The following is a 72,089-nucleotide window of genomic DNA, read 5'->3' as shown; positions in this document are numbered from 1 at the left end:
AATTTCCCTCTTTCCAAATTCCCATACGCGTATGAGCATCCTCATACGCTCTCATACGCAAAACACCAGTACATGGTGTTTGGGACAGGGCAACTGCGTATCATACGCGTATAGCCCATTGGGAGTGTCCCCCATACGCGTATGACCTCATCCCATACGCGTATGGCACTGTTTCATACGCGAAACACCAGAAAATGCCCAGAACCTGCAGAATTCGTAACAGTCCAAAACCCATTCGTTTTTACTCATACCAGTCCACGATTTTGAGTCCAAAAACCAGAGAAAAGCACATCTAAACAGCATACGAATTCATCCATAACCATAATATATGATTCCCTACCAATTCTATTCATCATACCCTAAATCTATCAGTTATTAGGGATTAACAGTTCAATTTTAATGATGAACACAGATGAATATTCAGAATATAGAATCAATGGATCAAATCATACTCCTAATCCATACTATCACCTATAATACGATAAAAGAAATTAAACGGAGAGTCTCCCCTTACCTCAGATAGAATCTTGGTTCTTGGTCTCTCCCTCTACGGTTCTCCTTCACGTTCCTTGTTCCAACTTCTGTTCTCTCACGTTCTTTCTTTCCCAATTCTCCAATTCTAATTATTTTATGAAAAATAATATTAAATTAGTAAGGGTTTTACTGCACCACACCCCCCTCTTCTTGCTAATCTCACACATGGCCCAAATGCCATTAACCATCATTTTCCTCTTATTTTCATAAAATCCATAATAATAATAATTATTAATCTAATATTCAAATTAAATTAAAAATTAAAATTATACGGGTGTTACACAGGGTAGTGTTCAGTTGATTTGACCGAGTGTTCAGATTTCAAAAAGGATTGTGCATCCAAGGGTCGAATACGTCATATCCACATCAAAGAATGGATCATGGGAAACCACAATGGTTATTCCCCGCGCATCAAAAGGCTGGAAAATGTGAAACCCTAATGGTTATCCTCCATCCGCCAAAGAATGAGGCAGTCACAGCCCTCTCAACAAGTCAAGACAAAGTTAATGTCACACGATTTGTTCAAATCAAAAGAATAAAAAAGAAAGAAAAAAGAAAGAAGAAAAAAGCTCGCTAAGTCAAAAACTTGAAAACAAGTGACTTAGGCAAAAGTTAGAGCATCCCGCTGGACGACCAATTCAAAAGAATCAGTCCAGACAAAAGTTAGAGAAATAAAAAAAAAGAGAAAAGAGTGAAAAGTGAAAAGAAAGGACTACAAAGCAAAAGTCCTCAAAAATGAACAAATCTGTGTGAATACAAAAACGAAGACAAAAAGAGGTGACTGCTACTCCCAAGAAAGTTTCATTGGATCTTTAATGGCACAAAATCCTTTTGAGAGATGAATACTCATGTTGAGTTGACTGAACATAGGACTGGAGAACATCACGAAGATGGGGTGGGCTAAATAAACTTTGAGCCTAAAAACCTTTTTTCTGAAAACCGTGAACCAGGCCACGTTACAACCCTCAAAAGTCCTAACTGAAGCAGGGTTTATTTCGAAAGCATATTTAAACAAGAAAGCGTTCCTAACTCCTATCGGTTATGCAAAAAAATTGTGTTGGTATCATATGCATACAAAAATCAATGTCATCTCTTAACTAGTGATTCATTCACAAGGTTTTGCGACATCTTTAAAAAAAAAAAAAATTTCAAGACTTACATAATTGTTGCATTTTCATTATCATTCTCAGAATAAACATTTTTCTGCTTGTAAACATTTGTTTGACATCCAGGAAGTTTACATCTGATTATCAGTAGAAAACTAAAACATTGCCAGGGGCATGTTGTTTTCCCAGTATAATGCTTTTGCAAGTTTGATTACCATCATGGGGCAAAGCTCGAAGACTTTGTCGAGTAAAAGAATGTGCCAAGTTTAGTCAATCTGGGGCAGTTGCGTCGAGATTTGACAAATCTCTCCAAAAAATCTGTTGATCTGGGGCAGATTATTCCAAGTCTTCATGACGCCAAGGATCTCTATGAACCTTTTTGAGGTAGTTTCCTCTCATAGACCATGTAGTCTGGGGCAAGTAATGAATCAGAAGTTACCTTGATCACCTCATTAGCTTGAAGTACAAAGGTTGTTGCCATGATTAGTCCAGAGTATGTCACTCTCTACCAAGAAGTTTTGAGACAACGGTTGATTGTTGGGTTTTCTTTCTCACCTTGTGTTGAGTTTTGAACTAAAATCCCCCGCATGTTAACTTGTTTGCTTTGATGTTAACTTCCTATTTCCTCTGCAAGTTCGGAATGGTGATTTTCTCCAAAGAAATTTTCTCTGATTTCCCCATAATAGAGCTTGATGTGTTGTCCAATCTTTTTGATAAGAAGAAGATGATCTGTAAATTCCTCGCAGAGATTGATAATTCCCACTGAGTTTGTTCCTCGTGGAAGAATTTTGCTTCGGTGTTCCTCCCCAGCTCATTTGTCAGGATGGAATTAATCCCCAGTTGAGTTTATTCCTCAAGGGGCAAAGCTTTGTCTGACCGTTTCTATCCAGTTTGTTCTTGGAGTTGAACTTTGGTCTCTTGCAATACTATTTTGAACCTCTCTAGGCTGGGAAACCTAGATTGAGGAGGCATTTATTTTGCACCTCATAAGGATTATGCTTTCCTCAACAATGGAAAATTCATTTGTGATTGATGTTCTTATCAGATATTGAAACGCTTATTTCCCGGCAGTGTTGTCATTGCACTCTGTTGGAATTTGTACTTGAAAGCAAGGGGCAGGTTCTGTCCTTAGCATGTTTTGTTGACAACAAATGCAAGCCTCTTTATTTGAGCAAGTTTGTATGTCTCTACATATTAATCTTATCTTCCAATCAAGTGATAATTTCTCATACTTTATGAACTTCTTGAGTCCAAGTGGAAGAAGCTCAGCAAATGGTAAGTCCCTTCATCAGAAGTGACAATTTGCATCCAGTTCCTTTTCTCAAGCCATGTCCTTGATTAAAGAAGAAGTTGATCCCTATTCTTAGCGGCAGCTTATTATTCTCGGTAGCTCATCGTTAACTATTGAGGCGGTAATTCAATTTTCTCCTACTTTCAACTATTGAGTTGGTAGCTCACCTTCAGTGGAACGTTGGTGTATCTTGTTCTCTTTCATCGTCAGTGGTACGTCGATGTATTTTTCTTCAATACCTTCAGTGGAACGTTGGTGTATTTTGTCATCTTCATCGTCAGTGGTACGTCGATGTATTTTTCTTCAATACCTTCAGTGGAACGTTGGTATATGTTATCGTTAGTGGTACGGCGATACATCTCTTTCTACCTCCAGTGGGACGTTGGTAGTTCACCTTCAGTGGAACGTTGGTATATTTTGTTATCTTCATCGTCTGTGGTACGTCGATGTATTTCTCTTCAATACCTTCAGTGGAACGTTGTTATGTGTTATCGTTAGTGGTACGGCGATACATCTCTTTCTACCTCCAGTGGGACGTTGGTAGTTCACCTTCAGTGGAACGTTGGTGTATTTTGTTATCTTCATCGTCAGTGGTGCGTCGATGTATTTCTCTTCAATACCTTCAGTGGAACGTTGGTATGTGTTATCGTTAGTGGTACGACGATACATCTCTTTCTACCTCCAGTGGGACGTTGGTAGTTCACCTTCAGTGGAACGTTGGTGTATTTTGTTATCTTCATCGTCAGTGGTACATCGATGTATTCTTCTTCAATACCTTCAGTGGAACGTTGGTATATGTTATCGTTAGTGGTACGGCGATACATCTCTTTCTACCTCCAGTGGGACGTTGGTAGTTCACCTTCAGTGGAACGTTGGTGTATTTTGTTATCTTCATCGTCATTGGTACGTCGATGTATTTCTCTTCAATACCTTCAGTGGAACGTTGGTATGTGTTATCGTTAGTGGTACGGCGATACATCTCTTTCTACCTCCAGTGGAACGTTGGTAGTTCACCTTCAGTGGAACGTTGGTGTATTTTCAATCTCGTCAAAACGAAGATTTGCAATCATCGTACCTCCGGATCGAAGAAACTTAAATAGGGGCATCTGTCATACCCCAATTTTTGACCCTAAGATCATATATCATTCATATCCCAATCATTAATCAAGAGCTTCACTTGGAAGTTTTGTTTGTGGTGTTGCACTCACCTCATCAATAAGAGGGACCGTCAAGCACCAATGATTGTTTATCTTGTATGCATATTATACTAACCCAAATACCAAAAATATTGCTTTCTTTCTTTGTAGGCTTTTGTTTTGTAGGTACCAAGCCAAGACATGCAATAAACAAGGCATTTTCCACATTTTGGACTGATGAAATCGATTTCCCTCTTGGGTAAATCGATTTCCCTACAACAATTTTCAACAAAATCACATTCTGGACAGCATGAAATCGATTTCCCTCCTGGGCAAATCGATTTCCCTAGTGTATTTTGCGCCAAATTCTCTTCTGGAACAGAGTGAAATCGATTTCACTCCTAGGGGAAATCGATTTCCTTAAGGCGAAATTCAAAAAAATAGAGAGGGAAGCTTGATTTGATTTTGGCACCTATTTTCTTTGACCATTTTTGTCATTTTACCAATTTTCCACCTCACCAAAATAATTCCCTTCATTAATTCCATTTTAACCTCATTTTACCATATTTTACCATTTAAATGCCACTTTAATCACCAATTAAACACAAGTTAATTAACTAAGAGCAAATGACCAAATTGCCACTACTCTTGCTCTCATCCTATAAATAGAGGCCACTACTCTCTCATTTCTCAAGCTTGGAGAGCCAAAAAATTGCTTGCAAATTCATTTCTCACCCTTTCCAAAACCCTCACCCAAAGTTCATTTTCATAAGATTAGTGAGATTCACATTGAATCTTGCTAATTTTGAACTAAACCTCCTACATTTCTCTCTTTTCTTTGGTTGTTCATCTCCAAATTTGAAGGATCTATACACTTTGTGCTTGCTCTTGAAGCTACTCCAAGACTTTTGTTCAAGAAGTGGTAATTTGCTAGATCCATGATGTAGATCTTTATTGCTTGTGTTCAATGCATCTTTGATGCTATATTGATGATATTTGCCGGTTTTGTGATGGAAATTTCGTGCTCAAGTTGATGTGTGATCATAAGGTGTTTGTATATTTGTTCAAATCAAGTTTCATGCCTTTAAATGATGTTTTTGCTGAAATTTACACTGATGAAATCGATTTCCTTAAGGCTGAAATCGATTTCCTGCTGAATGTAACTTGTTTTTTTTGAAAACTGCACTATGGAAATCGATTTCCCCCTGCATGAAATCGATTTCCTGCTGGCAGAATGTGGTTTTTTGCCTTTTTTATGCTTGTTTTGGCTTCCTTCTTCCTCCATTTCATTGATATCATTGGATCTAGGATGTTGATAGGTTTGAAAGGGCCAAATCCATAATATTAGATGAATGATATTAATGATAGTGTGAGTTGATTGTCTTTTGTGAATTTTATTCTTCTTCCTCCATTTCATTAATATCATTGGATCTAGGATGTTGATAGGTTTGAAAGGACTAAATCCATAATATTAGATGAATGATATTAATGATAGTGTGAGTTGACTTTACTTTATGCATTTTATCTTCTTCTTCTTCTCCTTTTTTTCTTTTGATAGATGAAAGTCTTAACACTTTGAGAATTCTTATGGATTCTTAGTAAAGACTAGATCGTTACCTATTTTCTTTTCGTGCGGTATTGCTTTCGGAGAATGATCTACATATCATTTCTCTCGCATGCATTAGCACATAAAGTTTTGACCGGCCTCGTTGTAGGGTGATTTCTACATAAATCACTTGGCGATCTGCTTAACATAGCGCAATATTTCGTGTCCCGAACAAAAAAGATCAAATATGGAAGAGAATTGTATGCGGTTGATTTAAGACTTATGGAAATTTATCGTGTAGTCGCTATGATTTTATCAAGCTTCTGATAAAGTTCCATTGAATTTAAATCCGAGAACATCCTTCACTCACCATCGATCTTTACTACTAACTTTGATAACATACTTGACAAGTTTCAAGATGGTTATCTTTAACATCTAACAACTAACTTTAATTTCCGCAATTTATTATACCGCTCTTTATATTTCTCGCTTTATCGCTTTATTTTATCATTTCATCATATTTACATTCCGCTATTTTTCTCTTTGTCCATTTGGACATATGTTTATGTTTCCGCTATTTTCTCTTTGTCCATTTGGACATATGTTTATGTTTCCGCTATTTTCTCTTTTGTCCACTTGGACCATACTTTACTTTTATGCTAAAACACTAATAATCAACCAAAATCTAAAAAACACCTAAGGCTCTCTTTTGGACTATTGGTTACTATCCCTAGCATTCTGGAGACTCGGACTTATGGACTTAGGACCTCTGGACTCTCATTCTGTTATTACTTTGTGATTGTTCTGTCTGTCTGGCATTGGATTGTTGTCTGTTTATGTGTGCAGGTATTTCCTTGAAAGCCCTTGATGGTTAATTCCAAGGCATTGAGATAAGGATTTTACCCGAAAACAGCCGTTACTCTGCCCAATTTTTGTCAGAATTTTAATGTGCTTAATGCAAAGTGGTGCTAAGATAATAAGTTTCTCTGGATCCCCAAGTGGTAATGTGTTGGTTTGGTATTGATAAATCCAAAGGATGGGAAATCTACCTTGACTCATAATGTCAAGTGTTGGCTTCTTCTTCGGTTAGACCGTTCTTTTCCTTAGCTTTTATTTTACGCAATAGGATAGCCTCTTCATCTCCTCCCACTTCTTAAATTTTCAAAATATTCTCCCTTTTTCAAAATATTCTTATGTTTGCAAATCTTTTCAAAACCTTTTTTCTTAAAATATATCTTTTGCCCTTAGTGGCCTCTTTTCTTCAAAAGTTTAGACACTGTTAATTGTCGGAACGAGTGGTTATACCCCACGATTTTGAAATTGATTGATATAATGAGATCTTTTCCGCGTGAGAGAGCTAGTGGCATACTCGTCGATTTTATCCGAGTTGGAGCCCTTCTTTCATTTGCGAAGCAATGAACTCATTTGTTCTCATGCTCAAGATCAATGGCTGAGTATTTCTCTCCAACAACGATAAAGTGTTTATTCGTTTTAGAAATGTTTTCCCTTTAAGCGGAACTACATTAGCTCTGACTTCTCCATTGCACCGAGGAGGTATGTAGGCACAAAGCTTAACGCTTTGCCGAGCTTATTTTAAAAAATAAAACAAACTCTTTTTTAGCACACACGACACAGATTTTCAAAAAGGTTCCTGTGGAATACCACAGATATGAGGGGTGCTTAAAACCTTCCCCTCATATAATCAACACCCGAACCTGAGTTCTCTTTCTTGTTTTAAAAACAAAACTTTGGGTTTTTCGTTCCTTTCCCTTTTCCTTTGAAAAAGTAAAGCGCGGTGGCGATTTCAAACGAAATATTGATTCGAGTCAATCCCATGGCTTCGATATCAGATTTTCCCCGCTACACAGACGCATGTCCATGCCTTGTCATAATAGGATTGTAAATACAACAAATGTAATCATCGAGCAAGGATTAGTTCAACAAAGAAGTTCCCCATAGATACACTCAAGGTGTATCTAGTCATCAAGGGGTCCATCTTAGAACACATCAATTTTACAAGGACGCTCTACGATAACTTGAGGGTCAAGGGTTTGTCCAACTGGGGCAATATCCTGAACAAAGAGGCATAACTGTGATGGAGAAAAGGCGACGCGTGTTAACTCCCCACCAAGGGGAAAAAGGGGTCATATATTTCCTTTATCAATCTGCAAAATCTGGAGGGTGCAAATGGTGTGATATTATCCTTAGGAAAAGCAAAAGAGGTTCCGTTAAAGGAAACTCATGAAGTTCTGATACGACGAAAACCCAACGCTAACAATTTATTCCCGACAAGTTTGACGTGCCCAAGGAGAATTTGAGATTACCCTTTACTTCCACAAGTCTAGAAACTAAGGAGTAAAACAAGGTCGACGGATTTACAAAGGAGATTGTCCCTAGGATCAATAGGTGTTTATCATGTCAAAACTTCAACCCCTACGATCGCTAAGTGTCACTCAAGATAAAAGTTGTACCTTCGGATTAGCAATTCTAATGGGATGACCATGCAGGTTTTGGAGTCAATTCATTCGCTCACTACTACGACTTTCCAGTCGCACACTTCTATTTTCAAATTCAAATTTAGGGTTATTAACAAACTTGAGGGAGAATGACGAATACAAGTAACTAAGTCCAACTAAACATATGCTTTCAAGGTAAGACTGAGCCGAGGATGTACAAGCATTGTTTCAATTCCCAAACAGTGGAGATATAAGGATGTTAATCCCTCGTTACCCCCTCGAGCCAGGAGTTGGAGTTTGTTTTACTTTTTCAAATAAACCTTGATTTTAACCAGGGGCAGGGTAGATTTCAGTTAATTCAATGGCGTGTTTTGGTTGTCAAGAGAATCAGTCAATCCAAGCAAGGTTAAATCAAAGGTTCAAGCATAAGGACCAAGCAAAGCAAAGGTTCAAGCACATCTTCTTCCTCGTATTCATCCAAGAATGAGGAAGTAATGGAGATAACGTTCACAACGATCTTCTTCCTCGTTACATCATTCAAGATCGAGGAAGTATCAAAGGCGAAACTTACAAATCAAAATCAACATGGTAGTCACAACATTCAATATCCAAGGATCGAATCTCAAAAGGAGCTTTCAAAAGAAAGACGCCCGCTAAGTCAAAATGGAAAATTCCATAAAAGAAAACAAAAATGACTTAGGCAAAAATTAGGGCATCCCGATGGACCAAGTTCAAAGAAATTGGTTCATGCAAAAATAAGGGATAAAAACAAAGGCGAAACACAAAGGATAATCTTGTGACTGCTAAACCATCAAAGCTTCACATCAATTCTTGGATCTTCATAACATTTTTCTTTATCAATGCTTGGATCTCTACTAAGGCTTCTGCTCAACATCAGAACTGAAACGATTCTCTTGCAAACAAAGCACAATCATTGGATTAGGCGAATTCTTAGGATTTGGAGAACATCAAGGAGAAAGGGGTGGGATAAATAAAATTTTGAGCCTTATATCCATTGTTTCTTAAAACATGAACCAGGCCAAGTTACAACATTTAAAAGTCCTAATTGAGGCAAGGTTAACCACGAAAGCATATTAAGCAGAATTTTGTTATACCGACTCCGAGGTTTGTTAAAACTGTTCCTAAGTCACTACGCTTCTTCAAGCGTTCATTTCCAATCATCCAGTCCTAATTCATAACGGACTTCGATTCCAAAACTTGCATACGCATCGCATTGGAGTTACTTCTCAAAAGGTACAACGCCATCTACGAGTATACACTCAGCATCCAGAAGATCTCAAAATTGGTCAAGCGGAGGCGATCATTTCTAATAAAGACTATGGAATGGGGGAACCACATCTAGGGGGTTCTCCTAAACAGGGGGCAAAATTTCAAGGGTTACAGGGGCATACAATCAAAAATCCTATTCACTAGGGGCATTCTCCTAAGGTTCAATCGACTTGGGGCACATCTCGAAGCAATAACAAACAAGGGCATGTCAAACATGGGAAGAATTCAAATTCAAAAGGATAGAACACTATGGATAGTCCTCCACATCCTGGAGACCAAGGGCATACCCTTCAACCTAAACATCGAAGCATATGAAAAGGTTACTCCTCGGGGAACTTCTTTCATGGCTTGAAGATCATAGGCATCCTTTCCACTAAACATTGGGACATGGGATATCTAACCCATAAGGTGTGGAGAATCTCAAAAGGTTAAAGGCGTGGAGAATCTCGAAAAGTGTGGAGAATTCCAAAAAAGGTGAAGGTATGGAGAATTACATAAGGTGAATAATTCAAAGGTTAAAGGTGTGGTGAACCTCAAAAAGGTTAAAGGTGCAAATTGCAAAAGGTGAAAAACATGGAGGACTTCAACACAACTCAAAGGCGCGGAGTAAATTCAAAAGCCAAACTGGGGCAAGGCGCACAGCAAAAGGAAAAGGAGTTCTCATACTTTACAACCTCGAACCAATCTTTCTCATAACTACGATCTTCAAAGTTCAAAAACGGGGATTGGGGAGTCGCGCTAGCATCCAACAACCTTACAACTTTATCAAGCTATATACGCTTTGGTTATCAACAGCTAGCATTGGAGCATCATGCAATTACATGTAAACCATGCATTGCATACATTGGTTGATACATTACACCATACCTTTTTAGGTAGTCTTTTTAAGACATTCTAAGAACCTTTCTAGGTGGTCTTCTTTAAGACAATTTGTCATCCTTTTCAGGAACCTCTTCAGGTAGTCTTATTTAAGACATTCTACGAACCTTTCTAGGCGGTCTTTTCCAAGACATTCATTATCCTTTCCAAAAACCTTTTCAGGTAGTCTTATAGAAGACGTTGCTTCGTTCCACTCATTACATCAACATATGCATGAGCATAAGCATTATCCCGTACATCAAAACATACAATTCAAAACTCTGGTGCTGAGCTACATTGTCCACCTGCTTCCCGGTAACCTTACCGATGACAGTAACCTTATTGTTGGCTTATTTCCAATCACCTGATTGATGCTTCTGTTAACCTTACCGATGACAATAGTCTTACTGTTGGTGTATTTCCAATCGCCTGATTGACGTATCCCGGTAACCTTACCGATGACTACCAAACTTACGGAGATATCCACCCAAATCACCTGATTGATATATTCTGGTAACCTTACCGACGATAGCTATCATACCCCAAAATTTACCTCCCACACTTCATTCACAAGGGTTGCATTAAGGAGTTCTCTTATACAAGGTCCCTCTAAGACTAGGGTTTGGGTACTCTCCTAAGGAAATGGGATAAGTGAAGACCAATGAAGGCTCCCCATGGTTCATCATGCTCTAAAGTACTCACATAACAAAGTTCAAGATTCAACTCCAAAGCCTTGCTCACTCAATGATCCAGATAACCCACAATCAACTGGTTTGACCTAAAAGTCAACCACAGTCAAAGCACAATCTAAAGCTCTCAACTTTGGGTCAACATCAAGTGAATTAAAGTATATCCATCATTTGATCAAAGATTGATCATGATTCCATTAATAGAAACTCAGAAATGAACAAGTGCAAAAAGGTTCAAATTAGGGTTTCTTTAGGAGAAAGTCAACCCAACTTTGACTGGGCATAACTTTCACATGGAACATCAAAAATTCCCCACTCAAAGCCTATTTTGAAGGAAATTGGATTCTCTACAACTTTGTGTCTCACAAGCCAAGGCTAGAAATGCTTCATCTGAGAGGTACAAAGCAAAAGATTACAGGTCATTTTCAGGCATCCTTCAAAAGCAGTTTTTTGTCAAAGAAGATATGATCAAGATAAAAGCTCCAAATGAAAAATATGTTCCAAAGTGGCTTATAGAGGACCTCTTGAGGTTTCCAAAAAGTCTTAGAACTCCCTCATAGCTAAAAAATTGAGTGAGATATGCTTGATCAAAGTGGAGCAATTTTTGGAGGCAAAATGTGAAATAAGAAGGTTCAAACTAGAAATTTTTGCAAATGGGCCTATGGTATTATGATGAAATCTTGATCCACAAGTCACTAGCATGCCCAAAACCATATGCCACGAAATTTAACTTATTATTTGATTTAATATGATTTTTATCTCATTTTTAATGATTTAATTAAATGGAAAATCAAATATTTTGTTAAATAAGGACATATAGATTGATTCCAATCAATATTTATGCCAAATACAAGATAATTTTCGTGCATATTGATTGGAGAAAAGATCAACACAAAGCTTTGGCCAAAATAGAAAGATTATATTCAAAAATAAAAATCAATTTTTTACAAACTTGCAATATTGGATTCAAGGACTTTGGGCTTTATTCTTTTGACCTAATTTGGTTCTCCTATAAGTATACAAGTCAGAGCAATGGATTAGGGGTTGGAAGAATTCGGATCAGAAGCAAGGGTGCAAGAGCAAAAAAAATCTTCAAGAAACTCAAATTCGATTTCAAGGAATTGGAGGCTTTCAAGAAGGTTCAGGCATTGCAAAAGATTCATCAAGGGATTCTGAAGCTATTGGGATCGCTACTCTGCTTCAGCACCCCCAGAATTACCTCATATTTGCCAAGCTAAGTCACTTCAAAAATCTCTTCGATCTGGACAATACAAGCATCTACATTAGAATCTAATTGCATATTATTGTTTGGTTCAATGCACCGATCGTTTTTGGACTTGTTTTGTGGAGTTTGCGTGCTTTAGTTGTGTTTTGCCATTAATGTCCGATGTGAGTTTTCTAGGGTTTAATTAGGGGCTTTGTGTTAGAAGTAAAATTGGGTTAAATTGAGGGCATGGGTGTGTTCGCAAGATTGATACGAGTGGGTCTGGAGGGGTGCGAAATATTTATGTGGGTGGAGGGCCTAATCGCTATTTTACAGGTCCAATAGCTACGAATGGTTGTGTAGCGAAATCGTAGCAAAAATTATAGGGTTTTTGCAGGTATTTTGGGGAAGATGATGCGCTGTCATCATCTGGTTCGCTAATTCAAACTTGGCGCGCGTTTGATCCGGTTGTGGTACTTGTTTTGTTATGTATAGTTTTGAGCGCGTATGTATTTCAAGTAGAGCCATTGGCTCAGTTGGTGAGGAGCGTGTGTGTTGATCCCCGGGGTCCAGGGTTTGATCCTATACACTAACATTCAAGTAGAACACCATGTGTCCTCAGATCTGAGCCCTTAGATCTCCTCCCAGCTTAGATCTAACGCCCTGATCTCATGTCTATATTATGAACCCTAATAACAACCCTACTGAATCATGAACCCTAATAAACTAAAAAAATCTTAATTATTTGTTTATTTTAATTAAAATACTTTTCTAATATAATTAATTATAATAATCATTTTTTTTATATAAATAAAAATAAGTATGTAATATTTATATTAAAAAAATCATAATTTGTTGTTCGTGCCGATTAAATCAATTAATTGCTATGGTCAATAATAAATTTTAATTAAAATGTTTATTTAATTAAAATATAATTAATTATTATTTGGTTAAATGGTTTCAACCATCCTCATTGGTTGCGATGATTAACTTGCTAATTTCCTCACTTCAAATTCCTTATTCTTTTTAATCGAATTAATAGATTGCGAGGGGTAATGATATAAACTAAACTATAAAATTATTAAAAAATACCTTAATTCATTATTAGTGATAATCGAATCAATCGATTAAAGTTGGTAGTGATGCAATTTCAAATCTTTTAACTATGGTGATCAAGTCTATTGATCATTGCGGTTAATAGTACCAAATCAGGGTTGTACGCCCAAACCTTAAAATACTTCTCAAATCCATTCAAAACTACAAATTATCAAACTGCGGTAGGCCATTCAAAAAGCCTCTAAAAACCATCTCAAATCAAAATTCAACTCTAAGGGCGTGCAACCCTCCCCGAACTACGTTGACCCTGATTCTCCCTAAGGAGATACGTAGGCACTTGGCAACAAGGCGAGTCCCCCTCCTCCAAATCTTAATCATGTCAATAATTAAGCCTTTAACCCTATTAACTATCTGTTGCCTTTCTCTATGTTTTTTGCCATAACCTTCATCTTTGCAATGTTAACCTTTAGGAAAGGGTTTTGGGTGCCTAACACCTTCCCTTAGCCCGAATATAGTATCTTACCCTAAATCTCTTAACCATTAAAGGTTTCCTATTCGTCTTGGTAGAATAGGTGGCGACTCTCTAAGTTATAAATTTTTAGGCAGGTTGCTACAATAGCGACCTTGCTGTTCATGTCCCTCATAAACAAGCTATACGCATTAGCATATGCATATCATCTAGTGCATTCGCATACTGAAAAAAAACCTAGTTTCCAACCCTCGTGTTGTGATAAGTGTGTTTTCTGACCCTCGAGTCGCGAGTTTCCAACCCCGTGTGGCGATAGGTGTGTATTCCGACCCTCGAGTCGTGAGTGTCTAAACGTATCGTTTCCTTGCCGACCCTCGAGTCGCGAGCATCATCTTCATACATTTACAGGATACCGTCAAGGATTTTATACGGATAAACTTGCTAGCGCTATAGCAAGTGAATCTCTTTCATGCAGGTAGGCTTGTCCGATCAAGGGCAAGTGACTCCCAATGGTGCAGATGAACTTGTCCGAACCAGGGCAAGTGATCCTAATGGTGCAGGTAAGTTTGTCAAAACTATGACAAATAATCCTAATGGTGCAGGTGAACTCGTCCGAACCAGGACAAGTGATCCAAATGGTGCAGGTGGACTCGTCCGAACCAGGACAAGTGATCCTAATGGTGCAGGTGAGCTTGTTAAAACTATGACAAGTAATCCTAATGGTGCAGGTGAATTTGTCTGAACCAGGGCAAATGATTCTATTGGTGCAGGTGAATTTGTCCGAACCAGGGCAAATGATCCTATTGGTGCGGGTGAGCTTGCTAGAGCTATAGCAAGTGATCCTTTTGGGGTTCACAAACTACGAAATCTTTCTAGCGCTATAGCAAATTAACTATCTTCTACAACAAACTGCGAGTCGTCGCTATTGATAGTTACGTTTGCCTATCACGTTAGTCCCTCGGCAGTGATCTACTTCGAAAAAACAAAGGAGTTCTACAAAGGGGTTTACAAAGGGTTTCTTCAATGGGGTTTATCACGTTAGTCCCTCGGCAGTGATTTACTTCGGAAAAAAACAAAGGGGTTTCACAAAGGGTTTTACAACATGATTTTCAAAGGGTTCCTCAATTGGGTTTATCACGTTAGTCCCTCGGCAGTGATCTTCTCCAAAACATCATCAATAACACACAAAGGTTTTTTTTTCTTTTCCAAAGCTACTAACATACTTCAACAGACAATCATGCATCATTCAACTAACATACCTCATTCATACATAATGCATATACATACATCGCTCTCATTTATTTTGAGAAGCTCACTACATCATACATCGCATGCATCATGACATCGCATAAAATTCAGGTTGCCTTTTTAGGCCGTGCTACAACCAAGACACCTGGTTCTTTCCAAGAAACATCTACTTCACAGTCAAAAAAGGGGTATTTACCCTGGGTGGCATCTCTAAGCCCATCTCCCACGGAATGTCTTCCCAATAGATGCAAACTTCAGGGCATTTTCAGTGTCCAATCATCTTCTACCTTCAGATCACGATAGGCAGACGTGCCTATCTGACTCTTCAGGTTTAAGAAGATTGAACAGGGGCAGCTGTCATACCCCAAAATTTGCCCGTTTTATTTCATCTTCAAGGGTTCAAGGCTCAATGGTTAAACTCAAGTCACTCTCTCCTAATCAAAAGTTCAAATCAGGGTTTTTTTAACTAAAAGTCAACTCAACTTTGACCGGTCATAACTCTCGCATGGTTTGTCAGAAATTCTCCAACCAAAGCCTATTCTCAAGGAAATTTCATCCTCTACAACTTTTATGTTGGCTCGAGATCAAGAAAGGCACCATTTAGGAGATATGGACAAAAACATTACAGGTCCTTTTAAAAAGTCAATAAAAACACCTTTCGGGTCAAAGCTCATAACTTGAGCATGGAAGCTTCAATTGAGATGAAACTAAAGAGGTCATTTAGAGGACTCTTTGAGCTTTCCAGAAAGTCCCAGATCATGTCCATGTGATAAAAATTGAAGGGGTTACAGCTTGCACAAGTTGGGCAAAAATTGGAGATTTGCTTGAAACCCTAAGTGAACAAAATCCAATCTTTTGGTAGTGGGCCTATAATTTTGAATTGTCCGCATAGTAATAAGCCAAAGAGAGGTCCATTGGTCCCATATGATTATTCTTATAATATTATTTTATTTTTATTTGATTTTTATTCATTTAATTTCAAATAAAAATCAAATAAAATCCTAAGAAAATTGTATAATGATCATTCTTTTCTATTATTAATTCAAGACAAATCTAAATATAATCATGGCCAATAACATTTGAAAAAAATGTGCATAAAATAAGAGGTGGATCCAAAAGTAGAAAGAATGGGTGCAAAATGTTCTTCAAAATAAAAACCTATGATCCTTGCCCTTTTTGTTGACCTAAGAGGCCCATATATATATATATATCAAAACACACACATGCTGATGGGGGGACGAAATTATGGCTGAGAAACCCTAACTAAGAAGTTCAAAATTTTCAAGGAAGGGTGTGACATCAAATCCTCGTCTCCAGTCCTTTCCAGCAAGATCTGAGCCTTCCATCATCGTGCTGAGGAGTTCAGGAATCATGCCCAACCAGTCTTGAGGCCTCTCACGTCCCGAGACACCACAGCTCAAGCAATTCCAGTGGTTCAAACTTCTATGCTTTCAAATTTACATGCTATACGTTTTTAACCGTGTTCATGCATTCGTTCGTGTTTACGTTAATGTTCAGATTTGTTTTGACTGTTTAAACGCAAGTTCTAACGCAGGGATAGAGGTTTGCCATATTTAGGGCAAGGAAACTCATCTGCATCGTATTCATAGTTACAGGGGTTTTTAGGGAAAACTAACAGCGCCATCGAACTCGTGCAGGTCGAATTATTGGATCTGGGTAGTTTCCCTTTTGGCTCGAATTGATTCTTGCAGGTGCAGCGTTTTGGCTGATCGGGGAAGAAGGCCGAAACTACTGTTCCGGCGGCTGTAAGGGTGATTGTCCGTTTGAAGTCACGCGTGGCATTCCCAGACGAATCCATTGGCCAGTCAAAGTTTCTTCCTCTCTCTCCTTCCACGCGCGTGAGATCTTATTGGGTGTTCAACATTCCAGGACCCTCTCTCCATATCCTATTGGTCTGAATGTATGACTGTGGGCCCAGGTTTGACATTTATTTGTTTTTTCATCCAAGACACGTTGTTGTATATATCATAAATCATGTGCATTGTATTGATAACAAACAACGAACAGCAGCATTGGTAATTGAAGAGTCCATGTAAAGGGTTAGACCTGGGTTCGAACCCTGGGTTCATGTTATATTTTTGGTTATTATTACTTCATATTCCAGCATGCACAACATATATGAGGGTTACCACGCGCCCTCATATCATGGCCGTTAGATCTCACGAAGATTAAATCCAACGCCCCAGACGCGCCAGTCTATCGTGAACACTCATCAACGCAATGCATAGGAGTAGCGCCCAGGTTCTTTGTTTTTTCTATTTTGCTTTATATTATTTAATTGTCTAATTATCTTAATATGTTTAGTATATATGTTTCATTTTTTTATTTTATTCAATTAGAATTAGGATATAATAAAATAGGATTAGGTTTAGGAGTATAATGTTTTTCCCGATTATGTCGATTATTCGGCTTAATTGATTTAATTAATTTTTAATTAATAATTCGCAACAACCCAAAGTGTACATATATTAGGGTTTGTCCAATCCCATTGCCATTTGGCAAAACATTAACCATTAACTAATTCTCTCCTCGACCCGACTAAATCTATTAGTCGCATTAGACGAGAGATAAAAATTAAAATCTAAAATACATCTAATTTGCTGTCCGCGATGATCAGTCTATCGATCTGAGTAACCAGCAATGCCCCTTAATTCGTTAGCTATACTGACCAAATCTATTGGTCACCGCATCTAACGGTGCCATATCAAATCAGGGTTGTACGCCCAAACACTTAAAACACATCAAACCACAAACTACGGATTTTCATCCCTTCCAATCAGGCAACTCAAAATGCCTTTCAAATTACAAACTCAAAACTACGATAAGCCATTCAAAAAGCTACAAACACCTCCATATCAAATTCAAAGGCGTACAACCCTGTGCCCGAACTACGCTGACTCTGATTCTCCCTAAGGAGATACGTAGGCACTTGGATAACCAAGGCGAGTCCCCCTTCCCTAAAATCTCAATTTTTCCCCTATTCAATTCCTTAGCTATTAACCTTAACTTTTTGCCATAAAACTTGGCCCTTAGATTCAAAGCCAATAGGAAAGGGTTGAGGGTGCCTAACACCTTCCCTCGACCTGATTATAATAACTTACCCCGATCTCTAAACTGCGTAGGGTTTCGTATTCGCCCTTCAGAATAGGTGGCGACTCTAAAACCTTTAATTTTAGGGCAGGTTGCTACATAGTGCATTGAATTTGTTCATACATATTGTGTAGGTTGTAGACAAAGTTCGATCTCTATGCTGGGATTAAATTTATGAAGCATGAACACTTCTACGACTAAGAGAGTCACGGTGTGACTTAACATAATGATTAGAGAAGAAGAAAAAGAAACTCCTCCTTAAAAAATAAAGAAGATACTTCAATGAGATTATACTTATCTTCTTTTGTCACTATCAAAACCGAGAAAAAAAATCAAGTAGGAGAATGTACATAGAACATTTAATAGATGAATTATTTAATTTAATATTTTTAATTATGTTCTTATAAGAAAAAGAACATTTTTTTAAGTAAAGATTTGGTAAAAATATTTGTGAGTTGATTAGATGAATCGGCAAACTCAATCAAACAATATCCTTTATAAACACGATCCTTAATAAAATGGTGTATAATCTCAATATATTTAGTCTAAGAGTGAAGTATTAGATTCTTTGTTAGATTTATGGCACTAGTGTTGTTACACTAAATCAAGACAGTTTCGAAATTGTTATTCTAGTATTGTAAAACATCTCTAACATGATTTTAAGTATCCTAATATGAATATGCATATCTAGACATAGAGAGACAGGTCCAATGTACACAAATAATAAGTGACTTAGTTTTGACATCATTTAAAACATTTCCAAATAAATGATAGTGCACTCACATACCCCCCTTTTTGATGATGGCAAAAATGTAAAACGTATTTTTTGTCTTTGATCATAGCTCCCCCTAAATATGTGCATCTTAGACTTTATTCTTGCATGTACTTCTCCCCATTTTACAACAACAAAAAGAAACAAAGCCACAAAACGTGAGAAGCATCATGTAAAATTCAAAACAACATGTAAATTAGTCAAAGACAATAAATTGATCAACGATAATGTGCACTCACATAAAATTACGTTAAAGTGAAAATTGCATAAATATAAATAAACAACAATACATACAAAATTATAGATAGTTCATTACAAATATACTACAACATTGTCAAAACAAAATTGCAATAAAAACAAACACGAGAACATGAAAAAAAAAATACATGCAAAATATTTCAAATCTTTGGTCCACAAGTAGCTTGACTCATTTTCAATGACCCCTATGTGAATGGTTTCCACCCTTAGGTTGTGGCCTCACATTTTGATACCAACTCTGACCATCATTACCAAATTGGTGAACCAAAAAGTCACAATTTTCCAGTAGAACTGCATATAGTGTTGATAATTTTCATTTTCAAAAGCAATCATGTTATTGATACCAGTGGATGCGGAACCCTGATTAGACGCCATGTACCGGTGAATGCTAGTAAACTGATCGGTGGCATAAGTAACAAAGTTATTGAAGTTTATGTACATTGCAGTCATATGTTCCTGAACAAGTCAGAAGTACTCCTCTTAAGAAGCTTCAAAAGCGTCACGCCTACGAGGTGATAATCGAGGATTCATCACCACCTGAAGCAAGACCTGAGTCATTCCCATAACTTATGCCATGTTCAGTCCAAGAATTCTTTTGCTGTTGACCCCACCCTTGTGGGTCTTCAGATTGTTGATGTGAACCTTGTAGCCAAGCCTCATCGTCCCCATAGTCAGCATCTTTGCATCATTATGATGTTCACGGTCATCTACCGGTTGCTCTTCAACATTAACCAGAATAAATTCAGTTGGATCATCACAGTTGTAGATAACCTTAATGGGCACCTTCATATGGAAGAAGTAGACCTTGTTGGTATCATCCCAATGGTATCCCAAGTTGGTCATGGTGCTTTAATTGAATTCTTGAGTAGACCCTGATGAGATATAATATAAATTGGGCACACCAATATTGAAATGCTTTAGAATTTTGGAAATCATGGAAACATAATGGAAGGAGGTCTCTTTGTTACATTCCTTGATGGCAAACATTCTGGATACAATGTAATGAGCCCAATTGATGTGATTTCATTGAGAAGAAGATATATGAGATAATCTCAGCACTGTCGTTCCTTGAGTGGCCACCTTTATTTGGGTGCAACACATGAGATACAATCCACTGTACAATGAGAGGATTTCTCTTTAAGTGACTCGTTGATAACTTTTCAAAGTTGTCATCCAATCTTTGTGCCTTCAAAATTAAGTTCAGATGAACTTTCCAATCAAAATATTCATGAAACTTATAATCAGTTACTCTTGCTTCACAACTAAGAACAATAATACCAAATACCTCCTTCCACAATTCATGCGTAAAATGGTATTCATTGTCTCCCTCATCTTGAACTTAAAGTTTGGGGTTTTCCTGGATACCAACCCAGAATAGAACACACGCACTAAATCTTCATTGTAGTAATTAGTGAGTTTAAAAAAAGGAGTTAATTCTTTGATGCTCAATAAGACTAACAATTTCTAGAATATGCAACTGAGCAACAGTTTTAGTATCATAGACACGTTGTTTCATGACAAGCCTATGTTTGTGTTTTTCCTCAAATTCTTCAATCCAAAAAGGGTGAACAAGTGAAAGTGCATTTACCAGAGCCCTAGAGGATGCACCACCAACACTTTTACCATTAGTTTCAAAATATATTGAACCCACAAGGACTAACAGTCAAACTAATGTTATCTATTTTTTACTATGTTTAGCTAAGGCGAATATTATTATGGGAAAACGTAATTAAAACTTGAAGAAGAATAACTTAGAAAATGTAAGATTGAGAAGAGACCGGAATGTGTATTTCGCGTGTCTTAGGAACTTCGTAACTCGTTGACTCGCCTAAACTTAGAGGATGTTTCGTAGGAAATAACAATTTAAAGACTAAACCTCACACTCTCATGGTATTGAATTAAGTCACGTTTCCTAACCATGAGATTTTTCTCTCGCTCGTCCATTCTAATTGAACGCGTTTTGACAACTAATTAAGTCCTAATCGACACCTAAAGCACTCTCGCCCTCTTTAGGATCGATGCCTAGCTTTTACTATCCGGTTCGATCCCCACGCTCTCGTAGTGCCGGTTCGAACCTTAATTGACTTCTCACTCTCGTGAAGAAATCGTGTTAAGCAACCTCTCATTCTCGTGACAAGGTTACTTAAATTAAAACTAAAAACATAGACCAAAACAGAATTTACTAATAATAATTAAGCCAACACAATTACCGAGTCCCGTATAAATGACGGTTCTCACATACCGGACTCTAGCCTATTTAGTCGGATATATTTTTAAATGAAGATATACCCAACATGCATACTACGAAAGAAATCAACATGGAGATAAAGATGAAAATCATACAATTATAAATAAAAAACATATATAAACCGAACATGAAAACTGAATTTAAAGGAAGGGAAAACTTGATTAGAATAATAACAAAATTGATCCAAGAGTACAAATTTGCGTCTACGTTTCGGTAGAGCTTCGCTATATATTCTCAGATATTCTAAAAATAATAATCCAAGATCTATATATAGTATTACAGGTAGAGAAGTGGTACAAATTCGTGTAGAAAAAGAAGCATAAAATATAGGGAAGTTGGTAAAAGACTTGGAAAGTTTGTTTTTCCACTTTCTACATAAGTGAGCAAACCGCGACCGCCATGACAGCATGATGTGCATTTTTCTCCATTTTCTTCTGCTTGCTCCTTGCTCTTCCCGCTTCCAACTCTTAGCATGCCTCTGACAGCTAATACCTGAAACCAATATATAAAGCATCAATAAAACATGATAAATGTGAGAAATGAAACTAAATAGCATGTAAATCGAGCCGGAAAATACGATACGTTTTTAAGTTATCAAACTACCCCATACTTATACCATTGTTTGTCCTTAAGAAATCAACCAACTCAATATCAATTAAAACTCAGGTTTGAAACATACACACAACAAAGACTCTAATTATACGTGGCTGCTTGGTTTTTGTTTAGTCGATTGGTACTAAAAGACGATACCAAGGATATTGTAATGACACAACTTTGCTACTTTGCAGTTGAAAACTCCCTTCCTATGGAAACCAATCTGAATCATGCTATTATGGCTTAACCTATTTCTTTTGCCTCGTTTTACCCTCTTTCATTCAAGCGCAATCACATTAAGCCCATTATCCTTGCACACTCATGGTAAAAAGGCCGGTTAGCGACTATGACTCTCTTTTGCTTTGGGGCTCTGGTACTAAGCGGTGATACCCCATTTTTTCCTAACTGTAGAAGCGGGAGATTGGACTGTGATCCTCCCTACCAAGTCCAGAACTAGTGACCTCTGGACCAACTAACAACAGGTAATTAAACTCTTTATTTGTAGGTGCAGCAGCTGTTAGGCTAAATGACTGGGTGAGGGTCACCTAACTTTGAAGGCGCATTCCCAATTTTTTAATTAAATTATATAATCATTAAAAACATGAATCATCCACTTATATTCATCGATCTTCCTACATACTGCGCACACAGGACAGTGCTGACTCCTAGTATAAACTACTCAAGGTTACTTTGAAACTTAAACTTAAGGTATTGGTATGCTAGGTGTAACACCCCATTTTACCCGACGATTATATTTAAAATCAGAGTTACAAAAATTCCAACATATAAATAGGATGTCACATTTACTACGTAAATCAACGATATTTAATCGCATGTAAAACAGATACATAACACTTAAAAGTTGGATGAACCGATAACAACAATTCATGATCTTTGAAAACAAACCAACTTTCATTAAATAAGCAGCAGAATCACAATATCAACTTAAATGACATATTATCTTGTCCAACTGAAAACAACTTCAAAAACAAAAAAATAGTTATTAACATATTCAGCTTAAAATTCAGCAACTAAATATATATTAACAACGATAAAACACAAGCGTTCACCCCCTCGAGTGTTACGTATCAGAGCGACCAACACCTGACTCGAACTACTGAAGGTAAACAACCTTCCCTCTTGATTACCAGCATGTTACTAATATAGGAGTAACATTCAAACAGAAGAGGTGAGATATCAAACAATATAATCGACTGTATGATAAATACTATATTAGAATTAGTTCATGTAATTCACCGCTTCAAATCTTTTAAACAACATTTATCATCACAGAATTATAAAAAAGCATATCAACTATTTCATCTTCACAATGATATCATAAACACAGTATAACAACTATTTCATCATCACAACAACTTATAAATGCAACTTAAAATGCGACTCATTACGATACACATGCATGTGGTACCAACGGAGCAAAACTCCCAACTTAAAATCTGCCAATTAATATAGGCATCAACAAGGCATAAGCCTTCAACTTTAAAACTTTTGCCAATCCAGACCAACTTATAGAGCATAAGCTCCCAACTTTTATGCTATGAATGCGACAGCAGATGAATGCAACAACAACCGCACAACAACGATTTAACTTTGGCATAAGCCTACAACTTGATTTCTTTGCCAATTAATAGAGGAAAAACAACAACAACAATTATCAACAACCACAACATAACAACGATAGCAACAATTATCAACAATTTTAACATAACAACGATAGCAATAATTTTCAACAACAGCATAACAACAACAGCAACGCAGCAACAATAACAACGACACTTCAACGTCAACTCAACAACAATTCGACGACATCGATATAACCTGCGAATTCACAACTTTAATACATTTATTATAGAAACTTATATAACTCACCGTCTCGATCGAAATATTCGCAAACTGCTCGGTATAATTATTTGGATAGTTCGACTATATTCTGCTAATTAATTTCCTGCTAAATTACTATTACTTTCAGCTCTGTTAATGTTCAAATATTTTCACTGTTAGCTATTGTATATAATTCTTCTACTAATCTATTTTCTAACCATTCCGCACCACCAAATGTGGTGTCGTTTTTTTTACCTCCCCGTTTCACTTGGGAGGACGGCATGCTAGACCCTTCACGCGAAATTTGGAAGGAGGAAGCACCCGTGGCGGGATGAATTTTGTTTCAGTTCTTCCTACGATATCACACGAACTTTTTAATTATCCTAACGAGTAGGAGAGGGGAAAAAGGTCTCAAATTAACCCTAGGAGTTTGCTAAGTGTGGGGCTTCACCTAGACTAGAAATTCTAGAGTCCGGGGGGTCGGTTATACATAGGGAAGAGTTTAAGCACCCTACATATCCGTAGTACTCTACGGGAACCTTCTCTGTGTCATTGTGATTGTGTTTACTGCTAATGATTGGGAAAATTTCTCCTTTGTATTAGGAGAAGGAATTAAATTGATTAAGAAAGACAGACAGACTGACTATTTTTGGTATTTTATTAGCTCGCTGAGATTCCTTGTGAACCTCATGCCTACATATCCCTAATGGAAGTCAGAGCTTAATGTAGTTCGGGGAACTAATTAGGGAAATTAAAGATTTTTTTGGTGCCTTGCTTGAAGCTCAAGGTTGAAGCTTTGAATTAAATCTCTGTTTACAGTAAAGAGACATGAAATCATCTTTATAGAGAGGTATTTCTACTATTCCACCACAAACATTTTAAAGTGACAGAAAAGCTGAATTCATTTCATTAAGATAGGGACCTTACTTGTATGTTTGCAAGTATGTCAGTCGCGTTCTCTTAAATGAAAGAAGGATTCTCATCCAAATTAGGGAAAATGTACAAGTCTGGGTTTGTTTGCCTCAGAGCATGCCTTTCAGAGTCCTAAATAGGAGAATGTTTGAAATTGAAATTTTGAAATGTTTGTTTGAATGTGGTGAGATAGGAGAAAGATCTCTTTATATAGATAAGTTATGTCTATCTATTGTTTGAAAGATTTGATTTTTAGCTGGCTTGTATGAGGCCCAAGCTTGAGGCTTTTGATTGATTTATTTTATTGACTCTGGGAGATAACTCCACTGGGGATTAATTACAGGGAATTTGTGTTCTGTACAAAGCCTAGAATTGAGGCTGACTCTAGTTGGAGAGTATTTATTTGATGGATTTTATTTGGTGTTCTGTACAAAGCCCAGAATTGTGGCTGACTCTACTTAGGGAGACTCTATTTTGTGCCTTGTATGAAGACCAAGGTTGTGGCTACTCTGGCTAGGGAAAACATTATTTTCTGCCTTGTACAAAGCCCAAGGTTGTGGCGGACTCTTAAAGAAACTGAGTATGGATGACTCTATGGGGAAAATATCCTAGAGGTTAGAAATCTTTGACACAGGAAATATGGTTTATCTGCCTTGTACAAAGCCCAAGGTTGTGGCTACTTGATGGTGAAGGACTCACTGGGGAGACTCTATTATCTGCCTTGTACAAAGCCCAGGGTTGTGGCTGACTCTTAACTGGGGAAGTTATTGTTTTATGCCTTGTATGAGGCCCAAGGTTGAGGCTGACTTTTTGGGGAGTTTTACTCTGCTGGAAGATTTATTTATTAAAAGATTGTTTTTTTTGGATTTTTGGAGGCTAACCCTTTCCAGGGGTTTTGACTCAACTGGTGAAATTATCTATTAAAATTGATCTTTGGAAGCTAACCCTTTCCAGGGATTTTGGTTTTAAAGGAGTGATTTTGGAGGCTAACCCTTTCCAGGGGTTTTTGTTAAAATGAAGGAATGTGTGGAGGCTAACCCTTTCCAGGGAATTTGGATGATAGCAGAAAGATTATCTAATTGAGACTTCTTGTTTAAAGCCCAAGATTAAGGCTGACACTGACTGAGGATAGATAACTATGGATCCTAGACTCTGCTAAGGAAATTAATGAAGATAAGGGTGACAGAGACTGTCCATGTCTCTCATTCCAAAAGGTGTACTCAATATGAGATTGAGACAATCTTAGTTTGTTTAAAGTCTGGTTTAAAGTGGAAGGAGCTCACCAGGATAGGCTAAAAGGTGACTAAAGACCTGTTCCTATGTTTATAAGAAACCTGATGGGTCCATGTATACAAACTCAAGAGGAAGCTGGAAATGCTTTTAAGAAGCCTGTGGGTCCTTGTACAAAGCCCAAGAGGAGGCTAATCGAGGGTCATCGAGGGTCCTTGTTATAGCACAAGAGAAAGCTATGTGGTTTTGAACTTATTTTGGCTTTAAGCAAAAGGGTAAGAGGTTTCACCGGGAATAATTCCTCTTTGGGTGGATGTGTCCTATTTTGGGTTCTAAGGCTTTTTTCAAGATGTTTTACCGGGAATAATTCATCTTGAGGTTTTGAACTAAAGATCTCTAATTAGGAAAGAGCCTTCACCGGGAAGACATTCTCAATCCTAGGCCATATTCCTATAATATATATATATATAGTTTAACTGTCCTAAGGTTTACACTCAGACGTAGTTCTAAACAATATATAAACAGTTCTATATTTGACAGTAATTTAAATAAGGACTGTAAATTGAAAGTTTGTAAAGCCTAACCTGGATGGAGTGGAGGCCTTTGAAGAAGTATGTACAAAACCTTACCAGCAATTTTATTGATAACAGTTGAATATTTATAATAAACAGTTAAAGGTTTTTGAAAACAGAAGAAGTGAAGATGGACATAGGTCACATAAGTATCTGAAGAGTTTCACCGGGAATAATGCCCTTCAAATACCAGAAGAATGTTTTTGAAAACATAAAGAAGATTTTGTAAATACAATTTTTGAAAATTGACAAAAGTCAACTTAACTATGATAAAGGCAAAGCCTTCACCTAATTAAGACCTAAATGTTTAGGGTTTTATCACAAAAATAGGTGCAAGAGGTTAAGTTTTAAAAATCAAATAAAACTATATTTTTTAAAGTATTGAAACACACTTAAAACATATGATTTTAAACCTAATTAAAATATATTGAAATAATATATTTTTGTGATTTTTTTTGGATATCCTTAAAATAGATATATTAAATAAGAAATGTTTGAAAAATCAAGTGAAAATGAGTTAATTTGATAGGTGAATTAAATAGTTGAAGTTGTGAAGAAATTGAATGAGAAAAGAGCTAAAAAAAATAGGTTTTGTCTCCTAAAGGGCTTGAACCCACGCCCTCTAGGTTGCCAGCTAAAACACTTACCATATGGACCAGGCGCGCAGCTTGTTATGTGAATACCTCCAAGTCATTATATTTCAAAACAAGTTCATAAATGAGTGAAAAAATAAAATGAAACAAAAGGTCTGAGGGGGGGATCGAACCCCAGACCTAAGGCATGGCAAGAGTTTGGACGCGCGCTGTAACCATTGGGACACTACGATGAATTCGTAAGTGACACACCTATCATTCAAAATAAAATAAACTCGTTTCTGGGAAATTCAAAAAATGGCGCCACTGTCGCACGCTCGCGAAATGATGAACAGAGTCGCTCGTACTCGATGGTATCCACCTATGTTTGTTGCTATCTAAAGGGTGTATAAATCTAAAGCTTAATTACTAAGGGAATGCATGCAAATGAAAGAAAAGAAACACGGGGAAAATAAGGGTTATAAATAGTTGTGCTCGCTTAGGCCCCGCGACCTAATGCCTACGTATCCTTTTCAGGAATCAGAGCGCCGTAGTTCGGCTCAATAGTTTTTGTTTGTTTTTGTGTTTTTTAGTGGACGAAGTTACATTCGCACTCCGCTGCTCGACCTCTGGAGTCTTAAGCTGGGAATGGAGCGGAAATAACATGTCCGATTAAAGAATGCCTCGGAGGCGAGATAGAGAAGAGAGTTTGAGCGTTTCGAGGAAATCCCTTAAGCAAGGGAAACTCGAGTTACTCTTTGGTTTGTGTTTTTTAGAGGTTGGGAACTTACGCCTGAATGGAACCCTTAAGCAAGGGAGCTCCAAGCACTCGAACATCCCTTAAGCAAGAGAAGTTACAAGCTTCCATTCCCTTTTTATTAGTCAAAGTATTTATTAGTCATTTTTTATGAGTTTTCTTGGTATTTTTTATGGGAAATTTATTTGGATATTGTTAGGTGTTTTAAAGTTGAAAAGGAAAAGAAACTAACCTAAGTATGAAGGGAATTTCTACCTAATGTTATCATGGTTTCTACCTAAGGTTAGGAATAAAAGAAACATGAAAATTAAAGTCACATCATGAGCAAAATTGAGTAAGGATACAATGGTACAAAATTATACACAAGTATGAAGTAGCAATTCAAAAACATAGTACAAAATGAATTAAAAATACTACTATTTTTTATATTGATTTTTATGAAGGAAATTGAATTATAAATCAAGTAAGAAGACTAAAAAACAAATAGCCTAAAAACTAATATTTTTTGTGATTATTTATATGCCAAAAGTTGGAATAAAGGTCTAGAACAATAAGAAAAGTCAGCATTTTTATTACTAAAAGAAGTGACAAAAAAATCTAATTAAAATCTAAATTGTTTAATTAATTTAAAAAAGGAAACTGGGGGTGCAATCCTGAATTATTGGTGCAGTGAGCAACTGGGCGCAGGGCCCAAAGGATGGCCCAAGGTGATGTTTTTTGTTCTATTCAGCACACCAAAAAAGGTGGTGAACGGGCCACTATGGGGGTGTGAGTTGAAACTCGATGAAGGCCCAAAACATTTTGTGTGATTTTGTTGTTAACAGATTATCATTTTTGATCCATTTTATTATTATCATATAAAAAATAAAAATAAAACACATAATTAAAACGCAATTGAAAGAGGGGCTAGGGTTACCTCAATGCGCCGTTTCAAGCTCTAAAGTCTCTTCTCCTTTCTCACGAACGGGGCGAAACGACGGCGATGGCGACGGCGGCGGCTTCAACCTTCGCCGGTCGAAAACAAACTCAAACGCGATTGAACTCTCTCTCTTCTCGTTTCATCTGCTTCAGACTCTCTTATCTCGCTGATTCAATTGAATTGCGTTCCAATTTTGACACAAGCGTCTTCTCACGAAATCAAACACGTAGAAAGAACCAATGTAGACGGAGTTCAAAGCTTTTTTCTTTTTTGATCGAAACGCTCCAACAGCCATTCAAAGATGCCGGTACCGAGAAGTTAAGGTAAGCATACGCATTAATCTTTTGCTTCCTTCGATCGATTCGTACTTCTTCTTCTTTTTGATTCCTGAATGACTTGTTATTGTTGTTGTTTCGGTTGTGTTGAATTGGTGAGGATGAGAGCGAAGATGCGATGAAGATTGAAGTGTTGATGGTGAAGATGATGATGATTGAAGAGAGGACCCCAGTCTGATGAAGATGATTCCAAGATGATGATGAACGATGCAGGATTGATGCAGGTGCGAGGTTGATGATGAAGTGAGTTTGTTGAGGATGAATCGAATGAGGGATTGAAGATTCTATTATTGTGACTTGAAGGTGATGTGGTGAAGTTTGAGAAGTGAAGAATGGTGGAGAAAGGTGAAGAAACTGTTGGAGGTGGAGAATCCTTTGTTGCAGAGAGGTGAAGAAAGTTGAGGTAGTGATGAAGATGGTGAGAGAATGGAGAATGGGAAGAGTGAAGAGATTGAAGAAAATGGTGGAGGATCGTGAAATGGTGAGGCTGATTCTGTTATATAGGTTGAAGAGGGAGAGAGTTCAGTTAGAGCTTGAATGATTGGAGCCCTTGGATTGAGAGAGTTTGTTATGTGATGAATGGAGGAGATTGAGTCTGATTAAGAGGTTAGTTACAATCTGTTACAAACTGCTTTTTTTTTTGTTATGTAGTTATGAATAACTGAATTGGTTAGGGGTTGTTACAATTCTGTTTGATGTTAGTTAGGGGTAGTTAGAGGTTAGAGTTCTGTTATGAACTGAATGAGAGTTGGTTGTGATTCTGTTAGTAGTTTAGGAATTCTGTTATAGGGAAAATTCTGTTTGGAGGTTATGCAATTGAATTTTTGGAAGTTTTGAATGGATATGCAGGGTGCTGTTTGTGGTTGTATTGAAGTGTATTGGTTTTCATGTGTGCAGGGCATATGGTATGGTGGATACTGTTAGTTGCTTGTTGAATGCTGCAGGGCCATGAGTTATTCTCTCTTTTTTCTCGAAGTGCAGCCAAAAGGAACACTCACGTATGGGGCTGTTTTGATGAAGGCCAAAGATATATGGAGAGCATTTGAAGCAAGGACAATTGGGATGGGGTTTGGGAAGAATAATAGGCTTGTCACATATTTTCTCTTGTAATTTAATGAGCATGAATTAAATATGAACTTTAGCAATTGCAATGGATTCTTTGTAATATAATGGACTCGTGGATTTGAGATTGTAAATAAAGTGTATTTTTTGCAATAATAATTTTTTGGTGCTGTACTTGTAATGAGTGAGACTTGTAGTGATCTTGTAATGAAATTCTTGAATGAATTATCAACTTAAGCTTCCTGATAACACAAAGAATGAGTTATGATCTTAAGTTCTCTTTTTGAACGATGGCCGCCTGTTGAATTGGAATTTAAATGAAGCCTTTTGGTCTTGTAGGATTATTCCATTGGGTGAGCACGAGCCATTTTGGATTTTGGAGGACTCTTGTACTGTAATCAATAAGTAGTTGAGAAAGTGACTGTATTCTTGATCCCATGTCCCTGTTATTAATTAAATAATGTATGATATGTTAATGATTTTTTTAATGGGGGTATGCGAATGAATTGAAAAGCAAAAGCCAGATAGATGTAAAATAGGGTGGGCAAATTTTGGGGTGCAACAGCTGCCCCTATTTAATCGTCTTAAACCTGAAAGTAAGATTGGCGTTAGCCTTTCGAGCATTCGAGGTAGAAGAAGATTAAATACCAAGTGAAACCTGAAAATTTGCCTTGTGAGAGATGTGATCCACTGGGGAAAAGATGGTGTCAAATCCACTGAGGAAGAATGTTATCAATTCTGGATTGAATAAGGTAACTCTGGGTTTTAAAAATGAAATATAACTCATCTCTGAGTTGAAGAAGAAAAGTGGGTCAACTCTGGGTCGAAGAATAAAGGGAAGTCAACTCTGGGTTGGACAAGATGTAAACATCAATTCTAGATTGAGAAATGAAACAAGAACATCAACTCTGGGTTGAAGATAAGATAAGGGTATCAACTCTGGGTTGAGAAAAGGAAAGAAGAACAATTAGGAATGATCGTCAACTCAATAAAGAAAGAAAACCGTCAACTCTGGGTTGAGTAGGAAAGATTGAAGATAACTATCAACTCTGGGTTGAATGAGGAAAGAAACAAGACAACCATCAACTCTGGGTTGAGTGGGAAAAAGATAAGCATCAACTTTGGGTTGAATAAAAGACAAACATCAACTCTGGGTTGAATAAAAGGTGATCGTCAACTCTGGGTGAGTGGGTAAAGATAAAAGACAACCATCAACTCTGGGTTGAGTGGAAAAAAGGTAAGGACCAACTCTGGGTTGAATAGAAGATAACCGTCAACTCTGGGTGAGTGGGAAAACGATAAGAAGACAACCATCAACTCTGGGTTGAGTGGGAAAAGGATAAGGGTCAACTCTGGGTTGAATAAAAGATAACCGTCAACTCTGGGTGAGGTAAAAAGTGAAGGAGTCAACTCTGGGCTGAATAAAAGGTGACCGTCAACTCTGGGTGAGTGGGGAAAGATAAGGATCAACTCTGGGTTGAATAAAAGGTGACCGTCAACTCTGGGTGAGTGGGAAAAAGATACGCATCAACTCTGGGTTGAATAAAAGACAAACATCAACTCTGGGTTGAATAAAAGGTGACCGTCAACTCTGGGTGGGTGGGGAGATCAAAAGGTAACCGTCAACTCTGGGTTGAGTGGGAAAAAGATAAGCATCAACTCTGGGTTGAATAAAAGACAAATATCAACTCTGGGTTGAATAAAAGGTGACCGTCAACTCTGGGTGAGTGGGGAAAGGAAAGAATCAACTCTGGGTTGAAATAAGGAAGACCGTCAACTCTGGGTGAGTGGGAAAAGATAATTAACTCGGGGTTAAAAGATGAAAGGAAGGTCAACTCTAGGTTGAACACAAAGACACCAACTCTGGGTTGAAGCAAGATGAACATGATTGACTTGAGGAGATGACACCACAATGGTAACTCTGAGTGCCCCAGTGGAATATCAATTGATTGCTTGTAGAGAACCCATCTGATGAGTAACTTGGCTTATGCTTCACATGCAAATGTTTGATTTATTTGTGCACTTCTGGAAATGCAATGCAAGGGATTCTATATGCAGTGTACTGATGCACTGTTCAGGGTTTCTGCTTTGATGTGGAATAGATTAGGTGGAGTTTTGAAACTTTGCTTGATTCAAGATGGGGTGGATGGCCCTGCTTTGTTGATGATCGGATCATGCGGGTGAAATGATAATGAAAATGCAATGATATGCATGATGATTGTATGATTATGAGTGCAATGATTGTCTCCAAGATACCAGGAGTGGATGGAGTATGCCCTTGTGGAAGGTTGTTGCTTGAAGGACAACACTTGTGAAGGTGAGGTGTTTAGTTTGACTCCTCGACACTTGTCTTGATATCTGACACTTGCTTGGGGATGGAAGAAAGAATTGTCACTAGCTTGCCCCAGCTTGTATGACCTTTTGAGATAGAATTTTGACAGTGCTTGAATGATGGAGATTGCAATGGTCTGCCCCAGTGTTGATCATGGAGTGAGTGCCCCAGATTGAAAGGAACTATTCCACCAATTGGATGCTTCAGATATTTGCTTTGCAGATGACCAACCTTTGCCTTTGTAAGATTACTCGATGGAGTTTCAATGTTGAACTTTCCTTGGTATCAAGTACTTGCTTTCAGATTGGAGACAATTCTGTTTTGGAAGAGATAATGAGAAATGCAATGCACATGTTAATCTCAAAAGAAAAGTTTTTTATTTGTCAAAATGTTGTACTGATACTAACACAAGTGACATAGCAACATTAGGAGTCAGTTTGACATGATTTTACAGTTTGTATGCTTTCGGAACGAACCCTACTTCAATTAGGACTTTCTAGGGTTGTAACGTGGCCGGGTTCACGGTTTAAGAAACAAAGGATAAAGGCTCAAGTTCTACTTAACCCACCCCTCTTCGTGATGTTCTCCAGTCCTACATTCAGTTAGTTTAACACGAGCGTTCGCCTTTCAGGAAGGATGGTGACGGATGAGGATCCTTTGTAGCTTTGATGGAGGTGGCAGTCACCCTTTAGTGCTTTTGTTGATGGTCATAACAACTTGTCCCTTAGAGGATTTATTTCTTTTGCTTTGCCTCTTGCTTTCCCTAACTTTTGCCTGGACAAAAAGTTTCTTTTGATATTGGTGTTCGTTGTCCAGCGGGATATGCCCTAATTTTTGCCTAAGTCATTTGCTTCAAAGCTTTTCCTTTCTTTTTGACTTAGCGGGCTATTGTTTCTTTCTTTTTTTTTTTGATCATGATTCAATACTTTCTTTTCACTCCTTTTTTTTTTGCCTCGTTTGGGAACAAGTTGTATGATTTTTGTGACTGACTTGATGAAAAGGTTATGACTGCCTTTGTTCTTAGTGAATGAGAGACATCCATTGTGGATTGTTCTCTTCTTCTTTTGTTGCGGGACATGAGATGTAATTGATCCTCTGATGGAATACCTGAAAGTTGAGCGCTCGGTCGCACTAACTGAAGACTACCCTGCCCCTGGTTAAGATGAAGGGTTTCATTGTTTTTTTTTTGAAAAGAAACTACTACTCCTTAGGCTCAAAGGGGTTTACGAAGGTTTCACTCCCTTATAACTCCGGTGTTTAGGAATTGAAACAATGCCTGCACATCGTCAGTAGGATCTTTGTTCCAAAAGCATACAGTTAGTAGTTCATGTGTTTTTTGATTTTCATCATTCTCCTTTTTTAGTTGCTTAAGACAAATGAGTTTGAATATCAATGAACATAATGACAAGATGAAATGATTTGAGAAAAACATGTATATTACATTATTTTTATTTATTCGAACAAAATGAGTTTCTTACAATGAGAAGTACTTGATAACAACAAAAGTAATACAATTGAAAGTGCTTGAGAAATCTAGACAATGGCAAGATTGGCCTTATTATGATGTAAATGAAATGTTCTCTGACAAACACAAAGTCTTTAGGCTCCATTGGTGGAAGGTGCCCCCTTTAGGGGGCGTGGAGTCTTCTGATGGTAGCTTGATCTTATTTGTAATTCCCCATGATTCTTCTTCTGTGAGCTTTTGTCAGATATTGGCGTCGAGGAATCGTCTTGTCTGATCTGATGGAGAGGTAGGAGGTAAGAGTCTTGGTAACCATGGATGCAAATGTATGAATGCAAAATGTTAATGATGATGCAAATGTATCAGGATCAAGGATCAAGGCCTCTCGGATAACAACTTCTCATGGTCAATAAGATATGGTCGAACCCTCCAGATTCAGAGGTTCGATGTTGCTTTCTGGATAAACAGCTTGTGCATAAGTCAAAGGTGGTCGAACCCTCCAGATTCAGAGGTTTGACGTTGATTCGGATAGATAACCCTTGCATAAGTCAAATAAGGTCAAACCTCCAGATTCAGAGGTTCGACGTTGATAGATAACTAATGTAGAACTTCTGTATAAGTCAAATGTCCCAGGATCAAAGGTTCGACGCCTTTTATTGAATGGCAGAAATCCGGGTGTGATGAAGGTCAAGTTTCCTGTCCCACCCCAATCTCACGGGTATGTAGTCTAGACACGGACAAGTGATCCCTAATGGTCACCAGGGTCTACAGTTCCCATGGGGTACAAAGTGTTTGAGGCAACAAGCGTGCCAGACACAGTGTTCCATGAAAGAACCTCGCCCAGTTGTGGTACCCCATATTGAACTCATCCATAGCAAGCGCTACGGTAGTCAACATGAGCATCCACGCTAATCCTATGTGTCACTGGCCTGGGTAGTGGGCCTTTTACCTCATACAAACCCCCACCTGCAAAACAGAACAGAAGACCCCAAGGAACATAGAATATAATCCATATGCATGAGGTGCAAACAGAAATAAACATGATATGCAGGCAAAGAATAAGCATGCAAACATATATACAAGGTATAGACATAAAACAAGCAAACACCCAGTAAATAAACAAACAAACGCAGGCTAGGATCGACTCACTAAGAATGGACCCGCAATAGGTCTAGCAACATCCCCAGCAGAGTCGCCAGCTGTCGCACGCTCGCGAAATGATGAACAGAGTCGCCACCAATATATTTATCCCATAAGGGAAAGGAATATCAGAAAACCTAGGATAAGGATAAGAGAGGGTCTTGTGACCAGAGATAGGGTACGGGAGTCGGTTACGCGAGGGGAAGGTGCTAGCACCCCTCGCGCCCATCGTACTCGATGGTATCCACCTATGTTTGTTGCTATCTAAAGGGTGTATAAATCTAAAGCTTAATTACTAAGGGAATGCATGCAAATGAAAGAAAAGAAACACGGGGAAAATAAGGGTTATAAATAGTTGTGCTCGCTTAGGCCCCGCGACCTAATGCCTACGTATCCTTTTCAGGAATCAGAGCGCCGTAGTTCGGCTCAATAGTTTTTGTTTGTTTTTGTGTTTTTTAGTGGACGAAGTTACATTCGCACTCCGCTGCTCGACCTCTGGAGTCTTAAGCTGGGAATGGAGCGGAAATAACATGTCCGATTAAAGAATGCCTCGGAGGCGAGATAGAGAAGAGAGTTTGAGCGTTTCGAGGAAATCCCTTAAGCAAGGGAAACTCGAGTTACTCTTTGGTTTGTGTTTTTTAGAGGTTGGGAACTTACGCCTGAATGGAACCCTTAAGCAAGGGAGCTCCAAGCACTCGAACATCCCTTAAGCAAGAGAAGTTACAAGCTTCCATTCCCTTTTTATTAGTCAAAGTATTTATTAGTCATTTTTTATGAGTTTTCTTGGTATTTTTTATGGGAAATTTATTTGGATATTGTTAGGTGTTTTAAAGTTGAAAAGGAAAAGAAACTAACCTAAGTATGAAGGGAATTTCTACCTAATGTTATCATGGTTTCTACCTAAGGTTAGGAATAAAAGAAACATGAAAATTAAAGTCACATCATGAGCAAAATTGAGTAAGGATACAATGGTACAAAATTATACACAAGTATGAAGTAGCAATTCAAAAACATAGTACAAAATGAATTAAAAATACTACTATTTTTTATATTGATTTTTATGAAGGAAATTGAATTATAAATCAAGTAAGAAGACTAAAAAACAAATAGCCTAAAAACTAATATTTTTTGTGATTATTTATATGCCAAAAGTTGGAATAAAGGTCTAGAACAATAAGAAAAGTCAGCATTTTTATTACTAAAAGAAGTGACAAAAAAATCTAATTAAAATCTAAATTGTTTAATTAATTTAAAAAAGGAAACTGGGGGTGCAATCCTGAATTATTGGTGCAGTGAGCAACTGGGCGCAGGGCCCAAAGGATGGCCCAAGGTGATGTTTTTTGTTCTATTCAGCACACCAAAAAAGGTGGTGAACGGGCCACTATGGGGGTGTGAGTTGAAACTCGATGAAGGCCCAAAACATTTTGTGTGATTTTGTTGTTAACAGATTATCATTTTTGATCCATTTTATTATTATCATATAAAAAATAAAAATAAAACACATAATTAAAACGCAATTGAAAGAGGGGCTAGGGTTACCTCAATGCGCCGTTTCAAGCTCTAAAGTCTCTTCTCCTTTCTCACGAACGGGGCGAAACGACGGCGATGGCGACGGCGGCGGCTTCAACCTTCGCCGGTCGAAAACAAACTCAAACGCGATTGAACTCTCTCTCTTCTCGTTTCATCTGCTTCAGACTCTCTTATCTCGCTGATTCAATTGAATTGCGTTCCAATTTTGACACAAGCGTCTTCTCACGAAATCAAACACGTAGAAAGAACCAATGTAGACGGAGTTCAAAGCTTTTTTCTTTTTTGATCGAAACGCTCCAACAGCCATTCAAAGATGCCGGTACCGAGAAGTTAAGGTAAGCATACGCATTAATCTTTTGCTTCCTTCGATCGATTCGTACTTCTTCTTCTTTTTGATTCCTGAATGACTTGTTATTGTTGTTGTTTCGGTTGTGTTGAATTGGTGAGGATGAGAGCGAAGATGCGATGAAGATTGAAGTGTTGATGGTGAAGATGATGATGATTGAAGAGAGGACCCCAGTCTGATGAAGATGATTCCAAGATGATGATGAACGATGCAGGATTGATGCAGGTGCGAGGTTGATGATGAAGTGAGTTTGTTGAGGATGAATCGAATGAGGGATTGAAGATTCTATTATTGTGACTTGAAGGTGATGTGGTGAAGTTTGAGAAGTGAAGAATGGTGGAGAAAGGTGAAGAAACTGTTGGAGGTGGAGAATCCTTTGTTGCAGAGAGGTGAAGAAAGTTGAGGTAGTGATGAAGATGGTGAGAGAATGGAGAATGGGAAGAGTGAAGAGATTGAAGAAAATGGTGGAGGATCGTGAAATGGTGAGGCTGATTCTGTTATATAGGTTGAAGAGGGAGAGAGTTCAGTTAGAGCTTGAATGATTGGAGCCCTTGGATTGAGAGAGTTTGTTATGTGATGAATGGAGGAGATTGAGTCTGATTAAGAGGTTAGTTACAATCTGTTACAAACTGCTTTTTTTTTTTGTTATGTAGTTATGAATAACTGAATTGGTTAGGGGTTGTTACAATTCTGTTTGATGTTAGTTAGGGGTAGTTAGAGGTTAGAGTTCTGTTATGAACTGAATGAGAGTTGGTTGTGATTCTGTTAGTAGTTTAGGAATTCTGTTATAGGGAAAATTCTGTTTGGAGGTTATGCAATTGAATTTTTGGAAGTTTTGAATGGATATGCAGGGTGCTGTTTGTGGTTGTATTGAAGTGTATTGGTTTTCATGTGTGCAGGGCATATGGTATGGTGGATACTGTTAGTTGCTTGTTGAATGCTGCAGGGCCATGAGTTATTCTCTCTTTTTTCTCGAAGTGCAGCCAAAAGGAACACTCACGTATGGGGCTGTTTTGATGAAGGCCAAAGATATATGGAGAGCATTTGAAGCAAGGACAATTGGGATGGGGTTTGGGAAGAATAATAGGCTTGTCACATATTTTCTCTTGTAATTTAATGAGCATGAATTAAATCTGAACTTTAGCAATTGCAATGGATTCTTTGTAATATAATGGACTCGTGGATTTGAGATTGTAAATAAAGTGTATTTTTTGCAATAATAATTTTTTGGTGCTGTACTTGTAATGAGTGAGACTTGTAGTGATCTTGTAATGAAATTCTTGAATGAATTATCAACTTAAGCTTCCTGATAACACAAAGAATGAGTTATGATCTTAAGTTCTCTTTTTGAACGATGGCCGCCTGTTGAATTGGAATTTAAATGAAGCCTTTTGGTCTTGTAGGATTATTCCATTGGGTGAGCACGAGCCATTTTGGATTTTGGAGGACTCTTGTACTGTAATCAATAAGTAGTTGAGAAAGTGACTGTATTCTTGATCCCATGTCCCTGTTATTAATTAAATAATGTATGATATGTTAATGATTTTTTTAATGGGGGTATGCGAATGAATTGAAAAGCAAAAGCCAGATAGATGTAAAATAGGGTGGGCAAATTTTGGGGTGCAACAGCCACCATCTTCATCTTCAACCTCAAGCTTCAATTTTTTGAATTTGCTATCTCCTTTGTTTCTCAACCAAACTTAAAGATGTAAACATGGATTTTGCTCGTTTTTGAACGAGGATCATGATGGTATCCTTTGATTTTATTTATTCTGAGTGTAACTTAAAATTCGCAAGCATGAACACTAAGAACCCTAAAACTGAAATTAAACATGAAATACTCTATATGCATGATTTGATGCAATTGATTGAGGGTTAATGATCTATGAAGGTGCAGAAACCAACCGGTAACTTCATTTTAGATTTATCATGCGTAAATTATGGAGTTTGAAGCTTTTGAAACTTACCTTAAAAATGGAGATCTGGCTCTGATCAAAGTGTGTTGCAGAGTTGTTGCAACGATCCAGATAGCTTCAGTGATCCTCCTGGAAGGTGTTGAGATGCTTAACTTGGATTGAAAGTGCCCAGAACCTCTTGCTCGACCCCAACTGCAACAGCTCCAAATGAGAGGTGAAGATAATGATTCTCCACGTACAGAAGTGTCTCAGAGGTTTGGATCACCTCTAAATACCTCCCCTAATGTGTTTGAATACTTAATTACAAAGGAAGAGCTTTGGTTTGAAGAATCCGAGTCTTCTTGCCAAAGAACCTTTGAAAAACTTAAGTATGAAGAAAGAAGAGAGAAAGCAAGAATTCTGTTGCTTTGGTGTGTTTAATTACTGAGGTATGCTCTCTTATTTATAGGCAAAGAGTCTAGTATGTTTGCAAAGAGTGAGCTTGCTTAGTGAGGTTGATTTGGTTTCTTGGCTATGAAGGAATTCAAAGAAATATCCAAAATGCAATGATGACAATTTTATTCCTCTTGATCCCAAGCCCTAGCCCTCTATTTAATCTGATCTTTAGGGACTATTTCTGATGCAGAGAAGCTTCCAATTGGCTTAGGAGAAGATTCCTTGATGATTCACCAATATTCCATTTTGTAATGATTACTTAATCACATGGCATTGAATTCTTGAAATTTGGCGAAAAATGATGCAATAATGTATTTGATTCATCTAAATCCCTTCTGATATATCATGTACAAAAATGCGTCAATTGGTATAGGCATTGGTACAAAGTTTGCAAAGTTCAAATTTGGTCATGACCCATAATTTCACTTCAAATGCCCTAACTTTGATCAACCATATCTCTTAGCTCATAATGAATTTGAAGATGGTTGAATACAATTTTAAAATCCCTTGATATGTACTTCAATTAATTAGTTTGGTGTTTGCCCAAAATTCTTAGCGAAATTAGTGAAAAAGTCCCATAAAGTTTGAAGAAAAACTAGGGTTTTCTTGCAAGTTTTGTGAAGGCAGTCACTTTGAAGCTCCATATCTCTTCAAGGGTTGATTTCTAGCCAAAAAATTATATGTGACAAAGTTGTTCATTGGATCAAAATCTACAACTTTCATGTTGGAAGTTTTTTTCAGTTTGTAGGTGAAATTTTGAGATATTCCCTTCCAAAGTTTGGTAAAAATCACTTGAAAACACTCAGAAAATTTTCTAAGTATGAAAAGTCAAACTTTGACTTTTTTATTCTTGATTGATTTTCTTGATTTTTCTTGATCAACTGACTTTAAATATCATATATTGATGATTTAAAACTTCAAAAGTCATGGTTGACCAAAATTTCCAAAAGGTCCAAGGTGATCTTGTACAGTTGACTTTTTCAGGTGAATCACGTTTCGGGAGATTTCAAGTGAATTAAGCTATCCTCATAAAATGAATGATATGAATGGATCATATTGAGTTGTTGGAGTATATTGAGCTATGCTTTGAGTTGTGGTTCCATGTCCTGATTAAAAGTCAACTATCTTGGTGAATTAGGTCAAAAACCCTAATTGTCGACCAGATGAAATTGATGGCTGTAGATCTTGAATTGAAGTGTAATGCCTTATGGATATTGTCACATGAGCTATTTTAAGATGATTGATCCCTTTGAGTGATGCCCTGGAGCTTTCTAGGGTTTCCCAAATGTGATCCCTGATTTTAGTCCTTGATGGGGCTCAAAACCCTAGACTGGTGAAGTAAGCAAAATTTGGGTCCAGGTGATGGGTGTCTAATCAATCATAGGTGAATAAAATGAAGTTTTTGAGTCCTATGTTTGTGTTGGAGACCATCTCTTTTATTGATTGATCCTTTGCCTGAGCTCTTTTGTTTCTGAACACCCTCGATTAAGCACCAGATGAATAAGTGACTGTTCTGAGTATCTGTTTTGATTCTGATGAAAAGCCTGAAAGTATGACATCTCAGGGGGGTCAAAATTAGGGTATGACAGATGCCCCTATTTAAGTTTCTTTCAGCTGGAGGGAGAGGGATTGATATCTCGATCTCTCCTGAGTGAAAGAGACTTAAATATCAAAGAATGCCCGAATTTTGGGTGTCCTTGAGATGTCGCAGCGATAATAAAATTCTTGCATGGCTTGATCCCGTTGTCGCACTCTGCGGGAAATAAGGAGACAAACTCCTGTAGAAATGTGCTTATGCAAACTTTGGTGAATGGAAGGCAAAGTGGAATGCGCAATCCATCTTCCCTGACTAAGTGTTAATACTTAGAAAAAGGTAAACAACTCTCTCTTGTTTCGGATGTCCAATCGCGAAACTGGTCTTAGTTGTGATTTTGGACGATGTCTCAGATAAAGAGAAAAATCTCCAACGGTTTGTTTCCTCATCAAACTTCTCACCAGCGCTCGTTGGAAAGATGTCATTTGACGGATGACAAGAAACTTTATCATACCTTTCTTCAATGTGACGCATTTGAAGGAGTGCCATATGATCATGCATCCTTTTGAGGAGCTAATGACTTTGCTTGAAAGTAGACGAACTGTTTTTGGGACAAAAACTGCCATTCATCGACTTATGCTGGGGAATTAACAAACTGTTCTCCTAGGAGGAGAACTGCCATCTGTCGACTCCACTGGAAATTAACAAACTGTTTTCTTAGGAGGAAAACTGCCATTTGTTGACTCCAATAGGGATGGAACATCTCGGAAGCAGACAAACTGTTTCTTGCAAAGAAACTGCCATTTGTCGATTTCTTGGGTATTAAACAGACAAACTGTCTTTTTTTGGGAAAAGACTGCCATTTGCCAATCGGTAGGGGAACAAACTGTCTTCTGCTGAAAGAGACTGCCATTTGTTGACCTTTGCTGTGGAAAAGAAAGTGAGCAAACTGTCTTCTGCTGAAAGAGACTGCCATTTGCTGACTTTGCTGAGGAATCTTTAACCGAAACGAACTGTCTTCATAGAGAAGGCTGCCATTCGTTATCTCTGCTAGAAAAAGTGAGTGAACTGTCTTCTGCTGAAAGAGACTGCCATTCGCTCAACTTTAATAAAGAATCCTGAAACGAATTGTCTTCGTGAACAAGACTGCCATTCGTTGTCTCCTCTTGGGAGAAAGTGAGCAAACTGTCTTCTGTTGAAAGAGACTGCCATTTGCTGACTTTAAGTAAAGAATTCTTAAACGAACTGTCTTCATGAAGAAGACTGCCATTTGTTATCTCTGAGGGAACAAACTGTCTTCTGTTGAAAGAGACTGCCATTTGCCGACCCTGTCGAGAAATCCTTAAGCGGAACAAACTGTCTTCTGCTGAAAGAGACTGCCATTCGTTGACCCGTCTTAGGAAAAAGTGAGCAAACTGTCTGCTGCTGAAGGAGACTGCAATTTGCTGATTTTAAATAAAGAATTCTTAAACGAACTGTCTTCATGAAGAAGACTGCCATCCGTTATCTCTAAGGGAACAAACTGTCTTCTATTGAAAGAGACTGCCATTTGCCGACCTTGTCGAGAAATCCTTAAGCGGAACGAACTGTCTTCTGCTGAAAGAGACTGCTGTTCGTTGACCCGTCTTAGGAAAAAGTGAGCAAACTGTCTTCTGGTGAAGGAGACTGCCATTTGCTGACTTTACATAAAGAATTATTAAACGAACGGTCTTCATGAAGAAGACTGCCATCCGTTATCTCTAAGGGAACAAACTGTCTTCTGTTGAAAGAGACTGCCATTTGCCGACCCTGTCGAGAAATCCTTAAGCGGAACGAATTGTCTTCTACTGAAAGAGACTGCCATTCGTTGACCCGTCTTTAGGAAAAAGTGAGCAAACTGTCTTCTGCTGAAGGAGACTTCCATTTGCTGACTTTAAATAAAGAATTCTTAAACGAACTATCTTCATGAAGAAGACTGCCATCCGTTATCTCTAAGGGAACAAACTGTCTTCTGTTGAAAGAGACTGCCATTTGTCGACCCTGTCGAGAAATCCTTAAGCGGAACGAACTGTCTTCTGCTGAAAGAGACTGCCATTCGTTGACCTGTCTTAGGAAAAAGTGAGCAAACTGTCTTCTGCTGAATGAGACTGTCATTTGCTGACTCTGGTGGGGAAATTCGAAAGCAGACAAACTACCTTCCGGAGAAGATTGTCAACTGTCGACCTGCTTGGGAAGTCCAAAAGTGGACAAACTATCTCCCGGAGAAGATTGTCGTCTACTGACCCGTTGGAATAACAATAGTAATGAACAAACTATCTCTTTGAGGGAGATTTCTGCTTGCTGACTTGCTAGGGAATCCCGAGTACGAACATGATCAAAGCTTATTTAAGCTATGCTAATTATGAAGTTATGAGGTGCGAAGTATGCATGAATATGATGATTATAAAATGTAAAGTGAATGTGAATAGAATTGTTGCGGATGTGAAATCCTGTGATACGACTTGCATTTTTGTTGATCAGAAAATGTCTTCTTCTTGCAATTTGTACTTTGCACTCTGTCGGGGATACCTTATTATCAGTTTCCCGCTGTTTTGAGTGACATGAATTGAAATGAAGATCCATCGTCGGGAGATGTTCGCAAAGCGATCTCATGGGGAAATTTTGGTTCCCGGAGTCTCAACCGTTTTTGGAGCAACTGTTTGCATTCTTCCTATTGTATGTAAACCTTAGAAAGAAATTTCACCTTTATTTTTGCAAGTAAATTCATTTTATTTTATGAAAACGTTTTGTTTCAAGAAAATGACTGTTAAACTTAAAATGCATTTTAAGAAACTGAATAAGACTCGATTGCAAAGAAAAGGCACAAGGCTCAAATTATTATTTATGGAACGGTAACCAGCCAAATGCTTGATTCCATGGAATATTAACAAAGTTGGAAATTGGTAATTTTCGGGAAAAGGGCTACGATGAAACGTGACGACCGTTATCTTTCCCTTCCACTCTGATTTGTGCTATATTCGTGCTTCGTAGAAGATGACCTACTGATGATGAATACTCCGCCATGGACTTCGAATGATCAAGTATGTCCTGAACACAGTTACTTGCCATATATCCCTAACTTTTGCGTAGACTAGCCCTTTCGGATTTTAAGTCTACCAGGATTGATTATATATTTTTTTTATGTCTCTAACTTTTGCCTGAATCTCCCTTTCGGGTTTTCGATTCACCGAGACGCTCTTTTTTACCTAAGCTGCTCTTTACGAGTTTTCAACTTAGAGAGCTGTTCTTTTATTTATTTAGGCGGAGTATTTCTTGATTGCGTCGACGTTCACAGGACGGGTGAATTCTTCTCCATCCATAGTCGTGAGTATTAAGGCTCCTCCTGAGAAAGCTCTCTTGACCACGTATGGGCCGTCATAATTGGGAGTCCATTTCCCTCTCGAATCTGTGAGAAAAGATTGAATCTTTTTGAGTACAAGGTCGCCTTCTTTGATTGTGCGAGGTCGAACCTTTCTGTCGAAAGCTTTCTTCATTATTTGTTGATATAGCTGTCCGTGGCATAAAGTTGTCATGCGCTTTTCATCGATTAAGTTCAATTCATCGAATCTGTTTTGACACCACTCGGCTTCTGTTAATTTTGCCTCCATCAAGAATCTCATTGATGGGATCTCAACCTCTATGGGTAGGACTGCCTCTATGCCATATACAAGGGAGAAAGAATTTGCTCCAGTCGAAGTACGTACAGATGTACGGTAACCGTGAAGAGCAAACGGGAGCATTTCATGCCAATCTTTGTAAGTGATGACCATTTTCTGAATGATTTTCTTGATGTTTTTGTTAGATACTTCTACAGCTCCATTCATCTTTGGTCTGTAAGGAGATGAGTTGTGATGTTCGATCTTGAATTCTTCACAAAGCTCCTTCATCATTTTGTTGTTCAAATTTGACCCATTGTCAGTGATTATCTTGCTAGGAATGCCGTAGCGACATATGATGTGATTCTTGATAAACCTGACGAAAACTTGTCTTGTGACGTTTGCGTACGAAGCTGCTTCAACCCACTTGGTGAAATAGTCTATGGCTACCAAGATGAAGCGATGTCCGTTGGACGTTTTTGGCTCGATCATTCCAATCATGTCGATTCCCCACATGGAGAAAGGCCAAGGGGAAGAGAGTATGTTGAGAAGAGATGGTGGCACATGAATCCTATCAGCGTAGATCTGACACTTGTGACACCTTTTTGCATACTGGTAGCAATCTGACTCCATTGTCAGCCAATAATATCCTACTCTCAGTATTTTCCTTCATGGTGTGTCCATTGGTGTGAGTACCAAAGGAACCTTCATGTATTTCTCTCATGAGTGTTTCTGCTTCTTTCTTGTCAACGCATCTGAGCAGAACCATGTCGAAATTTCTCTTGTACAGAACATCTTCATTCAGGAAGAATCTGCCAGCTAACTTTCTCAAAGTTTTTCTATCTTTCTTTGACGCCCCAAGAGGGTACTCTTGTCTTTGAAGAAATTTTTTGATGTCGTGATACCACAGTTTGTCGTCGATGATTGCTTCTACTGTGAAAACATGAGCGGGCCTATCCAGGCGCATAACATCGATCTGAGGAATGTCATTCCAATGATTTATCCTAATCATGGAAGAGAGTGTGGCTAATGCATCAACCAAGTTATTTTCTTCACGAGGAATGTGATGAAAATCTACCCTGTCGAAGAATGGTAACAATCTTCTCGCGTAGTCTTTGTAAGGGATTAGCCCAGGTTGGCGTGTTTCCCATTCTCCTTTGATTTGATTGATGACCAAAGCAGAATCTCCGTATACATCCAAGTGTTTGATTCTTAGATCCACGGCTTCTTCGAGATCCATGATGCAGGCTTCATATTCGGCCTCATTGTTTGTGCATTTGAAAGTTAATCTGGCGGTAAGTGGAATATGGGTACCTCGAGGGGTAACAATGATTTCCCCAATTCCTCGTCCATAAGCATTGACAGCTCAGTCAAAAATTAAGCCCCATTGGGATCCTATCTCAGGTCCTTCGTCTGGTAGTGGCTCATCGTAATCTTTCATCTTGAGGTACATGACGTCCTCGTCCGGAAAGTCAAAACTGGTTGATTCATGACCATTGAGTGGGTGGTGAGCCAGGTGCTCAGCTAGAATACTTCCTTTCACGGCTTTCTGGGCGTGATACTCAATGTCATATTCTGATAGCAGCATCTGCCAACGGGCAATTCTCCCAGTTAAGGCAGGCTTCTCAAAGATGTACTTGATTGGATCCATATGGGAGATCAAACAAGTAGTATGTCGAATCATGTACTGGCGGAGACGTTTGGCAGCCCAAGCCAAAGCACAACAGATTTTCTCGAGCATGGAGTAGCGGGATTCACAGTCAGTGAATTTCTTGCTCAGGTAGTAGATGGCATGCTCTTTTCTTTTTGTCTCGTCTTGCTGTCCAAGGACACAACCCATGGAATCTTCTAAGATGGTTAAGTACATTATCAAAGGTCTTCCTTCCACTGGAGGTGACAAGATGGGTGGTTCGAGCAGATATTCCTTAATGCTGTCGAACGCTTTCTGGCAATCGTCTGTCCAGACGCAACTTTGATTTTTCCGTAGAAGTTTGAAAATTGGAGCACAAGTTGCAGTCATGAGATATATGAATCTTGAGATATAATTCAGACGTCCAAGAAATCCTCTAACTTGTTTCTCAGTTCTGGGTGAAGGCATTTCTTGAATTGCCTTGACTTTATCTGGATCCACTTCAATTCCTCGTTTGCTGAAGATGAAACCAAGGAGTTTTCCTGAGTAGACACCAAAGGTACACTTGTTGGGATTCAGGCAAAGCTGAAACTTCCATAAGCGTTGAAATAACTTTGTCAGATTCTGTATGTGATCTTCCTCATTTTCTGATTTGGCAATCATGTCATCCACATAAACTTCCACTTCCTTATGCATCATGTCGTGGAAAAGTGTAGTCATGGCTCTTTGATATGTTGCCCCTGCGTTCTTTAGTCCAAAAGGCATAACGCGATAGCAGAACGTTCCCCAGGGGGTGATGGAAGTTGTTTTCTCCATGTCTTCAGGTGCCATCTTGATTTGGTTATATCCTGAAAATTCGTCCATAAACGAGAAAACTTTGGATTTTGCTGTACTGTCCACCAACATGTCAATATGTGGTAAAGGAAAATCATCCTTAGGGCTAGCTTTGTTCAAATCTCTGTAGTCGACGCACATGCGGACTTTTCCGTCTTTCTTAGGAACGGGAACAATGTTAGCTAACCACTAAGGGTATTCTGAAGTGACGAGGAAACCAGCATTGATTTGCTTTTGAACTTCCTCTTTGATTTTCATAGCCATCTCCGGGTGAGTTCTTCTCAATTTTTGCTTGACCGGAGAGGACTCTGCTTTTAATGGTAAGTGATGCTCCACTATACTGGTATCCAACCCTGGCATATCCTGATAAGACCAAGCAAAGACATCTGAGAATTCTCTGAGCAGTTGTATCAAACTCTCTCTGATCTCTGAACTGAGCGAAGCTCCAATCTTAACCTCTTTTCTGTTTCCATCGGAACCAAGGTTAATGATCTCTAGAGGCTCATTGTATGGCTGAATGGCCTCTTCCTTTTGTTGAAGTAACCGTGAAATTTCCTTTGATATTTCTTCGTCTTCTTCTTCCTCTGCCTTGAATACAGGAAACCCAAAGCTTGGAGAAGTCATACGGTCGTACGTTTCAACGGGGTGTTTTATGATTAATCTGCATATGTGTTAAGTTTTTATTTAGACAACGAGGGAAGACTCGGTGTATGCAGTTAATGGAATATTTTGATGTTTTTTAGGGGTGTTTTTTAGGATTACCAATTTCCGAAAAAAAAGAAAAGGCAAAAACTAACGAAGGAACAAAATGACATTTTTATTTATCAACAGTCATTTCTTGAAACAAAGACCCTAGAAAACAAAACTCTATTGCTTTGGGCGAAGCAAAGAGGGACATTTTCCTAAGAAATAGTAAAATGCAAAGCCCTATGAAACATCTCTCCACCCTGGGCTATGGTGAGAGGATAAAATAACGGTGAAAGTTCCTACTTAGGAGTGCGAACAACAGTTGAAACTTCAACAGCTGTCCAATAGTGGCGAACCCCATTGTGCACTAGGTAATCTGGCACCTTAGGCTTGAGTTGGCCTGTGGTAGGTCTTGATTTACCAACCACTGTCTTTGCAACACTCAGACGATCTTCTTCTACTTCAGCAAACTGAGCGGTGTGAGCATACCCATTTCCAAGTGGAGTATGTCGGTTTTTCTTTTGAGGACACTTCCAATCTTCTGAATGGAGAGACTCGTTGTTAGAGACACTTTCGAGATCATCCTCTTCTGTATTTTGGTCTTGCTCTTCTCCCAATATGGCGTTGACTAGGTATGTGAACTCTAAATCCGCAACCTCGGAAGGTGACTTGGGGATATAATCCTCAATGATGACTTCACCAGACGCTGATGATGAATAGCAAGGGTTATATATCTCTTTTGGCTGAGTAAGGTACTCGTAATCAATGTTCCATCCAGTTGGGACAATGTCTTCAAGAGAGATTTTTGAACTTTCAGGAGCAGAGTATTTCACCATGTAGTCGAATTTTCCGCTTGGTTCTCCTAACGTATCCCAAGTTTCTTTAGGGATAGGAGGAACTTCTTCTGATGAACCATGACTTCTGGTGGTGAAGTTGTTAGTAACTTCGTCACTGCTTGGTTGAGTCTTACTTTCAGATCCTATAGTCGGATAACAGCAAGGTGAATCAGACTCTGATAGGGATACGTATCCTGCTCTATGGAGATAGGATAGCCATTCCTCTTCATCGGTGTTTTCCGTACTGATTGCTTTGACTGTTTGCTGAACAAGTTGAAGAAAACCTCCGCTGCGGAAAGTCTCTTGAATTGGGAGAACTACCTCAATCCCTGGAATAGCTTTTGATAATGTTGGAAAGAATCCAACTCCTGTTCTGTTCTTGTTGTTGGTAGGAATATTAATGTGCCCCCAACCACTAGTAGTGCCATCCTTTACAACTTGGATTGCATTCTTGTAGGAAGAAATAGACGTTGCTTTCTCCTTTCCTTTTTCCTTATCCAAGGAAAGCGCTTGGAACTTAGTTCAAGTGACTTCTTTTGGTTCTATGTTGGAGAATGATGACAGGTTACTGACGATCAAAGCCCGTTCTCCACATACAGTTACCAATTTGTCATTTCTTATGAACTTCAGTTTCTGATGAAGCGTGGAAGTAATTGCCCCAGCCTCATGAATCCATGGGCGACCTAGCAAACAACTGTACTATGCTGGGATATCCATAACTTGGAAAGTGATTTTGAACGTCTGAGGTCTAATAGTTATGGGAAGATCTACTTCTCCAAAAACTGATTTCCTTGATCCATCAAATGCTTTGACGATGACATGACTATCCCTTAGCGGGTAATCTTTGAAGGATAATCTTGACAATGTTGATTTGGGCATGACGTTGAGAGAGGATCCATTGTCTATTAGGACTCCTGTGAGTACTTCATCCATGCAGCCAAATGAGATGTGAAGTGGAAGATTATGGTTCACTCCTTCTTCAGGAAGGTCTTCGTCACAGAAACTCAGGTTAGTTCCTGCGGAAATGTTGGCAATGATACTGTTGAATTGTCCTACAGTAACACTCAGTTCTACGAAAGCTTGTTCCAAAACTTTCTGTAGAGCTTCCCTATGAGCTTCAGAACTCAATAGTAGGGAGAGAACAGATATCCTAAACGGAGTATGTAGTAGCTGGTCTACAATTTTGTATTCACTCCTCTGGATTAACTTCAAGATCTCATCATTTTCTTTCGCTTGAACAGCATTGGTCGGATGATTGTCTTGCCTATATGGTGCTTCTTCAGAAGGTTTTTCCACATTTTCTGTTGTTCTGTTGAAGACTCGTCCACTTCTGGTGACTCGACTAACGTCAGCAATGTTGACAACAGACGGTAATGGTATTTCCTTACCATTTTCAATGAATGTAGCATTGTACTTGTATGGTATAGCCTTGCTAGACTCATATGATACAGGACCTGGTAAGTAGATGACTAACGGAGCAATTGCTGTCTTCCCGCTGTCATACTTAACTTGCGTTGGTTCAACTTGATTAATTTGAGGAGATACGGTAAAAACTTCGTCATCTTCTCTGTTGTCAAGAACTGTAATGGTATTTTCATCCCTTAGTTTCTGAATGTCGTTTCGAACGCGCAAACATCCTCGTGAATTTCTTCGACAAATTCTGCATCTACTGTAAGGATGGAAATCCGTTCCAAAGTAGGAAAGTCCATTTAAAGTTTTATGGAACCTGACTACTGATCCTTCGAGATCTTCAACTTTGTAGATTTTGTATTCCCCTAGACATCCTTGAACCATGTTGACATCGTATTCAGTTTTGACTCGGATGTGTTGAATCCATCCTAAGTCCATTTGTTCTTGTAATGCAGCTTGAACTACAGCACATCCTTGATTATTCTTAGGACAAATTTCACATGTGAAGTAGTTGTGAGGTGGTACATGACCATACCCAGCTTGTCTAGCGTGCATCTTGACGAGATTTTCCCCTATCTGACGAATGTCATAGATTTGAATGACGTTGGGGTGTTTACCTATCAAATTCACTGAAGCTTCTTTATGTTGCGGCAAAGGATTTTCCTGGACATTAGGATTAGTATCTTTGAAGGATAGCATTCCGCTCTTCACTAATCTTTGGACGTCGGCTTTAAAAGGGAGACATTTCTCAATGTTGTGACCTGGTGCCCCCTGATGGTAGGGACAATATTGGTCAGCCTCGAACCATGGTGAAGAACTGTTTGCCGGATTTGTAGGACTCCTTGTCTGAATGAGTCCTTTTGCCAATAGTGTTGGAAATAATTCCGCATACGGCATTGGCACGGGGTCAAAAGGAGGATACCTTTGTGCCCGATTGTTGTAATTTGGAGGTCGAACCTGCTGCTGAGGTTGCTGCGACCCTTGTTGAAATTGTTGTTGCGAAACCTGAGGTTGATAAGCTGGCGCTGAGTTAACAACCGGAGTTATTGTTGAAACCTCTTTCTGGTTTTGTGCAAGACATTGCTGACATCTTGATCCTTTTTCTTCTAGAAAGAACTTCCATACTTTCTTGGACCAATAGAAGATTCTGGTTCTTTGTTCAAGCGTCCTTCCCGAACTGCTTCTTCTAAACGTAACCCATGTTTACCATCTCGGTAAAGTCACTAGGTGCACTTGCAACCATTCGTCCGTAGTAAAATGGACTCAAAGTCTTGAGATAGATTTTTGTCATTTCTTTCTCTTCAAGTGGAGGACAAATTTGAGCAGCAACTTCACGCCATCTCTTAGCGTATTCCTTGAATCTTTCTCTATCCTTTTGAGTCATGGCCCGGAGTTGATCTCTGTCGGGAGCCATATCCAGATTGTACTTATACTGTTTGACGAAGGTCTCTCCGAGGTCTCGGAAAGTACGAATCTCTGAACTGTCCAAGTTCATGTACCATTTAAGTGCAACACTAGTCAGGCTGTCTTGAAAATAATGAATGAGCAATTGTTGATTATCAGTCTGAGTTGACATTCTTCGAGCGTACATCACGAGATGACTTTGTGGGCATGAATTCCCTTTGTACTTCTCGAACTCTGGTACTTTGAATTTGTGAGGAATCTTAACATTTGGAACCAGACAGAGGTCTGCAGCATTCTTTCCAAATAAATCTTGTCTTCGGAGAGTCTTGAGTTCCTTCTGCATTTGCAGAAACTGTTCGTGGAACTCGTCCAATCTTTCATACACGCCAGCGTCCTCACTGGAAGCGTGATGATATACTTGTCCACCCGGTGGAGAAAAAGTATGCATAATAGGTTGTGGAGAAGCCATGACAACAGATATTGGAATCTCAGCATTCCGTTGTGCGAAACCCATTGTCGTTGCTCTTGGAACTTCAATTTCCAGAGGTCTGTAACCCTCCGGTGGATGCATCTCCGTTGTAGCTCTTGGAACTTCAGAAACTGGGGGTATGTACCCGTCTGGAATAAAGTTATACGGCATGCCCCAAGGTCGGTTGGGCGGCATGGTATACTGAGGAATAGGAGTATAAATGTAATACGGTGAACTGACTTTTTATCGATCGAAATGTCGCGGTTAAGCATGAGTCGCCACCGACTTTTATTTTATCCAAACATTCGGAAAGGCTAAAAGAAACAGAAAAAAAACCTTTTAAAGAAATCTAAGTTCGGGGGGTAATTTATGCAAAAGGAAGGTGTAAGGCACCTTTTGCATCCATGGTTTTCCATGGGCTCTTAATTGCTTTGCTTGCTCGTTTTCAGAAAATGTAGATGAAAGAGGAAAAAATGGACTTTAGCTCGTAAAATGAGCGTAGCCAGTTTTTTTTGAAGAATTTTGAGAAAGAATATAGAAAATAGAGCATGGCAAGGCAATTAGGGGCAATTACCTTAAACTCAGATGATAGGTCTCTTTTTAGCCTTTCGGAATGAAAGGGTCAATCCTTGCCATAAGAGAGCAGGAAGCCTTTCGTTTGGAGGTAGAAGGGTCATCGAATTATCATTCGCTCAAAGACTGACCCATGCCATAGAGAGGCAGGTAGTCTAAGAGGAAGGATCAGAATAGCCTTTCGTAGGCAACCAGAAGATACCTCAGCCTTTTCCGTAGGCAACTTCCGAGGGTCGAGGTCATGTTAGTGTATCGAAGGCAGCATCATTAGGGACCATGACCTTTTAATCGAGGCAACATGGCTGAGGTATCCTCGTATCCGAGGGACTGGCTATTCTGCAAAAATACACAAGGCGAAGGCAACAGGCAACAAGCAACAGGCAACAAGGCAACAGAGAGGTTACCCAAAAGTGTGCGTGTGTGCATCAATCATGTGGTTCAATTCAGTTATTTATCTTGTAATTAGTGACTCTAATCCAGTTTAAATTTGCACTCCCTAAATTACTAACCACACAGTACATAAAGCAATAAAGGGGAGGGGAAAGTGAAACCAGCGGATCCCAACAGGGTTTGGCACAAGTAATAATAAAAGCCATAAAATAAAATAGGGTTTAGGGTTACCAACGACGTAGCTTTGGCATTTGACAAACCCTGGAAAGGAAAAAGAAGAGATAGAAAACAGAGAGTGAGTGCATTATCGGTTCGAAGGCGAACTTTATTAACCATAAAAGTAAAAATAATGAAATTAATAAATAAAATAATAATAAAAGACACTTAGCTTCGAATTTGATCTGATATGGTTGACAGTCGGAGGAAGCCTCGAAGTTACCCTGAAAGTAGCAAGGCAAAGACAGAAAACAGATGGAGTGAGTGTATGCACAGTTCGGAAATATAAGGGCAGACCCTAAAATCAAAGGAAACAAAATAGACTTTTAAAAATAAATAGGGTACTTAGCTTTGTGAAGGGTGTGGCGCGTCGTCGGAGGAAACCCTGTTGCTAACCCTGAAAAACTGCGCAAAGAACAAGGGCAAAATTCTCAGTGTAGGAAGGATCCTCGTAAAACCTGAACTAATTAGCAAAAAAATATAATCGATTTATTGTTTTTTCAACCTAATTAGTTAAATCGATGGCAAAATTAAATTCGATGACTTTTCCATAATTTTTATTAATTTAAAACAAATTAATTATGATTTTATAAAAATTATTTGAATAAGATAAATAAATAAAGAAGTAAATTATCAAGTTAAATAACTAAAAATAAATATTTTGATTTATAAAAGGGAATTTAGTAAAAGGTTTATTAAGAAAAGTTATTAAAAACAACATATAATATATATAAAACTAGATTATACAAATAAAAATAAAAAAACTTAGAAAAACTTAGTTGGGTGATCATGTGTGGCGCATCCATGGAGGCCCATGGTGGAGATGCAGTATACTGGGCGTTGGATCTTGCTTTATTGAGGATCTGAAGGGCTGGAGACGAGGGTGCATCATAAGCCGGCGTGGGCGTGTAGCACTGGATTGTTGAGCAAATCTATGATTGGAAATTAAACAACAAAAAAACAATCCCCCAGGGATTGAACCCGAGTGTTGGGGGATGAGGGAAGTGGAGGCACACGTTCAACCGCTAGGCCATTTACATTCGCTGATAATGAGGATCACTTTATTAATATATATTTAGAATAAAACGTGGATTAAAAATTAAAACAGAGAGGGATCGCGCGCCCCCCTGTGATTTTCTTCTTCGCCGAATTCTGGGATTTGCATCTTCGTACGATGCACAACAAACCTTCACTCCCTGCAAAGTCAAAAACTCAACAGAACAAATGCTAAATCGAGACTAAGGATATAGATTGACTAAAAATCAACCACTGAATCCAATGGTTCCATCAATTTTGGCTAATTTTTCCTAAATCATAAATTCCCAATTTGAAGCTTTGGAAACCTAGCAATGGTGTATCTCTGTACCTGCATCTAAACTTAAAATTACCAATCCAGAAAGCATCGTGGAATCATTCTAGTCATGAATATGTGGTCGAATCATATTAAAAACACATGTATGCATGAATTTGATCTCAAAATTATTTTAACGCAAACCGTGGGTGATGTAGCGATGATGCCTAACGCGTGCGACCTTGCAGATGATTCAAACGTCTTCAGGAAACACCCAGGATGCGTAATTAGTCCGTAACAAGCTCTGAACTTCGCTGCAATTGTGAAAACGATGTTGAATTCTTTTGAGACTTTTTGGAGTTTGTTTAGGATTATGCAGCTGCAGAATTTCGGTCCCAAAAAAAATCCTCCTTCTGTTTTTGATTTCTGTTCTCAGTATATATACAAGTGATTTTAGGTTTAAGAACTTGAATCAAATCCCTCATATTTTGGATGATTGTAATTTGGTTTTGAATAGATATTGAATCCTTCCTTTTTAGTCTTCAATTAGATTCTACTCAATCCAATCTTACATGATTCCAAAAAATCAGAAATCAATTTCCCATGATTCCAATAATTCAGAATTTTGGCTTTTAAAAAAATTCAGAATCCGACTTATAATCTAATCCAACTATTCCATAATTTTTTATGATTTATTTAATATTTTAAATGAATAAAAAACTCAAATAAATATTAATAAATCCATAAAAAATAAAAATAAAAAAAAAGTGGAATTAGAGACTTCTCTTAAAGTCATGGGCTTGGATTAATTTAAGTTCAATGGACTTTATTTCTATTTGCACCTAAAAACCAAAAAAAATAGAATGATATGTAAATATAATAAAATGATTCACTAATTTTAATTAAAATTCAACTTAAATCTAAATTGAATTAAAAAATATAATTGTAAGCCTAAAAAGAGTTTGTGAACCGAAAATATTATTAAATCGTAAAAACGACCAAAATACGCAAAGATGTACGTGTGATACATATTTTCGAAAAAAATGCAAAATCAAGTTAATTTGCAGATGATATGCAAAGCATACGCTTAAAAAGAAACTGGAGGGCAAATTTTGGGGTATGACAGCTGCCCCTGTTTAATTTTCTTAAACCTGAAGATGTAGATTGGCCTGTCTGCCTGTTGGAGTCTGAAGGTAGAAGAGGATTGAACACTAGAATACCCAAGAAATTTGCCCTAGCTGTAGCAGAGACTTTTGCCGGAGACGGGTTTAAAGATGTCGTCTGATATGGATAAATACGAAAGTTAGAATAAGTCGTACGTTAGACTATATCGGAGCTTGAAGTATTGAGAGGCGTTTGTCGGAGATGGGCTTTAAAGATGCCATCAGATGTTTGAAAAACTGTTCGTCTAAACAGATGTTTTTCAGACTGGACCATATGCATTGATTATATTTGAAGGAGATTCATTAAAATGAAGTAATGTCTTACAAAAGACTACCTGAAGAGGTTCCTGAATAGGATATATCATTGACTGATGTAAAAAGGATTAGGCTTTAAACAAAGCTCGGGAAGAAGTGTCTTGTAGGAGATTAACTGAGAAACTCCTTAAAAGGGCAGTAGATGTCTTAGAACATGTTGGATAAATCTGAAGAAGATTACCTAGAAAGGTATGATATGATACGTCTTAGAAAGGATTACCTAGAAAGGTTCCTAGAAAATATAAACGTCTTAGAGAAGACTACCTAGAAAGGATATGAATCATCTTAGAAAAGATTACCTAGAAAGGTTCCTAGAAAGGATATGAATCATCTTAGAAAAGATTACCTAGAAAGGTTCCTAAAAAGGATATGAGTCATCTTAGAAAAGATTACCTAGAAAGGTTCCTAGAAAGGATAATAAACGTCTTGGAAAAAACTACCTAGAAAGGCTCCTAGAAAGGATATGAAATATCTTAGAAAAGATTACCTAGAAAGGTTGATAGATGTCTTAGAGAAGACTACCTAGAAAGGCTCCTAGAAAGGATGAGAAGTTCTTTGATTGTTTCTGAATTATCTCTGAAGAAAGACCTGGAATGAAGTATCAGATTTGTATTTGTCTTGAATGAGTGTTGAGATTGAATCGTTGATATGATTGTATTTGCACAGTGTCTGGATGATAATGTTCTTTTGATTATGAAGTGACCTGAAAAAGGAAAGATTAGTCTTATGCAATGTCATGATGCATGTATTGACATTCTCGAAATAAACGAGAGTAATGTATGTTATGCATGTGTTTATGAATGATGCAGGGATGGACTATATAGTCGAAGCATATTGATGATTTTTGTATAGCAGCGGCTGATTGAGAAAATAAATCCCTGTATGCCGTTGGATAATTCTGAGAGAATTCCTGTCTTTCGTTCGATGATATCCAGCTGGGGATTTTTTATCTTCGTTTGGGGACAAGATTGATTTGAGGGATCTGATTCTGATGTATCCTGGGGACAAGAGAGATGAGTATAGTACCTGACCAGATTTTTGAGTGGAAACTTTGATAGAAATAGCGAGTTTGAATAAAACATGCCAGAGAAGAAGATTATGCCGGAGATATAAAATCCATTGGGGAACCAAGTCTCCGTTAGGAAGAGATTGCTTGAAGATGACTTGCTATGTGGGGATATATCAGGAAACTGCTCTGCGGGGAAGATTCCCAGAGATTTCAACTTTTCATTGCCCCATGTCTTTGAGTACTTGCTGCTGGAAAACACTTTTAACCATATATGGTCTTTCGCTTGCGGGCATATACCTGCCCCTGGAATCAGTAGCCTGATATGCTCGATACTTGAGTTTGGAATTAGAACTTCAAAGGAGAGACAGATACTGACATCATCTGATGCTAGTAGCTAAATAGTATATGTTGAGATTTGTGACTGATGTGGCATGTCCCCAGTGATGCACTAACTTCTCTGGTTTCTTCAGTGCCTCTGAGAGATTCTATGAATTGTTATGCCCCTTGTGTAAACAAGCTTTTAGCTTATTGAGTCATGTATGCGAGACGTCTCTGCAAATTATTTGTCGGGAGAACTTTTAGTCATTAATTATGCCCCATGCAGATTCTTCCAGATGCCAAACATTTGAAATTACGTAGACAAAATTGTTTTATAATGACACTCATTAAAATGCAATGCATATGTCTGTCTTGGAGTTTAAAAACAATTTTAGTAAAACAAAATATGTAAGAAAGTGATATTTGTAAAAACGTGATATCAACTCAGGATTTTTTGGTAAACTTTAAGGAGTCAGGATACCCTTTTTGTGACAGTACGCTTTCGAACTAACCATGCTTCAGTTAGGACTTTCAAGGGTTGTAACGTGGCTTGGTTCACGGTTTAAGAAACAAAGGACAAAGGCTCAAAGTTTATTTGTACCCATCCCAATCTTCGTGATGTTCTCCGATCTTATGCTCAGTTACCTTTGCATTTAAGTTCTAGCAGGTCTTGAAGTCATAATGTTGACATTTGATGATGGTTGAAACACCGAGAGTTTATTTGAAAAGGCAGCCATCCCTTTTTTGTTTTCTCACTTCGTCTAAGTATTTATATGGAACCAAGTAGGTTAACAAAATTGTATTCAATCTTGGCAGATTGAAATTTGTCATGTGATTGAATCTTTCATTATCAAGCTTTCCAAAACTTTGCCAATTTCAATCATTTTTTTCCAAATTTGCTTTACACGAATCTTTTATGGTTTGGTCACCTCCTCATGATTAAAAAAACAAATCCATCTATTATATATTTTATTTAGTCTATTTAACATTTAAATGAATAATAATTCATATAAATATAAATAAAAGCCACAAAATAAAATAATAGACTTAGGGATCTTGAATTGGCCCATGGATGAGATTTGATTGGGTTGAATCAAATAAAAGTTTAATGCACCAATTATATAATTATTTTGATGATTTTATTTGAATTTATTTGAATTAAAATCAAATATGAATAAATTCATAAAATAATTAATATTTGGCCCACAAACTCACGTGGATGCTTTAATAAAGGCCCAATACTCAAAAAAGTTGGAAATTCGCTAATTAGATTTTTCCTTCAGAATAATAAAACCCTAGTTCTCTGAGCCTTGTTTAATTGTGCCTTGATTTGAGTTTGAATAGGAGAAATGGTATGGGCAAATTTTGGGGTATGACAGCTGCCCCTGTTCAATTATCTTACACTTGAGGATGTAGATTGGCTTGTCCCTTTTTTGTAATTTTTTCTTTTGTCGAGGATTTGTAGTAACCTCTTTTTTGACTTTATTATCCCTAACTTTTGCCTGAACTGTTTATTTTGAGATTACAGTCAGCGGGATGTTTCAATTTTTTGATAAGTCTCCTTCATAGGTTTTGACTTAACAGTTTTTTTTTTTTTTTATGGATATTGACTGCCTGACTTGAGAATCACGGGAATCCGTCACTTATGTCAAGCACCTGGTATAATTGAGGTAACTGAGTAACTACCCTGCCCCAGGTTATGATTAAGGGTTTTAATCTGTATGAGAAAGAAACTTCTACTTCTTAGGCTCAAAGGGGTTGACGATGGATTAACATCCTTATATCTCCACTGTTTAGGAATTGAAACAATGCCTGTACATCGTCAGCATAGTCTGTTTGAAAGCATACTGTATGAGGTTGTGGTATCGTTTTCGTCATCCTCCCTCAAAAGGCTTACCGCTTTAGCGAGAGTTAAATATCATAAAGAAAACTAAGTAAAAACAAAGTTTAATATAGAAATAGGAAGAGAAATAAATCAAGACAAACATATGCAATGCATTAATGATTATGATAAAATAAATAGAGTCTGACATAAGACGAATGTTTAAACAAACAGGAAAGAAATTGCGAATGCGAGTAAATTAATGATCTAAATAGCCATCCTTTAGACTTTGTGTGGCTTCTCTGGTTGCCCAAATTCAACGATCCCTTCTTCAATCAAGTCTTGAATTTTATGTTTCAATGGCCCACACTCTTCTGTATCGTGACCAGGACTATTTGAATGGTAAGCACATCTTGCATGATGCTTGTACCCAGGGACGGGATTAGCAGGAGCTGAGTATGGAGGCAGTAGAGTTATCAGACTCCGATCGAGCAAGTGTTGCAAAGCTTGAGCCAATGGCATGTGTAGTGGGGTAAATGACCTCTTGGGTTTTGATTTCCAAGTACGTTGGCCACCTTGTTGCTTGCGTTGATCTTTTTGTTGTTGTTGTGTTGGAGCCTGACTAGAGACCAGGACTGCCCCAACAGTGTTGGATTCATTCTTCTGATTGTATGGCTTTTTCACAGTACCAGAAGAAGTAGCCACCTGAATTTTTCCGCTTCGGATACCACTTTCAACACGTTCTCCAGTCAGTATGAGATCGGTGAAACCAGACGAGGAGCTTCCAAGTAAATGGCTGTAGAAAGGACCAGTCAGTGTATTCATGAACATATCAACCAATTCTCTGTCAGTCAAGGAAGGTTTGACTCTTCCAGCTAGATCTCTCCATTTCTGAGCATACTCCTTGAAACTTTCCTTAGGTCCCATAGACATGCTTTGTAGTTGCATGCGAGTTGGTGCAAGGTCAGAATTATATTGGTATTGCTTATAGAAAGCAACAACCAAATCTTCCCAAGTATGGATGTTGGTACTTTCCAGTTGATAGTACCATTCGAGTTGAGTTCCAGATAAACTCTCTTGGAAGAAATGGATCCAGAGCCTCTTATCAGCAGTGTGGGGTTGAATATTTCTTACATAAGACCTCAAGTGCGTCTTGGGACAAGAGACTCCATCATACTTAGCAAAGGCGGGAGTTTTGAATTTCGGAGGAATAACTACCCCAGGAACGAGTCCTAGTTCCTCAAAATCCAGCCCAGGTACCTTCTGAATCTCCATGGCTTTCATACGTTCTTCAAGCAGCTTGTATTTGTCGTCTGGATTTTCATCCTCATGGTAATAGTCCTCTTCTTCTTCAGCGGGCTTGGCAGAATCATGATTACTTTTTGCATCAGTTTTGATACTAGCTTCATCATCTTGCTCATCTTCGTCACTGTCTTCAAAGGCTTCGGCATCCCTGAGTTGCAGGATAGGTCTAAGTCTTTTCCCTAGAGTCTTCTTGCCTTTCTTCTTCTTCTTGGTAAGAAGTGCTTTCAGTTCATCTTGCCCCTTGGATAAGTTCAGGATCAGATCTTGAAACTGGGCATTCTGAGCTTGAAGGTCTTTGACTGATTGCTCGAGATTCATGATGCTGAAATAAACAGCGAGGAGGTGAGAAACCTGTGGTGGAAACCTGTGATGCAATGTTATGAATGCAGATGCAATATCTTCAAGGATCTATGGAAATTTAGTTAGCAACGTCAAAAAAATGATTTGGTCGCCTCTTTGTTTGAAGAACTCTGATTTTTGGATGTTCTCCTTTGAGAATCAAGCTCACCATATCGAGTGGGTCATCGCCTCTGACTCGGGAACTTCTGAATTTGAAGGTACATGGCTAGAGGAAAATAAATCCTCTTGCCCCTTGATAGGTACAACGTCTCTGAATTGGAAGGTATGTGGCAAGAGGAAAGTAAATCCTCTTGCCCCTTAATAAGAGTTCAGTCCTTGATAAGAGCACCTGAAATTGTGCGCCCTAAATCCCTAAGATCCTTGAAAGGGTTAGTTAAATCATGTTATGCTTATGATATCATGATGTCATGATGTTATGCGAATGCAGTTCGTTGGACTTAGTGCGAGATGGTAAGGACAAACAAATCCTTTCAACAAAACCTGCGAGGAAATGAAGGTTAGTAGTAAACACAAACAAGTCACACAAGTCACACAATTTTTGGCTTAAGGCTTGCATGGAGTCTGATCAGGTGTCCTTCCCAAGGGTATTTCTATGGATAAGGAGATTTCAGCAACGGGTTCTACAAGTTATCCAGAATTGTCAACCCTTCTAAAGCACCCTCGGACATGATGCATTCGCATCATGCAATGATACTTTGAGAGGGAACCTATCTGAATTGTAGCATCGGGTAGCGACTAGTTCTTAACATTTGTCAAGAGTAGTCCCCCCACTACGTTCCTAAAGGCCAGGATGGGTTAAGGGTAACTAAAGGTCCTTGAGCTCCGGCGCACCCACAGACACATACATAGACCCCCCTCATTTGAGAAAGGTGTGCATATGCTATGGAGTCCTAACTCAAGTGTGAACTTCATATTGACTCATCTCCCACATATGTGAAAGAGGTCGCCATGACTATGCCACTCCTAATCTTAAGTGTTCTTGAATCCGGGAATAGGATTCGTCCTTCAATTTTCCCGAAACAGCCCCTGAAAAATAAAACAAGCAAAGCAAACAATAGAAAACATTTAAGTGATTCCTAAACTTTTAAGGTAACCCCTCTTTTAATCGGAAAATCCCCAGCAGAGTCGCCAGTTCTGTAATACGGTGAACTGACTTTTTATCGATCGAAATGTCGCGGTTAAGCATGAGTCGCCACCGACTTTTATTTTATCCAAACATTCGGAAAGGCTAAAAGAAACAGAAAAAAAAACCTTTTAAAGAAATCTAAGTTCGGGGGGTAATTTATGCAAAAGGAAGGTGTAAGGCACCCTTTGCATCCATGGTTTTCCATGGGCTCTTAATTGCTTTGCTTGCTCGTTTTCAGAAAATGTAGATGAAAGAGGAAAAAATGGACTTTAGCTCGTAAAATGAGCGTAGCCAGTTTTTTTTGAAGAATTTTGAGAAAGAATATAGAAAATAGAGCATGGCAAGGCAATTAGGGGCAATTACCTTAAACTCAGATGATAGGTCTCTTTTTAGCCTTTCGGAATGAAAGGGTCAATCCTTGCCATAAGAGAGCAGGAAGCCTTTCGTTTGGAGGTAGAAGGGTCATCGAATTATCATTCGCTCAAAGACTGACCCATGCCATAGAGAGGCAGGTAGTCTAAGAGGAAGGATCAGAATAGCCTTTCGTAGGCAACCAGAAGATACCTCAGCCTTTTCCGTAGGCAACTTCCGAGGGTCGAGGTCATGTTAGTGTATCGAAGGCAGCATCATTAGGGACCATGACCTTTTAATCGAGGCAACATGGCTGAGGTATCCTCGTATCCGAGGGACTGGCTATTCTGCAAAAATACACAAGGCGAAGGCAACAGGCAACAGGCAACAGGCAACAAGGCAACAGAGAGGTTACCCAAAAGTGTGCGTGTGTGCATCAATCATGTGGTTCAATTCAGTTATTTATCTTGTAATTAGTGACTCTAATCCAGTTTAAATTTGCACTCCCTAAATTACTAACCACACAGTACATAAAGCAATAAAGGGGAGGGAAAGTGAAACCAGCGGATCCCAACAGGGTTTGGCACAAGTAATAATAAAAGCCATAAAATAAAATAGGGTTTAGGGTTACCAACGACGTAGCTTTGGCATTTGACAAACCCTGGAAAGGAAAAAGAAGAGATAGAAAACAGAGAGTGAGTGCATTATCGGTTCGAAGGCGAACTTTATTAACCATAAAAGTAAAAATAATGAAATTAATAAATAAAATAATAATAAAAGACACTTAGCTTCGAATTTGATCTGATATGGTTGACAGTCGGAGGAAGCCTCGAAGTTACCCTGAAAGTAGCAAGGCAAAGACAGAAAACAGATGGAGTGAGTGTATGCACAGTTCGGAAATATAAGGGCAAACCCTAAAATCAAAGGAAACAAAATAGACTTTTAAAAATAAATAGGGTACTTAGCTTTGTGAAGGGTGTGGCGCGTCGTCGGAGGAAACCCTGTTGCTAACCCTGAAAAACTGCGCAAAGAACAAGGGCAAAATTCTCAGTGTAGGAAGGATCCTCGTAAAACCTGAACTAATTAGCAAAAAAATATAATCGATTTATTGTTTTTTCAACCTAATTAGTTAAATCGATGGCAAAATTAAATTCGATGACTTTTCCATAATTTTTATTAATTTAAAACAAATTAATTATGATTTTATAAAAATTATTTGAATAAGATAAATAAATAAAGAAGTAAATTATCAAGTTAAATAACTAAAAATAAATATTTTGATTTATAAAAGGGAATTTAGTAAAAGGTTTATTAAGAAAAGTTATTAAAAACAACATATAATATATATAAAACTAGATTATACAAATAAAAATAAAAAAACTTAGAAAAACTTAGCTGGGTGATCATGTGTGGCGCATCCATGGAGGCCCATGGTGGAGATGCAGTATACTGGGCGTTGGATCTTGCTTTATTGAGGATCTGAAGGGCTGGAGACGAGGGTGCATCATAAGCCGGCGTGGGCGTGTAGCACTGGATTGTTGAGCAAATCTATGATTGGAAATTAAACAACAAAAAAACAATCCCCCAGGGATCGAACCCGAGTGTTGGGGGATGAGGGAAGTGGAGGCACACGTTCAACCGCTAGGCCACTTACATTCGCTGATAATGAGGATCACTTTATTAATATATATTTAGAATAAAACGTGGATTAAAAATTAAAACAGAGAGGGATCGCGCGCCCCCCTGTGATTTTCTTCTTCGCCGAATTCTGGGATTTGCATCTTCGTACGATGCACAACAAACCTTCACTCCCTGCAAAGTCAAAAACTCAACAGAACAAATGCTAAATCGAGACTAAGGATATAGATTGACTAAAAATCAACCACTGAATCCAATGGTTCCATCAATTTTGGCTAATTTTTCCTAAATCATAAATTCCCAATTTGAAGCTTTGGAAACCTAGCAATGGTGTATCTCTGTACCTGCATCTAAACTTAAAATTACCAATCCAGAAAGCATCGTGGAATCATTCTAGTCATGAATATGTGGTCGAATCATATTAAAAACACATGTATGCATGAATTTGATCTCAAAATTATTTTAACGCAAACTGTGGGTGATGTAGCGATGATGCCTAACGCGTGCGACCTTGCAGATGATTCAAACGTCTTCAGGAAACACCCAGGATGCGTAATTAGTCCGTAACAAGCTCTGAACTTCGCTGCAATTGTGAAAACGATGTTGAATTCTTTTGAGACTTTTTGGAGTTTGTTTAGGATTATGCAGCTGCAGAATTTCGGTCCCAAAAAAAATCCTCCTTCTGTTTTTGATTTCTGTTCTCAGTATATATACAAGTGATTTTAGGTTTAAGAACTTGAATCAAATCCCTCATATTTTGGATGATTGTAATTTGATTTTGAATAGATATTGAATCCTTCCTTTTTAGTCTTCAATTAGATTCTACTCAATCCAATCTTACATGATTCCAAAAAATCAGAAATCAATTTCCCATGATTCCAATAATTCAGAATTTTGGCTTTTAAAAAAATTCAGAATCCGACTTATAATCTAATCCAACTATTCCATAATTTTTTATGATTTATTTAATATTTTAAATGAATAAAAAACTCAAATAAATATTAATAAATCCATAAAAAATAAAAATAAAAATAAGTGGAATTAGAGACTTCTCTTAAAGTCATGGGCTTGGATTAATTTAAGTTCAATGGACTTTATTTCTATTTGCACCTAAAAACCAAAAAAAATAGAATGATATGTAAATATAATAAAATGATTCACTAATTTTAATTAAAATTCAACTTAAATCTAAATTGAATTAAAAAATATAATTGTAAGCCTAAAAAGAGTTAGTGAACCGAAAATATTATTAAATCGTAAAAACGACCAAAATACGCAAAGATGTACGTGTGATACATATTTTCGAAAAAAATGCAAAATCAAGTTAATTTGCAGATGATATGCAAAGCATACGCTTAAAAAGAAACTGGAGGGCAAATTTTGGGGTATGACAATAAACAATCTCAAAAACCACAGTTCTTTGTGGTTTTTCTGGTGTTGGTCGATTCTGTGCAACCACCAGGGCTTCTACCATACTATTGAGCCTTTCAACAGCATCTTTGAGAGTAGTAACCTCTTCTCTGGGTTCTCCATTCTCTTGTTCAAAGTCTTCCATTCTTTTCTTGTGACTTGAACGAGTGTTGTATGGATGAGACAGCTTGAATACCTTTGTTCACCTCCTTCTCCTCCTCTCTTTCTGGAGAAAGGAAAGTTACTATTAGATCCGCGACAATTCTCGTGTCAGTGCGTACGACTAAAGCGATGCATGATGTGTAATTAGGTTAATATTTTTCAAGGAAACACCATAATTACGTTAAGAAACATCAAACTTTTATTAATTAAGCGAAAACGCCGTTTTTTACACACTTTGAAAAGGGAAATATAGAGAAACTGAGAGAAAGGACTCTAAAACTTTGACGAAGAGCCGACTTCACGTTCTAACATTTTCTTCTGTTTCTTGAGCTGAGCATTCTCTGACGTGAGCTGATCGATGATCCAGGAAGCAGGAGGGATATGATGAGAAAGTGACGATTGTGTCACTTGTCGATTGAGTACTTCAAGTAACTCATCCTTCCTTCTTAGGATGTTCTGAATCTCAACATTTTCCGTGTTGACGATCTGATACTTGTTTCTCCAAGCATTCCTTTCTTGGCATACCTTGTTTAATGCCGCTTGAAGTTTTTCAACATCAGTGGAGAAAAGGTATATTGGTTCCCTTAGGGGAATAGGTTCTTGATGTTGATATGGCATCCTGAGCTTGAATTCCCTGACGCGTACCCATTGAAGGTAAGGATCTAGGGAGATGCAAAGATGTTTTCCTAACAATCTTCTCCCTTTTGTGTGAACAAGACGCCAGGCTTGGACAATTTCCTTCTTCAGCATGTTGCCATGATCGTCGATGTTCTTGAAGAACAGACCCTTCAATTGAATACTACTTGGAACATTTTTCATGGGATAGCCGTATTGACGACGGGCTAAAGCTGGATTATAACTGATTCCTCTCTTAGTTCCAATAAGGGGTACGTTGGGATAACTTCCACAACTGAAGAAGAACTTGGTTTCGTCGTTGTCAGGACTACACCACTCAATGTCCGAATGAGTGAGGGACATGATTTTCTGTGACCAGTAAAGGCCATCCCTCATGTTCTAGAAAGTGCTAGACTTTGGCAGGTGCGAGACGAACCATTCGTATAACAACGGTACGCAGCATGTAATTAATCCTCCTCGCTGCAGGTTTCTTGAATGCACAGAGTGATAAGCATCCGCAAGCAAGGTTGGAACTGGATTTCCAATTAAGAAGATCTTAATTGCGTTGATGTCGACGAAATCGTTAATGTTAGGGAACAAGAACAATCCGTAGATAAGCAAAGCCAAGATTTCCTCAAAAGTGCTCATATCTTGGATGCTGACGAAGTACCGAGCTTGATCTAACAAGAACTTGGAGGGCAATCCTTGAATTCCTCCTTTACTCACCATATGAGTTCTGATGTCGAATACGTTCAAAGGAGTAGTTGCAGCAATGATAATGTCGTCAGGATTCTTTTCCAAACCGGAGTACGGATCTTGCGCGTACACGGGTATTCCAATCAGACGAGAGTACTCCTCTAACGTAGGCATGAGTTGATAATCTGGAAAGGTGAAGCAGTGATACGTTGGATCGTAAAACTGTACCAATGTGGGAAGGATCCCATCCACAATATTGGTATTGAGAAGAGGCAGAAGTTTTCCATACTTCTCCTTGAAAGCCTGGGGGTTGACCACCAGTTTTCCGACCTTTTCCAATTCCTCGACCTTAGGAATCTTGAAGGTGTACTTCCTAGCTCTCTTTCTTCCGTAATCCATGATATAGATCCTTAAGTCCTTTCTCCGTTTCTCTCTTTCTATGAAGTTCAAAACGTTCGTTATTTAGTTTCCTTGAAAAACGACTCGAAAAAGACTCTTTTTGTTTTTAGTTATTATGATGAATGCATGAATGCACACACAAGAGTTTTTAAACAAACATGGCGTAGAAGGGTATAGTGGTCATGGAGTCATAACGCAAACCTCGCCCCAAGGTAAACTTAAGGATAAGGATTTTTGTACCTGTAGAGGACGACACTTAGGAGGACGGCACGCTAGACCCTTCACGCGGAATTTGGAAGGAGAATACGCCCCTGGCGGGATGAATTTTGTTTCAGTTCTTCCTACGATATCACACGAACTTTTTAATTGTCCTAACAAGTAGGAGAGGGGAAAAAGATCTCAAATTTATCCTATGAGTTTGCTAAGTGTGGGGATTCACCTAGACTAGAAATTCTGGAGTCTGGGGGGTCGGTTATACATAGGGAAGAGTTTAAGCACCCTACATATCCGTAGTACTCTACGGGAACCTTCTCTGTGTCATTGTGATTGTGTTTACTGCTAATGATTGGGAAAGTTTCTCCTTTGTGTTAGGAGAAGTAATTAAATTGATTAAGAAAGACAGACAGACTGACTATTTTTGGTATTTTATTAGCTCGCTGAGATTCCTTGTGAACCTCATGCCTACATATCCCTAATGGAAGTCAGAGCTTAATGTAGTTCGGGGAACTAATTAGGGAAATTAAAGATTTTTTTGGTGCCTTGCTTGAAGCTCAAGGTTGAAGCTTTGAATTAAATCTCTGTTTACAGTAAAGAGACATGAAGTCATCTTTATAGAGAGGTATTTCTACTATTCCACCACAAACATTTTAAAGTGACAGAAAAGCTGAATTCATTTCATTAAGATAGGGACCTTACTTGTATGTTTGCAAGTATGCCAGTCGGGTTCTCTTAAATGAAAGAAGGATTTTCATCCAAATTAGGGAAAGTGTACAAGTCTGGGTTTGTTTGCCTCAGAGCATGCCTTTCAGAGTCCTAAATGGGAGAATGTTTGAAATTGAAATTGAAATGTTGAAATGTTTGTTTGAATGTGGTGAGATAGGAGAAAGATCTCTTTATATAGATAAGCTATGTCTATCTATTGTTTGAAAGATTTGATTTTTAGCTGGCTTGTATGAGGCCCAAGCTTGAGGCTTTTGATTGATTTATTTTATTGACTCTGGGAGATAACTCCACTGGGGATTAATTACAGGGAATTTGTGTTCTGTACAAAGCCCAGAATTGAGGCTGACTCTAGTTGGAGAGTATTTATTTGATGGATTTTATTTGGTGTTCTGTACAAAGCCCAGAATTGTGGCTGACTCTACTTAGGGAGACTCTATTTTATGCCTTGTATGAAGCCCAAGGTTGTGGCTACTCTGGCTAGGGAAAACATTATTTTCTGCATTGTATAAAGCCCAAGGTTGTGGCGGACTCTTAAAGAAACTGAGTATGGATGACTCTATGGGGAAAAGATCCTAGAGGTTAGGAATCTTTGACACAGGAAATGTGGTTTATCTGCCTTGTACAAAGCCCAAGGTTGTGGCTACTTGATGGTGAAGGACTCACTGGGGAGACTCTATTATCTGCCTTGTATAAAGCCCAAGGTTGTGGCTGACTCTTAACTGGGGAAGTTATTGTTTTATGCCTTGTATGAGGTCCAAGGTTGAGGCTGACTTTTTAGGGAGTTTTACTCTGCTGGAAGATTTATTTATTAAAAGATTGTTTTCTTGGATTTTTGGAGGCTAACCCTTTCCAGGGGTTTTTGTTAGAACAAGATTTGTTCTGATCAATTATCTTAGTTTTGATGATAACAATAATATGAATTTTGCTTAAAGATTATATGGTACTCTAATCCAATGCAATTTCCTTTTCAGGAAATATATATAAAGAGTACGCATAATTCAGCGCTCAGAAGCTTTGTCTCAAAAGGTTCAGCATGCAACATCAGAACATGGTCTGGCAAGACATTAGAAGATGGTCGAAGCAGAATCAGAACATGGGTCTATGGAAGCATCAGAAGAACAAGAGAACAGAAGCACTGAAGTTCTGATGGTATCACGCTCAGAAGCACTTCAAGGTCAGAAGATCAGAAGATGCTATGCACCAAGCTGTTTGACTCTGATGATATTCAAACGTTGTATTCACAAACATCAGATCAGAAGGAAGTACAAGTGGCAGGCTACGCTGACTGACAAAAGGAACGTTAAAAGCTACTAAAGGCTACGTCAGTAGACACAGCGTGAACAAGGCTCGAGGTAGTTGACAAAAGCGTATAACATTAAATGCGATGCTGTACGGAACACGCAAAGCATTAAATGCATTCAACGGTCATCTTCTCCAACGCCTATAAATATGAAGTTCTGATGAGAAGCAAGGTTAACGATCCTGAACCAAAACAACTCATATCAAACTTGCTGAAACGCTGTTCAAATCTAAACTCAGAATCTTCATCTTCATCAAAGCTCACTACATTGCTGTTGTAATATATTAGTGAGATTAAGCTTAAACGATTAAGAGAAATATCACAGTTGTGATTATCGCTTTTAAGAAGCATTTGTAATACTCTTAGAATTACATTAAGTTGTAAGGAACTAGAGTGATCGTGTGGATCAGAATACTCTAGGAAAGTCTTAGGAGTGAACTAAGCAGATTGTAACTAGAGTGATCGTGTGGATCAGTAGACTCTAGAAAAGTCTTAGAGGGTATCTAAGCAGTGTTCCTGGAGTGATCAGTGTGTGATCAGAAGACTCTGGAAGACTTAGTTGCTGACTAAGTGGAAAACCATTGTAATCCGTGCGATTAGTGGATTAAATCCTCAGTTGAGGTAAATCATCTCTGCGGGGGTGGACTGGAGTAGTTTAGTTAACAACGAACCAGGATAAAAATAACTGTGCAATTTATTTTTATCTGTCAAGTTTTTAAAGCTACACTTATTCAAACCCCCCCTTTCTAAGTGTTTTTCTATCCTTCAATTGGCATCAGAGCGCCGGTTCTAAGGTGCAAGCACTTAACCGTGTTTAGAAAAGATTCAGGAAGAGAAAAACGCTTCAGTAAAAGATGGTTGATGAAAGTGAAAAGTCTACACCTACACCTGCATCCACATCTGGCTCTACTGAGCAATACAATGGTTATACTAGACCGCCGGTATTTGACGGTGAAAACTTTGAATACTGGAAAGATAAACTGGAAAGTTACTTTCTGGGTCTAGATGGTGATCTATGGGATCTTCTGATGGATGGTTACAAACATCCAGTAAATGCCAGAGGCGTAAAGCTGACAAGGCAAGAAATGAATGATGATCAGAAGAAGCTTTTCAGGAATCATCATAAATGCAGAACTGTTTTGCTGAATGCTATCTCTCATGCTGAGTATGAGAAGATATCTAACAGGGAAACGGCTTATGACATATATGAGTCCTTGAAAATGACTCATGAAGGAAATGCTCAAGTCAAGGAGACTAAAGCTCTAGCTTTAATCCAGAAGTATGAAGCCTTCAAGATGGAGGATGATGAAGACATTGAAAAGATGTTTTCAAGATTTCAAACTCTTACTGCTGGATTGAGAGTTCTTGACAAGGGATACACCAAGGCTGATCATGTAAAGAAGATCATCAGAAGCTTACCCAGAAGATGGGGTCCTATGGTGACTGCATTCAAGATTGCAAAGAATCTGAATGAAGTTTCTCTGGAAGAGCTTATCAGTGCCTTGAGGAGTCATGAAATAGAGCTGGACGCAAATGAGCCTCAAAAGAAAGGTAAGTCTATTGCATTAAAATCTAATATCAAGAAATGCACTAACGCTTTTCAGGCTAGAGAAGAAGATCCTGAAGAATCAGAATCTGAAGAAGAAGATGAACTGTCTTTGATCTCCAGAAGGCTAAATCAACTCTGGAAGACCAAGCAAAGGAAGTTCAGAGGCTTCAGAAGTTCAAAGAGATTTGAACGTGGAGAATCTTCTGATGACAGAAGATTTGACAAGAAGAAGGTCATGTGCTATGAATGCAATGAGCCTGGACACTACAAGAATGAATGTCCAAATCTTCAGAAGGAAAATCCCAAGAAGAAGTTTCATAAGAAGAAAGGTCTTATGGCAACCTGGGATGAGTCAGAAGATGATTCAGACTCTGAAGATGAGCAGGCCAACTGTGCGCTGATGGCGACAGAAGATGACGGATCAGAATCTACATCAGAATCAGATTCTGAAGAGGTATTTTCTGAACTTACTAGAGATGAGTTAGTTTCCGGTCTAACTGAACTTCTGGAACTCAAGTCTCAGATTAGTCTCAAATACAAAAAGCTGAAAAAGCTATTTGAATTTGAAACAAAGAAGCTTGAGTTGGAGAATTCTGAATTAAAAGAAAAAATTTTAAAATTATCCAATAATGTTGGATCTCCTTCTGATTCAGAAAAATCCACTCCTAGTCTAAACCATATTCTGAAAGAATATGATTTAAGTTTCAGGAAGTTCTTATCTAGAAGTATTGGCAGAAGTCAGCTAGCTTCTATGATATATGCTGTGTCTGGAAACAAAAGAGTAGGCATTGGCTTTGAGGGTGAAACCCCATACAAACTTGAACCTATTGATGAAATGAAAATCACATACAAGCCATTGTATGATCAGTTCAAGTATGGCCACTCCCATGATATTAGGCACACTTCACATGCTCAAAGTTTTCACATAACACACACCAAAAAGCATGTGACACAACCTAGGAAATATCATGAAACTCACATTAAAAATTATCATGATGTTCCTCCTATTGCTTACAATGTTAAACCCAAGTTCAATCAGAACTTGAGGAGAACTAACAAGAAAGGACCCAAAAAGACGTGGGTACCTAAGGATAAGATTATTCCTATTGTAGATATCCTTGACTGCAAAAAGGACAAAGCACAACATGTCATGGTACCTGGACTCTGGATGCTCACGACACATGACAGGAAGAAGGTCTATGTTCCAAGACCTGGTGCTTAAGTCTGGAGGAGAAGTCAAGTTCGGAGGAGATCAGAAGGGCAAGATAATTGGCTCTGGAACTATAAAGTCTGGTAACTCTCCTTCCATTTCTAATGTACTTCTTGTAGAAGGATTAACACATAACCTCTTATCTATCAGTCAATTGAGTGACAATGGTTATGATATAATCTTTAATCAAGAGTCTTGCAAGGCTGTAAATCAGAAGGATGGCTCAATCCTATTTACAGGCAAGAGGAAGAACAACATTTATAAGACAGATCTGCAAGATCTT

Source organism: Vicia villosa, unplaced genomic scaffold, assembly GCF_029867415.1.
Source record: "Vicia villosa cultivar HV-30 ecotype Madison, WI unplaced genomic scaffold, Vvil1.0 ctg.000538F_1_1, whole genome shotgun sequence".
Lineage (NCBI taxonomy): Eukaryota > Viridiplantae > Streptophyta > Magnoliopsida > Fabales > Fabaceae > Vicia > Vicia villosa.
Note: the sequence above shows the minus strand (reverse complement) of the source record.